At 36.3% G+C, this 72,089-nt stretch overlaps 2 protein-coding genes and 9 non-coding genes across 11 annotated transcripts; all 11 read left to right on the forward strand.

Moving 5' to 3' along the window:
- Window positions 1-34,150: 34,150 nt before the first annotated feature.
- Window positions 34,151-34,231, forward strand: LOC113341334. The gene has a single exon (XR_003355900.1). It is a non-coding gene; the product is annotated as a small nucleolar RNA SNORD36 (small nucleolar RNA).
- A 619-nt stretch (window positions 34,232-34,850) lies between these two features.
- Window positions 34,851-34,931, forward strand: LOC113341993. Its single transcript, XR_003356325.1, has one exon. It is a non-coding gene; the product is annotated as a small nucleolar RNA R160 (small nucleolar RNA).
- A 114-nt stretch (window positions 34,932-35,045) lies between these two features.
- On the forward strand, window positions 35,046-35,128 carry LOC113342386. The gene has a single exon (XR_003356638.1). It is a non-coding gene; the product is annotated as a small nucleolar RNA U31b (small nucleolar RNA).
- A 106-nt stretch (window positions 35,129-35,234) lies between these two features.
- On the forward strand, window positions 35,235-35,313 carry LOC113341867. The gene has a single exon (XR_003356193.1). It is a non-coding gene; the product is annotated as a small nucleolar RNA Z195/SNORD33/SNORD32 family (small nucleolar RNA).
- A 514-nt stretch (window positions 35,314-35,827) lies between these two features.
- LOC113342023 lies at window positions 35,828-35,912 on the forward strand. The gene has a single exon (XR_003356331.1). It is a non-coding gene; the product is annotated as a small nucleolar RNA R16 (small nucleolar RNA).
- A 118-nt stretch (window positions 35,913-36,030) lies between these two features.
- On the forward strand, window positions 36,031-36,119 carry LOC113342033. Its single transcript, XR_003356346.1, has one exon. It is a non-coding gene; the product is annotated as a small nucleolar RNA R16 (small nucleolar RNA).
- A 501-nt stretch (window positions 36,120-36,620) lies between these two features.
- On the forward strand, window positions 36,621-36,715 carry LOC113342100. The gene has a single exon (XR_003356404.1). It is a non-coding gene; the product is annotated as a small nucleolar RNA Z157/R69/R10 (small nucleolar RNA).
- Window positions 36,716-36,819: 104 nt separating this feature from the next.
- LOC113342104 lies at window positions 36,820-36,912 on the forward strand. The gene has a single exon (XR_003356408.1). It is a non-coding gene; the product is annotated as a small nucleolar RNA Z157/R69/R10 (small nucleolar RNA).
- Window positions 36,913-36,956: 44 nt separating this feature from the next.
- On the forward strand, window positions 36,957-37,082 carry LOC113342344. Its single transcript, XR_003356617.1, has one exon. It is a non-coding gene; the product is annotated as a small nucleolar RNA snoR80 (small nucleolar RNA).
- Window positions 37,083-39,593: 2,511 nt separating this feature from the next.
- LOC113337332 (calmodulin-like protein 3) lies at window positions 39,594-40,633 on the forward strand. Its single transcript, XM_026583033.1, has one exon. It carries the CDS (start codon window positions 39,646-39,648, stop codon window positions 40,366-40,368), a length of 723 nt encoding a protein of 240 aa, XP_026438818.1. The 5' UTR covers window positions 39,594-39,645; the 3' UTR covers window positions 40,369-40,633.
- Window positions 40,634-44,792: 4,159 nt separating this feature from the next.
- LOC113316826 (putative metallophosphoesterase At3g03305) lies at window positions 44,793-48,904 on the forward strand. The gene is made up of 4 exons (XM_026564975.1): window positions 44,793-45,145; window positions 45,238-45,479; window positions 46,433-47,998; window positions 48,187-48,904. The coding sequence occupies exons 1-4, from the start codon at window positions 44,881-44,883 to the stop codon at window positions 48,307-48,309; spliced, it is 2,196 nt and encodes a 731-aa protein (XP_026420760.1). The 5' UTR covers window positions 44,793-44,880; the 3' UTR covers window positions 48,310-48,904.
- Window positions 48,905-72,089: the final 23,185 nt, after the last annotated feature.

A 72,089-nucleotide genomic window follows, 5' to 3' on the forward strand; every position in this document is an offset into this window, starting at 1 on the left:
AAGAAGAATCGACACATACTTGGGATGATTTTTCCTAAATGTGGCGGATGTTGTAAAGAACCCATAGTCTATGTTTGGCTTGGAATTTCCAACATATTTCGGTATGGCAAGACTTTTCTCAAGTGACATCCTAACGAAAATTTTCTCACGCTGCTTTCACCTTCGAAATAACTACAATGGAACAATACGAAGAGAAATTACTACGGAAAGTGCGTGGAAATTATTTTATCAAACACAGGGGATCCATTCTGGACGCAAGCCAATTTGTTGCAAAGTCATAACGCGCATAGGCAAAGAAATGGGGACTGACAGACCCTGCGTCACCACCTCTTTCCAAGGCCGTACCCTGCAGCGGGAAGTTCGCGCCCGGCCGAGGAGGCGCGCCCCACCATGGTAACCATACACACGCCCACACCAGAAAAAGGGAGGAAACCCTGGAAGCTAGGTTTTCACGGGAAGGGAATGCGCGACAGTTACTAGCCCATACATGCCTACTTTGCACAATAATTGAGGCGGCCAACATTACTACGGTATTCACGCCTAAATGTTACTACAAGTTCATGGAAAGTATATCTACGGCTAGGATTCATACCAGCACATAAGAACAATATTTTTACAAGTTCATGAAAAGGTACGCCTACGGCTAGGGTTTGCACCAACGCAAGAAAACAATAAAAACAAGTTAAAGAGGAAGTGCTGGAAGACATACCTGGGATTCGCTCACCCACTTTGCTACTACCGCGCGACCAGAACACATAAAAAAAAGGTGTGAAATAAAGGGAGAGGCCGGCACGTTTTATAGGCGTAACACTTGGGAGTTAGAATAAGGAAAGGACTTCCTATTTGAGTCAAGTAAGGAAAAGAGGCAATCAGGCCCGCGAAGACAAGTCACCAGCGTGCCAAGCCGTCTGCGGATGCCTTGTCTTTCCAAAACCGCTCCATGCCTTTCCCTCGCCATGCCTTGCCTCACCGAGCCAAGTCGTCCGCACTATGACTTGTCCTCGCCAAACCGCGTCATTCCTTGCCCCACCGTGCCACACCATGTCTTTCCATGTCAATCCATCGACCAAGCCCCTTCCAAACCGCACCAACACCAACAACTCGCCAAGCCAGCGTATCAGTGTTCCCTAACCCAACCAAGATGATGCATGGCCAGACTAAGCCGACGATCTTTATCTCACCACTTCACGGTCTACACCACAAATAGAATCTATGCAAGGCCGCCAAACACGAAGATCATGAACTCTTCTTACCTCTAAAAAAAGGTTAGTCGGACCTTCCTGACCATCTTTTCACGATTTGTCGTTTCGATTTTTGTCCTTGCCTGTCACCACCTTGTGCTTACCTCGCAACAATGCTCATGTTCCAAGCTAAACAGGGGACTTAATGTCGATGGTGGTTTATAGCTTAGGGTTAAAATCATAAAACTGTACATCTGACATGACGTCACTATGACCATTAGCACATTTATTGAATCAATTAGCATGCCTACGTAAGAATTACAGGGGTACCTTTTTTTACATGGGTCATGTTCCACGAAAGAACCCTTATCATTGACAGACATCATCTATGCCAAACCCTAATTATCATGCTACCGTGACAAGGCATACCAACCATGCCAGCCGCACCACCGTGCCAATGGCAAACCATGCCAGCCACGTCTCCGCGCAAGGCATACCAACCATGCCAGCCGCACCACCGTGCCAATGGCAAACCATGCGAGCCACGTCTCCGTGCAAAGGCATGTCAACCATGCCAGACACACAACCGTGCCAATGAAAAACCATGCCAACCACATCTCCGCACCAAGGCATGCCGACCATGCCAGCCGCACCACTGTGCCAATGGCATGCCATGCCAGCCACGTCTCCGCGCCAAGGCATGCCAACCATGCCAGCCGCGCCACTGTGTCAATGGCCTGCCATGCCAGCCACATCTCCGCGCCATGGCATTCCAACCATGCCAGCCACGTTCTCATGCCAATGCCATGCCGGCCCTGCTACATGTCGATGGCTGCCAAAACGAAAGCTTGCGATAATCGACGACCATCCTTCTATCTGAGACGCCAATCTTAGACGTCCAAGATCGCCAACAAACGCATGGGAACCTTTGGCCCAACGCCAAAACCCTAATTATGGCCACACCTAAACCGCGCCAAGGCATGCAGGCCATGCTAATGTGCTAATGGCATGCCATCCACCTTGTCGCGACATTCCATGTCGGCCTTCCCTTTGCGGCTACCAAAACGAAGGCTTGCGACAATCAACGACCATCCTTCCATCTTAGATGAAAATCCTAGCCGTCCAAGGTCGCCAACCAACGCATGGTAACCTTTGGCCCAACGCCAAGACCTTAGTTTTGGCCACGCCTAAACCGCGCCAAGGCATGCCGACCATGCCACATGTGCCAATGGCATGCCGTGCCAGCCACCTTGCCGCACCTAAACCATGCCATGCTGGCCTTCCCTTTACGACTGCCAAAACGAAGGCCTGCAAAAATCGACGACCACCTTTCCATCTAAGATGCAGATCTTAGCCGTCCAAGGTTACCAGCTAACGCATGGCAAACTTTGGCCCGACGCCAGGCTCTAGTTTTGGTCGCGCCCAAACAATGCCAAAACCCTAGCTTTTGGACGCGCCTCAACTATGCCATATTAAAGCCATGACCGGCCATGATTTCATACCACCGGTTACCAAACGAAGGGTTGCAATAATCAACGGTTACCCTTCCTCTAAAGATGCAAAATCTCGACCGTCGAAGGTCACCACCGAGCCAGCAAGTCTCCCAAGCTCAACTTGCCAAACAACAGCAACATGCTACATGTTTTTCACGAAAACACTCGAGACATCAACATATGTCACAAACTGGGGGATGCTCATTGGGTGTCGGTTTGGTGGTTTACAGCGTGCGACGTACACTACGCCCGTTACAAGACAGTGTCATAGGGATGAGGCGGTTAGTAAATACAGGGAGTAATGGTGAAACGCTTTCTTTTATGGAACTTCAATTCCAGGCATTACCGGTTACCACCTTCCTATTTAGTCATCTGTTTTTCCATTTCTTACGAGACCAGGGTATGTTTCACTTCGACTTGTATAAATAGGTCTTACCTATTTCCACCGAACAACAAGTTCAGGTCAGGAGCATACAACACTCAGAAAATATTTGCCATCTTTCCATCTGTTAGCTTTCCACTTTCTGAAACAAGTCGTGAAACAACTACTCTTCCAGAATCAACTATTCTGGTGTCAACACTCTCTTCGCTTCCCTCCCCAAAACCAACCCTTCTCCTTCACTTTGTGACCGAAGCAAGTCTAGAACGGCCATTTCTTGGTTTAGGCCGGATTTGTACAGATTGATCTCTCGAATATAAAGTACTCCCTTGCAGTACATTGTTTAGGGTTTAAACTCATTTCTCACCCACACACCCGAAATTACCAAAATCAGCAGAAACCATTTTCACCCTCAAACACCTATACGAAGTTGTCTCTAGTATATAAGTAAGCTACTCTTTAATTGAGTTTTGATTGACTAAAATATGACAATGTAAACTTGACATATACCAACGCTTGGTGGGTTCAGCCGATCTATGCTCTAACAATTCCGATATCCCATAAAAACCTATAATATTGGCCTGTACAACAGATATTAACTACCTTGGTACCAATGCATGTAATACTAACTGGCATCTCGAGCTGTCGTTACTATCAGTAAGAGACCTTTTCATGACTCATACTGATGGCTAAATACCATAGATACTAGGAATTCATAAAAAAAAGGTTGAAGCAAGAAAATTTAAAACTGTTTTAGATGAACATTGGATTTTTAAAGTGTCAATTCAAGATTTATGAGTACTTAGCTCTTTTTACGAGTGTGCATGTGAATCCTGTCTCAACTGGTGTGTAGCTCTGCTTGTATTTAGTTGTAAGATAAATTCCGACGCACTCGATAATGGTTGTGGGCTAGACCTGCATGTAGCGAAAAGAATTGAAAATTAGGTTTGTGCACTTACTTCTTATGGAGATGGCTGCACACCGGTGCTACTTATCTTGCTACGAGCGTGGTAAACTTCGTTGCAACGGATTATAAGCCAGCTAGTATGGCATGTGTATTGTCGTGCTATCACGCAGCTTCGAATTATCTGTGTGTTGCGTCATACGTAATGTTTGGCGCTTGAGTTATACATAATTGTGTTGCAGTTAACAATGAAGAGTTGGTTGCATTTTTCTAAAACAACAAAACAACATTGCTCAGCGACTTAGACATGTATTTAATTAATTTTAACTTGACCTGTAGGTGGCTTGAGTTTTTATTTGATTGATGGAGTTGTTTTTTGGTTTTGAGTTGATCCTGCCTCGGCGGTAGATTCACGTTTTGTTGCTCTAGTTGCACTTCTTCCTTCTTGCATAGGTATTACGGTTGTTGATGTTGTGACTGGCGGACTACATTAGACACGACTTTTGTTTTGTCCTTCTGCTGCTGTTGATGGTGAAGGAATTGAGGTGAAGAATGCAACACCACGCCTAGAATATATTATACTTTCCCCCATTTTTTGCGAGATTCCAAGGCATTGATCCACTTCCTGCAACAAAGCAGTTTCGAATACAGATTATAATTTCATAACAAAGTGTGCTCGCCACATTGATTGGATGTCTGCCTATTTTTGCGTTTGTAAACTTAAGATCAAAATTTATTTAAGTGTACAAATGCATAGCCCAAGGATTGAATCTGCAAAGGTTTGTAATTCTGTCGGTTGTAGTACACTTGCGCGTAGTGATGGTGGTGCAGAAGTTCATATCCAATGTCATTGAGGGTAGACTGCATGTACCATTCTAGGCATATATACCTGCAAAACCAAAGAAAATTGAAAGTAATTTTTTCAGATTTACAAGGTACGTACACATATAAGTTGGATTAAGTTTACTATATGTTCTTCACGGTTGTACAAGTCGAGATTACTAGTTTTTTCTTAAAAGCGGTGATCGTAGTTGTATCATGAGATGAGTTTGTATGTACAATAGATTGTCCCGACTGCCAGTGGAATTTGCGTCTTTTATCGTTCCTTCATATGTCCTTATGGAAAAATAATTAATAGTAAGCATTGATTCATGAATAAGTACAAAGGATTCCAGCAAATATTTCCAGCTGATAGCACTTTATGTGGGTTGAAGTATATGAAGTATCATTGAGAAACATTAAATAAGTATGAAGAGTGATTAAAGAAGTACACAAAGTAAACAATGATCACTAATGAATAGAAGTACAATAAAATTTTCGGAGTAAGTATTCTTCGAGAAGAAACATGAAGTATAAGAAATAAGAAGTACCGATTCTTGAGTACGTATTTTCGTAAGAGGTATGAAGTACTGGAAGTAAGAGGTATATCGATTATTTAAGAACTATACTTCGCATAAGAAGTATGAAGTAAACCGATTAGAAGTATGAATTATACATCCAATTATATTTATGAAGCATGACCAATAAGAAGTATGAAGTATACCCAATAACAAGTATGAAATATGACCATACCCAATTAGAAGTATGAAGTATCCACAATAAGAGTACCACTTGTTAGAGCATTGCTCGGTTGAACCCACCAAGCGTTGGTATGTCAAGGTTGGTTGTCATATTTTAGTATCAAAACTCATAAGTCGCTTGATTAGATTACTAGAGTCGACTTCATTAGGTTAGACTAGGAAGTCTAAAAATGTTAAGACATACAACTATTACTTTGAAGATTCCAAAGACGTATTGACATCGACGATAAAATCATCCTGATTTTCAAGTCATTCCTGATTGAAAACATAACATGCGAAGTTATATATATGAAATTCTAGTATAATAGACTTGATCATTATATTGTGATCAAAGTGTCAAGGAACAATATATATCAATAGTGATAAGAGCTTTGTATTGGTATATTGAGCTACGAAGTATAATGCTTATCTTTTGAACTTCCTAATTGCGACATCAACATAATCTTTGTAACTCATTACTAGATTGTGTAGTGAACATAGGTTTGATGTCATATCTAGAAATCTATGTTTAATTACATGAGTTTAAGTAAGTATACGTACGAACTTATTTCTTATTCGAGAGGAAATCAAAGGATTGGTGGTCCGATTTTCATTGAAGATCTTAAGGTTGGACCAATCCTAACCTACATAGGGAATCAAGGTAGAACCGGTCCTAGCTTATGTTGGGAGTTAAGGTAAAACCAATATCTACCTATATTTGGGGTCAAGGTAGAACCAATCTTAACTTTCTTTAGGAGTGATGGTAAAACCTGTTCCCAATAGGCAAAACCAATTTCTCTAAGTCATGTACACTTTAGGGTTTGTGTGATTTGAAAATTCTGTTTGAAAAATAAGAAAGTTCAAGATATTGACATAGTGAGTAATTTGAACATGTCCTGAAACCTTATTTCTTATTGTTCAAAGATATTCCTTGATACTCAAGTTGAGATCCCAAACCGAAATAGTAGAGAATCTTTTTGAGATTTTATAAATTAATACGAATTGTTTTACCAGCAATCAAAATGTATCCCTAGAAAGATATATTAGTTAAGTGCTTGTTAATATTAAGTTGTCCATGAAAATTTCGGTTATAAAGTTGGATATTGGTTGGAATTTATAAAACCAAAATTAGGTGCTTTATTGCATGAATATCTTCGGTTATGGAAATTCCTTGGTGTCCAAACTACCTTGGTCTATAAATAGTGAAGTTTGTTCTTCTCACAAATTTATCTTGAGCTAGGAAAACTTCATCTTTGTGGTTTCTGGTGTAGCCTACTAAAAGTATTCTCGTATACTATCTTGGAGAGGAGAGTAACCTAATTAGGAGAAATATCTTATATCCGCTAGTTTAAAGACTTTTTTGGGATCAAGAAGCATATACTAGTACCGTTAGTGAGAAACTATAATTGCATTGTTATTTTAGTTTTCGATTATACATTTGATTGACTAACAGTTGTTAATACTCTTGATTGCACCTAATTTTATTATTCTCGAGAGCCTTATCTTCTGACATAAGGTCACTCAAACTAGATCAATAGATTAACGTTGACTTGTGATCATCCATTGTTAACAGACTCCCTTCTGTGCGTGATCGATCATAAGTCAGGAATCAAGTTTGTTATTGTGCAGGTACAAAAGATTATTGAAGATTGAAGACAAGAAGATTTTTTTATTGGTTTTGTATCTTCGTGATTTTCTTCGTGCACAAACTTGATCGGAAGGGATCCGACTAGATCCAGCTTATCTTTCGATAGACTTATTATCGACTGATCGTATTTATATCGACAAGCTATTATTTAGTTGTACTCTTCAGTATCCAAATTTGGTAGTTCTGTTTGACTCGATCTGGTTAACTTGTTTGATCCAGATCTTGGAAGATCTGATGAAGATTTCGTCGTCAAAGAAATCATCGGTGAAGATTCATGGTAAATAGATTTATTTTGAGGTGGATAAAGTTAGAAGAGAATGTAAGAAATTAAATATGGGGTAAAAAGGAAGGGAATTCCCGAAATAAATAGTTTTCTCTCAAGGAAGTTGAAGAGTCATGCGGTTACGAGAAAGAAAACTGATGAAAAGTTATTGGATTCTCAATAAAAGATACATCCCTAAAAGGAAAGTAGAAATTGACATTTAGTCCCAAAGTTGTTGGGCTTTGGACGCTCTAGTCCTCCCCTCTCAAGCCTAGTACTAGGAAGGCCTAATTCACACAATTCAAAACGAGTTAGTCCTTTCATCAACGATTTAGTCCAAAATAAATTTTTTTTGTGACAAAAATACCCATCAATATTTCTTCTTCACAATCGGTGTCTTTCCTGATTTCATATTTCGGAAGAGCTCTCCATCTACTCCGTCAAAGACGACATTATAAGATTTTGACAACATTTCAGCTCGATTCGATTCATGATCAAGTTTAGATCATTTTAGGCGTCTTTACCTTTCCCCTTTCTCTCAACCCCGAAGAATCTCTGGAAGAAGATCTCAAAACAACCAGATCTGGTAAATTTAATCTTAATCTTAACTTAAATTCATAAAATTTACGCCAGCAGTTTGTTTGATCTTATATCCAAAGGTTCATTTTCCTTAAACGGAGTTTTGATTGAGGAGAAAACAGAGGAGAAAACGAGAAGGAACTGTCCTTTAATTTCTGTAAATCTGATCTCATCTGTGATTATTTATTTATTTGGATGGATTTAGGTTTTTGCTTTTTTTTTGTTGATTTCTTATAGATTTCATATTAAATGATGCGTTTTAGCTTTTGTGAGTATTGCTAAAGTGTATCTCATTTTAAAAATTGAGAAGGAGCAACATTGTAGGGATTTGGAGAATTTTAGAAAAGGAACAGTGTTGTATAGATTCAAAGACCTAAATGAATAGGGTATCTATGAACATTAAACCTTAAGTCTAAAAAAGAAGCCAAAAAACACTTAGCTTCAACTCAGTTGTCTATGGCTAATAATCTCCTCGTATTGACATGGTGATAGTAGGTTAATTAATTATTAATGTTTGCCTGAGACCGGTCAAAGACTCTTTTTTGGGGTTCATTGGACTAGACTTATGTGTTTATGTCAACTACCATGAGTAATGTGGTAGATTTTGCAACTTAATGCACTGTTTGTCCACAAATTGTGAGTTTATTGGTATGTTTTTGGTGGCGTATGTCTTAGAATGTTTTATTGTTTTAAGGTGCACCAATGTGTTTTCTTGCAGTGCATGGTTTGCACAGTTGCAGATTTATCTTGACACGACTTCTTGGCAGTCAGGTTACCATCCTTCTATAAGTGTACATATTGGTGTACCTGTAATAAAAGTGTACATATTGGTGAACCTGTAATATAGTGATTTAGAGGAGGATTTGAAGTGGTTTCAGCTGAGAAAAGCAAAGAAAGTTGTAGCTTGAGCCTTTGGTATGATTGGGTTCGAATTTGTGCTGGATTTGCACTGAAGAATCGGCACTGGGCAGATGTTTGACGTTCTCCGCAAGATGAGGTTAATATCTTTCTTCTTCTTTAGACTTTTGTTTTGTCTCAAGTGTAATGTTCCATGGATGCATTTCTAACAATTTTAAAACTAAATTGTCACACTGTATACTAATATCTGCAAATTTAATGGGTCTCTGTCCCACCTTATCTGCATATAGCAGTTAGGACCTTGATCATTAAAAATTATAATATCATCCAGTTGTAATGCTCTACAGTTTTACTTTGTACTTTCTAAAATAGTGCTATCTCGTCTGGTTTTTTAATGTGTATTTAAATATTGGTAGTTCATAGCATAAGTTTGTTATCTGATCCTTTATATTAAATGTTGTACCAATTTTGGATTATGGCGAATGGTCAAATTAATTTTGGCTTCTTATTTCTGATTTTGCTTATATGTTGTTTGGAATTTCCTTCTTTGTGAACGACTCACCTCTTGCGTATGAAATACTATGGCAGCTTTGAAAAGACCTGAAACTAAATAATTTGTGGTATATATTCATTAATTTTGTCGATCGTAGGCCATGGTGTTGCCTTATGGAGACATAAAAGCAGTACATACTAGGCATTTGCATTGGGTGAAACAAATGTTTACATTGGACTTGTCAATCCTGATCTCGTCCTGTAGTAGTTGTTCATGCATTTCATAAGTATGGACACATAAATTAGGATTTGTATATGCAGTCTTTACCAATGATTATTGAGATGTATAGATATTTATGTACTAACTTGAAACAAGGATGTATGATTAGATTATTTTCCTATATATACCATAGTGTTTAATTTTGTTAAAGCCATCAAATATATTTCACTCTCTTTTCTTTCCATTCATTCACTTAATAGTAGTGATGCAACTGAGATATTCATATCCTTATCTTTCCCTTCCTATTATCACAAGTTTCTTGTCAACTATGTCTTGGTATCAAGATCCTCAGATTTTCATATATAATGCTTATAATACAGCATTGCATGGTTTTAACGTATACAAGTGTAAGAAAGAACCTAGTGGCACTGTTCATGTATTAGATTTACAATGTATCTCTTCGGGCGTTCCAAAAGGAAGCTGTATTATCTCAGTAATTTTTTTTACTCGTTCTGGTTCAAAGACACGGAGGATTGTGAACTGCCAAGGATTGACCATCATATGGGAAAAAATACTTGTAATGGAGTCGTTTATTCCTAATAATTGTATTGTGAACTTAATGTGTACATAATTGTACACATGTTGATTTTTGGTGTGCACCTAGTTTTACACCTTGGTATTGTTATTGTGCATATAGTTGTACACCTGTTAATGGCTAATGCGCGTAGTCTCTTACTATTGAGTTTAGAATTCTGTTTTTTAACCAGAAAATGCATGGTTAGGTAAATAAAAGAAAGGCCATTGAAGAATTGCTATTGTTAATACAGAGGGCTAAGGAGCTTGAATATTTACAATATGCAGATTATCAACTCTTTTTTTTAGATGAGTTTTTTGTCCATATTAGTTTTTTTTCTATCTGGTTAATTTGCTGATTCTACTCTTGATTTTTGATATAAATAGGAAACTTCTTTTCGATGCAAGATAATATTTATGAGATATGACCTTTTTGTCGACCTCTGTCCATCAAATTCTATACCATATACTCTTCCAAGCATCCTTGGAATCTATTCACGACTCTCTTGCCGAAGAGTTCGTCAAAATGACAGCAAAGGTTAGTACATGCACATTTCGAATTTAGACATGCTTCCCCTTGTGATATCATCTAAAAATATACTCTCTGATGATGTGCAGGTTGAAAAGTTGAAATCAGAGGGTGCTATTCTAACTGGTTTAAGAACGGAGCTTGGGTCCCTTAAACGAAGACACTTTGCAGCACTTGAGCTAATTGGTGAGCGCGATGAAGAGGCAATATACTCAATTTTTTCCTCAAAAATATCTACTCCCAACTAAATCATTGTTCATATTTCAAAACATAGTACATATGATCTGAGTATCCAGGGGACTAGTGGTATGATTTCTTACAATTTTTTTTATAGATAACAATATCGGCAGTAACAAAACGAGTTGCATCTCACAATAATAAAGTTTGCAAGGTAAATTCTTCACATGTAGCCTCTCTAACCACTTATTCATTTCCTTGTAAAATCTGTGAAGATTATCAGTTAGAACCTTTGTGCACTGTCCATTGGTTTTATTATACCACATGTCTATTTCTTTTATTATACCGGTGTACTTATTTGTGCACCAATTATACCCAGTGTACTTTTAAGTACACCAGTTCATGCATGAACCTGAAACTATCAAACTAGTATTTGCATTTAGACTTGTCTATACAGAACAAATGTAGATTTCTTTCTGTCTCGAGGAATCACCACACTGATCCAGGTAATACATTTTAAGATGACTAGTTCAAGAATTTGTTTACTAATTCTTAGAATTTAATAAAATTATTGGGTGCGGTGAAGTATTTTCGTACTTCCCTAGATGGATAATCATTATATTTTTCTTTCATTTCCCGTATATTTTCAGCAGGTGGTCACTCAGGTCGAGAGACGAAGCCGCGGTTTGTCAGTTAAATCTTCCGTAGAGCATTTTGATTCTACTTCGAACAAATATATTAGAAAAAGCTGCGGGGTTCTTAGAAACAGAAAAGAAGCTACTTCGGTAAAAATATTAGAGAAAGGTACAAATACCATGGCATGACATCCCATGATCATTGTTTCTTTCTTATCCCTTTTTAATCATCTGATTGTTTGTTGTTCTTTCACATCAATGTAATTTTTCTAACGATTATGCTTAATCCTAAAAATAAGAATTGACTGGTGTATTTTCTTGTACACCATTTACATGGGTGCAAATAAAAGTGAAATGTTTTTTTTTTTTTTTTTTTGTGTGTGCTTGTTATAGCAGGTGCATATGCTTGTACACCAGTTATATGCAGTGCATTTTTATGTGCATTGTTTATTCTTTTTGTATTACAGGGTAATGTATAGGGTTCCGGGATCTCTATCATGGTTGGTTTGTGCATAATTTTGGATCCAAAACTAATTTGAGAAATTGGACACATATTAAGTTCATTTCCAAGTAATGTTTTTCTCGCTTCGATGTTTTGTTTATGGTTTCTTAGGAGCATGGGATTCATTTTCTTGTACACCAGTTGATGTACATTTTTGCTATTGAATTGTTAATTTACACAAAGTTGTACATATGTTGATTTTTTAATGTGTACATAATTGTAAACATATGTGTACATAGTTGTACACCTGTTTTCTTAATGTGTACATAAGTACACATGTTAATTTTCAGTGCGCACATAGTTGTACATCTCATGATGCATTCTTTTGAAGCGTCATTTGTTAGTTATATAACTCAAGAATTTAACCGGTACGCGCCACTATACGGAAGTTGACTGCCATTAGATTCCTGAATATGCATTTGTACAATAGGCATATGAATCATTCAGTTTCTTATGTGTGTTTTTGTATTAATCGGAATGCAGACATCAAGGCCATAGTACAATCAAATCCTTGTGAAGATGCCTGGGGTTGTGACTTCTGGGAAAATAAGGTAAAAATATCCTTATTAAACAACTTTTCATTTATGTGCAGATATATGACATTTTACATGTTTATATTGATATGTTGTTGAATTTTAACCAACCAGACATCGGTCTCCTCCAATATTTGAATGAGGTCTTACCTTTTTGTTCATGCCATAACTTTTTCAGTATTGTATAAAGTTTCAACTAGTTATTAAATTTGACCAAGGAGTGGAAGTTGTAGTTTAAGTTGCATAACCAACCTCTAACTATGTCTAATGTATAATAGTACTCTTAGTCAAGGACTTTAAACTCAAAATTAGTTGTCTACTGGTAAAGATTTGAGACATTTTAATAAAATTACATTTGTACATATTGGTACACCTATAATATGAGTATACATGTGACAGAAATTACATGTGTACATAGTAGCCCACTCTAGGCCTTTTAATTAAATTTTAGTTAACAATCTTTTTTCATTTTTTGGATGTCGAATCAGTGATGCTATGAGTCACTGATTGTTGGTTTACAAAAATTATAGGGTTTACAATCTGGTGCACTTGTGAAAAAAATGACTCCGTAAACTTATTCTTGCATAAGTAACTAGGGTGTACAAATTGCTGCACATTGGAAACAAATTGGTTTGATAAGCATATGCTTGTGTTTCCAATTTGTGCACATTTGTTTTTGAATTATTACTGTGCACGTAATTGACATCTTATACGGATTTTAGCATTATGATCTGTGTTAATTTGAGGCTTTTTATTCTTATTGGGAGATTCTCTATATTTTGATTTAGGTAGTGGTCTAAATAAGATATTAGTGGTCATTTATTTAGGTTAAATCTCTTGTTGTTCATATTATAGGTTAATCCCTTCTTTTTGATTTTTTTTTTGCTTTGTTTCTTATATGGTTGTTGGTGAAAGGTTAATCCCTTCTTTTTCAACCTGCGATTTCTTATGTTTTATCGTTTTATCCTCGATACAGGTTGACTGCTAAACCAACCTCTGTAAATCCGACTATTATCTAACTAGAGCTTGGCGTGATTGATGTTTGTGTCGGTCTGTATAGACTAGAGTGGCAATCTGACTATCATTGATATTGGATTTTCTGGATTTTTGCAGATGTGTACATAAATCTACATCAGTGTAAATTAAAAAAAATAATAAATTATATAGTCATATGGGTACTCTTTTTGTAGCTATCGGAAAGAGCTTTCCGAATATATAAAGTTTGTGAATTTTGGACAAACGGTTCGAAAGATAAATTGGCTTTAATTTTTTTTAATATTATTTAAAACTGCTGACATCATCATGAGTCACTTTGGACTAAATTGCAAATATTTGGACTAAATTGTAAACCAAGAAGGTTATTTATGTATTTTCGGTAAAACAAATACTAATTTATACCTACTTGAATGGGTTAGGACTAACTAGTATATTTGGATGGGATTTTGGACTAACTAGTATATTTGGATGGGATTTTGGACTATACCGTATTTTTCTCAAAAGGAAAAAGCTAAGGTGAATGGTCACAAGGAAAAACTGAACAGTTGCAACTCTTTACATGCCACGTACATATCCACTTTTTTCACCTATGGACATGAATGTGCTCGAGGAATGGATGGCGCGTCCTCTTTTGATCCATCAACAAGGGATTTGAAGAATACACATGTCATTAATTAAGACGTTAGTTACTTTAACTGCTTAAACCAATTTAATGGTTCATGAACCACCAATAGGGAAAATGCCATTTCTCTCTCAGTCACCTTTTGACAGGGGACTTATGAAGGAACAAGTCCGGGAAGTGTTGTCATACCAAAGACGAAAGTCCAAAAGCTGCCGAATAAAGAAGTTCGCTTACCCTAGCCTCCGACTAGAGGACTTAATAACCGATAGATAATAAAAGGTGTCACCAAGAACGCATCCTACACTAGGTTTATTAGTTCAGAAGCCGCTAAAGAGCATACATTCATTAGTCTCCGACTATGGGACTTGGCACTAAAGGAAACAAGGTGCCTGAGATAAAAGACTCATATCGATAATGGTTGTTGACAAGGTTGAACGCCTTACCAAACATATAGGAGACTTAATTTAGATATCCAAAAATCACCAAGGACATAAACCCACCATACATGGTGTAGTCGGCGGCTTGCACATGCTAGTTGATGTGGTCATTAGGATTGGATGGTTGTACCGGCCTATAATGCCTAACCTAAGGATTACATAGAAGCATGCTTCAGGTTCACTTAGTAACAATTGGTTTGAATGGCCAGGCAGCTTGACAAAGACCGCTGGATTAACTACGTATGTGAACGAGAGTAGTTAAGGGGATACCAATGCGTGTAGTAAGTGCAACAAATTAGTGATCTTAATTTCGCCCAATTAAGAAGTAATTTAATGGAAGTAAAGTTCGTTCCCACAAAGAGCAAGGAATTTTATTTGTTTAAAGTGTCACAAAAAAAAGGATTTGTTTTAGTTTTCTAAACAAAGTGAATAAAAAAACAATTAAAGTTGAGTTGTAAGCAATAAAGATGGATATGATCGAGGAATCTTTCTTTGTTACCATACATTCATTATTCATCTGTTTGTTGTTAATCACAAATTATCACCAACTGTATAATAGCAAATACACTTAGATATCCCCGAAATTCCTTATATCACTGGATAACATGTATGCTTAGTTACCAGATCCTATCCGTCTGAACCACCATGAAGACACTCTCAAGATGTAATTTAGTCGAATGCTTTAGGGTTTGTGAATTTAAGTTTCATCATAATAGTTAAACTAGTACGCTCGGTTCACTTTGCAACATTGTTTTTTCACGCGATTGATCCATAAAATCCTTCTACAGGGTCTCACTTTTTCTACATGTGTAATACATTTTTAAAAAGTTATGGATATCCTAACTCTTATTATCATTAAATTAATTAGAAAATCAATTTAGTTAGTCACATAAACAATTTATCAATCAAGCGAGTAAAAATAAACAATAATCATGTGAAAAACTTTAAAATAGATTCATATAAAAAATCAAATCATGTATAAAATTTAGAATTCATATTCAATAACGTAGGTGCTTAGCTACTCATGGATGTAATAACACCCATGATATACATATAGAAGATTAGAAAAGAAATCGTTACTATAATGGAACCGCTCCGAAACCCTAGCTTTTTCTTCTTGTGATTCATTCCCCTCCCCAAAGCATACAAAATAATATTAAAGATGTCTTTTTAATGTCTTCGGGGTCTCATTATATAATACTCATTCAATCTATGGCATATATAATGCTTCTGGGACCGGGTTTTCCTTGACTTAGAGCGTCCACAGTGGGAGAGTAAACCCAAATATTTGGTCTTTTGAACAGACGTAGTGGAACGTACTATCGATCAAATTTTGATCAACGACTAAAACCCAGAGTATATTTGGTCTGGGACCAAGACTAAACCCAGATATAGTCGAGCGTTGATATACTTCACGCCCCACCACCAGGCGGACATATAGTGCACGTCCCACATCAGGCGTTGGTATAGTCTACGCCCCACACCAGGCGTTGGTATAGTTTACGCTCCACATGGGGCGTACGTAAAGTCTACGCCCCATTTTTTTTTTTTAATTATTTTGTATGGGGCGGGCATTATACCCCCGCCCCATTCTTTGTTTTCAAAATCATTTTAGTGGGGCGGGCTTTATACCTCCGCCCCACTTCTTTCATTTTTTTTTTTTTTAGTGCACGTCCCAATCAGGCGTTGGTATAGTCTACGCCCCCCACCAGGCGAACGTATAATGTACGTCTGACCAAATTTAGTCTTTCCACTGTAGCGTCACACACCATACTAAACCCAAAATTTAATCTTTTTTTCCCTTTTTGGTCTTTGCTTATACTCGCACCACTGCAGTTGCTCTTAGAAGTCCAAATTCGTGAAAAACTCTTTACTTACAGCCAAGAATTATTTTCAAGACCCATCTTTAATTAAATATGAGTTTTAATATGATTTTTCCAGGTCACTTACGTCTTGATAGAGTGGGAAACTTCGTGGCCATAAGTGCTTTTGGATTTCGTTTACTTCATCCACCATTTTGTCCATAACTCCGTCATCCGACACGTCCGATTGACCTTATTATTATTGAGTTGACTTCGTCTCTTCGTCGGCAACTAGATGACGACTTCCAATTCTTCGTATCACTTCACTTCATTATATGCTAGGTTTGATGGCCTAGTTCCAACCGTAAGCAAGTCTGGAATTCTTATTTCAATGCTTCATCTTGTCTATGTATGGGTTGAGAAATAGTTCCTAGCCGTAAATATAGCTCTGACACTTCTTCTGCATACTTGAATTTTTCTATGACTAGTTGAGATGATTTCCCAGCCATAAATCTGAAAGAATTCTCGTTAACTTCCGAGTTCCGCGACTAGCTTTCAATTAGGTCTTAGTCGTAGGTAGATATGAAACCTTTTTTACGACTTGTTCTACAAATAACTCTTGAAACTCTCTTAGTAGTAGGTACTTGTGTATTTTCACTCCAAAAATGTATTTTCCAGATCTAACTTCTCTTTCTCGTGTAGGTATGGATTCTTTTCTCTTTTTGCTTTTTTTCAATACCATTTTTATTGATTACATATGATTCACCTAACAACATAAATAATGTAGAGAACAAGAGTAATAACAAGTAATTTGCAAAAGTTATAGCTAAAACGAGTATGTAATTAACACTGAAAAAATATAAATTAAGCACCTAACAAATAGACAAGCTAATTCCTGACAAGCTGACGGATCATTTTGTGGGAAACCGTGTACTATTTTTTGGAGCAATCCTACATACCTACCTATTTTGAGACTATTACGCATAGAAAAAAGTATGCGAGATCGCACGAGGTTTTGCATCCAATCAAGTTGTCACGAATCATATTAGTTTTGATGTGGTCAATGGAATCCCTTAAGATACCAAGAATCATCCGACCAACAGCGGTGCATCCGCCAAGGCATCATGGATCGTCTGAGAAGTAACCATGCAATCCATCAAGTTGTCACGAATCACCTCAGCAATTAGGGGTGTGCAATGGACGGACGGATGCGGAGTAGGTGTCACCCGCGTCTTCATCAAAGTTGTCGATTTGGAAAATCCAACGTGTCCGGAACAATCACCCTCGGATTTAACATCCGCGGATCAACGGTTTATACGGACCGGATGCAGATTAACCGTGGATTTGGTCAAAAAAAAAAGTAAAACAAAACCTAATTCTACAGAATACCCTAATCTAATCAAGTAATCAACAATCGTCTCGCTCTACGTTCAAGATTGATTTGAGTGAGGAACAAAAATACAGGTTCTACGTAGGCTAGCGTGTATGGATTACAAGTAGAAGTCAAAATAACTAGAAGACGAAACTAAAAAATGTAGAGCAGAGCTAGACGGAGATGAATTTTCATTTAAATAAGAGGATCGAGATCCTCAAATAAAGAAGAGAGAAAAATCATGTTCGTGTGATATATAACCTGACTTGATTGGGGTACCCAAATTAATTGGGGTATATCTAATGAGACAAAATCCAAGACATTTTGAAGTAAAAGAAGCCACCCCTTAACCTTTTATTTTTTAAATGGCTAATATGCCCTTGTTTAATTAACACTAAAACAATCTGATTAGGTTAATTAATTCCGTTTAGTTAGATTAAAATTATGAATTCAAGTTATGAAATTTTGTTTTTGATTGAACTTTTGTGGGAATGATTTTTGATGAACATTTTTTTTGTTGAGAATATCTCTTGTAACGAAAATGAAGCACATAACCGAAACACTTCTAAAAAGGGGATTGCAAATCTGTTGTATGAAATCATACTCAAAATCAAAGAAGAAATCCACACTTTCAATTCCGAAAGTATGAAAGGTCGGCAAGGTCGACTTATGAAGATCATGCCGACCATTTTAGGCCGGCAAGGTCGGCGAATGAAGACAATGCCGACTTATTATGGCCGAAAAGGTATACGAATGAAGAAGGTGTCGGTTGTAATATTTTTTGACACACAGGAGACTGTTATAAATGCGTATGTAGTCGGCATGGTATTGATTTATTACCTTGTCGGCTTTTTTTAGTCGACATTTATTAACTTTCTTACCTCGCCGGCTAGAATTTAGCCGACACTGTAATAATTTTATAACCTTGCCAACTTTGGTTATCCCAAAAAAAAAAATGAATTCTAATAGATCCAATTCACTTTATTCATGCAATTTTGGTTACTACATTGATTGAAACATAAAATACAACTCCTTGTCGACGGAAAAACGAAGGCACTTAGCATGTGCATGAAGCCTTTGAACCCCTGGGCGACCCTAGTGGACGAGTTATAGTCTCGTGAGGGTTTACATAGAGATCTACCCACAAAACCTATACAAAAACTTCTAAAGCCATCAATCTTCCTCCTCCGAAGACGATACAACATCCAAGTAGTCCGGGTTATCCTCCAGGATTCTTTCTTCCAAGAAGTGATAGCTTGCATCGAACGCGAATGCTTCCACCTTTTCCTCCAAGTAGCGCGCTTTCACGACTTCATTATACAAAAACACAAAAACAAACTTACATTTGTTAGTGGTGTTTCATTGGAAGATAAAACAACATGGGTTGCGTAAAAAAAACCACAAAATTACTTACAAATTGTGCAATGGATAAGGTGAAGGGGCTAGTGTTAAAAATCCGAGATTGGAGAGCTAAAAAAGCAAGTATCGCCTTTTCGATGACTAGGTGCCTCTCATGGACTTGTTGAGCACTTCTTGCATTAGGATTCCCAAAATCTTGGCTAAATTTGTTGTGTACCCTTGCCCAAAAGGTTGTGGAATCCACCCTTTCGGAGGATTGACGTCTAAGTCGTTTTTTCGCATACCAAGCTTTGGTGATTGCCAAATCTTCATTAGAATCAAATGAAGCCATTATTATATGTAGAGAGCTATTGGGTGAGTTTGATGGAGTGTATGATGATATGAGATTTGGAGAGTATATGCAAATAGTTGTGTGTTGTTTTGTGGAGATAAATAGTGTATTTATAAGATGGTGTCCAAATTTGGACGCTATAGCATATAAGTACAAGTCAATCAATGCAATTTTACTTGCAAAAATTAGAAATTTGAATCCGCCGGCACGGTTTTTATTTCCCCAGTATGCCGATTAAGTTCGGCCGGCAGGGTCGAAATTTTGTTACCATGCCGACGAAATGATGATTTTAGGCATCAGGAGACAATTTTCTTCTTGTAACCACCGGAAATATATTTGGTCATTTGCATGCCGGCTATAATAAGGCCTACAGGGTAGGAAATTTATAACCATGCAGACTTTGATGATTTTAGGCATCAGGAGAAAATGCAATTTTCTGTTTAACCGCCAGAACGGTATTTGTTCACTACCGTGCCGACCATGATGTGATCAGCAAGGAAAAAAATTTATAACCATGCCGACCTTTGATGATTTTAGGCATCAGGAGAACATGCAATTTTCTTTTTAACCGTCGAAAAGGTATTTGGTTACTAGCGTGCTGGCCATGATGTGGTCGGCAAAGAACATAATTTATAACCATGCCGACCTTTGATGATTTTAGACATCAGGAGAAGGTATTTGCTGCAACACATATCCGTCATGGTCTATAATATAATACCCCGTCGTCTTTGGAACAGCTATCTAGGTTTTGATCTGATTACCCTGTCGACCCTAGTATGCAAATAATTTCTGGTGTCAGGGCCGGCAGTCTGACAGTTCAAAACCTTGTTGGCCCTGATGTGGTCGGCACTGTAACTTAAAAAAGCATGCTGGCATAAGTATTGAAACTTTACATAGCTAAACAAACCATTCATTTAACAACTAGAAATCCAACACTTTTTGTCCAAAATACGAAAACATGTCTCATAAACCTTAAAAAAACATTTGTCTAACCATTAACTTAAACGTTTGTCCACCACAACATAAAGAAGGAAAACATTCATTCACCACCACGACCCCGACCCCGTTTAGGAACACTACCACTACTACTACCTTCACCACCACGACCGCTACGAGTCCTCTTTTTGTCATCATTCATCTTAGCTTGTGCTTCCCTCCTGGATTTTTCTTCCCTTACTTCAGCATCAGCTTGCTTGAACATTTCATAGGCATCCTCATTGTCAACATTGCAAGCATAGTCAATGTGCTTGCTTTGCTCTTCAATCGACAAAGGCTCTCCTCTGTCTTTCGTGCAACACAACACCTTCACAAAGGTCTTCAACTGCTCCTTCTATTTTCAATTAAACAACAAACAATTAATATAATGATTCGATGATGTAATCTTAAAACAGTACGAGCAACTCTAAAATACTTACAAAGAACTTAAAACTTGTTTCTGGGTCTTTCGATGCCATCTTCTTCTTACGAGCCAAATCTTCAGCAGTCGGTTCCCTAATCACAGTAGGACGATCCCAACCCAAGTACCACGTCATGTATATCTCACTAGCTTCATGACGGGTGGTCACCTCGTCCAAAAGACTCACATCGATTTTACGCCCACGTCTATCGTCCCAATGTTCTTGAGTTGGTGTTGGATCGTAAGAGACATTAATAGTTTTTTGGGACGTGGTGCATTCAGCCCTGTTCACAGTAAAGAACGGCTTTTATTCACCGAAATGAGGTTCTTCTTGGACGTAACCCAATTGTCGCATTACTCGATGTGGATCGTACATTGAATATCCACCGAAGCACAACATCAAGGGGTCCATAGTATAATGCAACTTCATCTCTCCTTTGGATTAAACCTTGAGTTCTAGCATCTCGATACGGATCAAATATCACCTCCTCCGAAGTCAATTTGTCGATGGCGATTCGGAGTTTGATAAGATTTTGCGGCATGTCCTTATCCTGACCACCCTTAAAATTGTACCTTTGCCATCTTGGCTTATCAACCGCAACATTCACATCCACTTTGATGTAGGAGTTTCCTTTGAACAAGGAAGTGAAGTGCTCATATATACAAACCTATGCAAAAAAAAGATTTAGTAAGAATCTTATCTTACGAGAATTTTGCAAATATAAATGATTTAGACAATAAAATTACCTGGAAGAGACATGTGTTTCCGTTAACTTGCGCAGTGAGTTCCCTAGAACACTTTGACAACTCATTGTTCAAGAAGGCGACCATCGCAGTACCCCAAGAATACTCATGCATCTTATCTAAGGGATCCAATAGTTGCAAATAACTGGCGTCGACCGAGTTTCCGGAACTGTTGGGGAAGATACATTTGCCCAGGACGTATAGCAAATAACCTGACTCGGTAGCATTGATTCGCACCGGGTTCACCCTTCCTTCCTTATCAAAGATTTTCTTGGTATCAAATAATGTGTCCCTCAACTTCTTGCTTAGACGACCATCCTTCTTCTCAAGTATATACTCCATCTCAATCTGATTCCAACCGAACAATTTCTGGCTCAATTTGTAAATATCCTTGAAAGAAAAATCATCATCGAAGCCCTCACTGACTGCTTTTCCCTCAACTTCGAGGCCTAGAATTTGATGAGCATCATCGGGAGTTATCGCCATCTCAAGGAATGAGAATAACATTGTATCAGTCTCTCCGTAGAACCTCTCACAGAATGCAGATACTGTAAATATATCATGCTCAATATTCGAACTCTCCACCGCAGGCAACAACCCAGAGTTCTTGACAATCACTTTCACCTCCTCACATTCATCCTCAAGATTCCAAGTCTTAGTCACTGATCATGAAGCTTGGCGCCTCATGAGACACACAGCATGCTTGTGATCCTAAATGCCAAAAAAACAAAATGAAAGGAAATACAAACACTTGATGTAAATTTAAGATAGATACACACTTGAATAAAAAACAAAGACGGATTGAGATTACTTACGATAGTATTATGGATCGTACATGCCCATGAGTCTTTGTATCCAAAAAGAACACTTCTACCATCTCTTGGGGTCCCCCTTCACCTATTCTCAGTGTAAGCATCAAGTGAGGGGGAGGCATGTGAGAATTAGCTGGTTTAGTGATCACCCTCTTCTTCTTCCCGGTTTCAGTTGAAGTTGAAGCTTCGGTTTGTTGATCAATAACTAGAGTTTGTTCTCCATCTCATTATTCTTCTTCTTCCACCGCCTCTTCAACAATTTCATCTTCGATATCCTTATCTTTATCTCCATTACCATCATCATCATCATCACCTCCTCCAACATTAGGCATTTCTTAATCACCATCATCATCATCATTGTTACCTCCTCCAGCAGCCGGAGTGCTTTCATCAACATCATCATCATCACCTCTTCTACCAGATGGAATTGATTGGTCTTCATCTGGAGTCTTGTATGAATCACTGGGTTCCGATGGTGGTTCAGAATCATTCGGTACACGGATCTTGAGCGTTCCCGGAAAACGTATGCCCCTCGATGTCTTGAAGTCAAGAGCTTTTCACCAACACGAGGAGATCTTGAAGGAGGACTAAGAGCTTTCAGAGCTTTCTTCTTTGCCTTTTGCAACCTGAACAAGAAAAATTAAGGAAAAAAAATTATAAGTCGGCAGGGTCGACAAATATAACCAACCCGGCGGAACAATGGCCGGCAGGGTGGACTAAAACATATATGCCGACTGAACTATAGCCGACAGGGTAGCATTCAAATAACCTGCCGACTTATAACAAATATGAACACATGAGATACAAAAATTTTCCACATTACAGGTCGACAATGTCCATTACCCAAACATTGCCTTCTAACAAACAGACGGCATGGTTTTATCCAAGTACCATTCCGGTTTTAAAATTCAAGGCATCAGGAACAAATGTTTTCAAAACAAGTTATAACATGCCGGCAGGGTAAAAAATTATAACATGACGTCTTCATTAAACAAAAACTGCCGCCGACAAGGTTGCAGGTTGAAAAACTTGCCGACCCTGTTGAAGCAGTTACAAATATTCAACAGCCGGCAAGATATTCAACCTAAGAGCTTGCCGTCCAAACCCTAACTATGAAAAGCCGGCAAGGTCGTTGGTGTGGTTTTAAAAGAACCTACAACTTAGACCTGCAAGTATACAGGGTCAGTTGTAGTGAGTGTGCAAGCACAGGTCAGTCCACAGGGACTTGGGTGTGTAAAATTGAAGTTGAAACTAAGCTAACTCTCTAACAGTGACAGTGAGCTAAGTGTAACAAGAGCAAGACAGAACTAAACAGTGACATTAAGTGACAGTAGCAGTGAGCCAAAAATAAGCAAAGGCAGTGAAGTGAGAGCTTTGATTTGTTGTATTGAACCACAACTAAACTGGCAGTGAGCTGCTGAGTTTTACACAGCAGTGTAAGGCAAAAGAAAGGAATGCAGGACAATGTGAAACTCAGGCTTCAAATTCATCACCAACCTCCACTAAGCATGCTCTGTGTACACTCCTCTTGTCCTTATGATAGACAAGGGTTTAGAATCATGTCTTCCCTATGTCTAAGGTGTTTCCCCACTAGAAAGACCTAACACAACTAAGGCATATCTCCTAAGTACTAATTTTCTAGCTAAAGCACAATTAGTCTAAAGATCAATGATAATCTGGTTTGATATAAGTTGTAGTTCCACCATCATAGTGTGAACCTAACTACAAGGTGTGCATGACATACTATGTGAGAGAAATATGATGCAGCACTAAGTTTGATCTTTCATGAGCATTATTAACATTCAAAAGAAGTGTCATCAGAATGCAATGCACAACAACAAGTTAGGGTTTCATTGAAACCTAAGCAAAATAACTAAAGCATAATGAACACAGTATTAACTGAATTTGACATTAACAGAGCTGAATTGAAATTGAAACAACACTAACAGTTGAGGTCATGGCTATTCCAGGCCTCTTGGTGGTACACTGGCTAGTCCAGGCATACCCTCCCAACACCCACACACACATTCTATTTATACCCCAAAATTAGGGTTCATACAATTTCCCCCAAATTCCAAAATTCCCAAAATTAGGGTTTATGTAAAATAAACTCACCAATCTTCTGATTTTGTTTTCTCCTCTACTAATTGACGACAACCCATGCCTTGTCTTGCTTCTGCGACTCCATCTCCTGCTCCAATTGTCCTTAATCGACTGTGAGGGGAAACCCTAAGTCTGCCTCTCTCAATTGTATCATCTAGGTATGAAGAAGCTATGATGGAGAAAGAGAGACTAGGGGGTTCAACTGATGGTTTGGTCTGCTGTCGTGGTCGGGTGAAGGTGGTGGTGGTGAAGCTCGAGAAGAAGAAACTGCAGGTGATGGGTTTCTGTCGGGGGAAGAAAACTGCAGAGAAAGAGAGAAGAAGTTCTCGATGGGAGGAAGAAGGGAATGTTTGGTTGGGAAGAAGATATTTATTGCTAGGGTGTGAGGCGGGGACATCGAATGTTGATGCACAACGAAGAGAAAGCGTTGGATGATCACATCTGGATTAACTCGAACGGCACGAAGGGAACAGGCGTGGAGCGACCGTTGGATGTGTGATACATCAAAACTGACGGCTTAAGATGGAGTTAGGTACTATGATGTTAGACAGGAACTTCAGAGTTTGATGCACGATGATGAAGCGACCGTGGGATGAAGTGATGGATCCAATCTGACGGCTGAAAATGGAAGCGATTTTGGGTATTGGGAATGGATTTGGGACTTGGGTATTCCAAGCTGGTATGCATTTAAAGATGTAGAAAATAAGAGCAAAAGAAAGCCTACATTGTTATACCGCAAGTGCACGGTGTCGGTTGTAGTTTGTGCAAGAACGGGTCGAATCCACAGGGACTAGGGTGTGTGATTGAAGATTTCCTAAGCTAATTCTCTAAGCTAAGCAGTGACAGTAAGTGACAGTGGCAGTGAGCCAAAGAAGCAAAGGCAATGAATAACAGTGAGCAATGAGCAGTGAGTTCTCTAAGTAAAACAGTGACAAAGAAGTAAAACACTAAGGTCTTGAATCCATCTTATACCTAGCTAGATAGTAGCAATTCTAGTTCATATTCTTGTCCCTAATGGAAAAAGGGGGAGGTTCATGCCTTCCTTAGTCCAGGGTATGCATTTGGGGGTGTGTAATGAGTTATTTAGCTAAATCACCCCTAGCATTGAGTGTCTGGTTAAGGCACACTCAATCACAGGTAATGTTGCTTACTAAATTCATCACTTGGTGGAAGGTTAATCCCCTAAGTTCTCTAATTCACCCCTAGCATTGAGTGTCTTCTTACAGCACACTCAATCACAGGTGCCTTTGATCACTAAGTTAACTAACTTCCCTAATTAAGTTAAACCTACAAGAGTATTAACTAAGACTTCACCACCTAACAGTGTAATAAGGTTTCATCTAAGACTTAGCATGAGTGTGTAGAACATACTTAACATGAAGATACAGATAAACATGGAATTAAACTAAACATGAGAATAAATTGAAACTGAACATGAACTTAAAATCGGTTTTACACAAAACACTAACAGTTGAGGGCACTGGCTAGTCCAGGCCTCATTGGTGGTGCTCTGGCTAACCCCGGCCTGAACTCAATGTTGTTACAGTTCTTCAATTTATACCCAAAAGAAAAATTAGGGTTACACAAAAAGTAGAAGCAGACAATTTTTTTGGGTTACTCAACTTACCCATGCCCTGAATTTGTCTCCTCTGTCGAACCCATCTCTCTTCTGCTATTGTCTGCTCGATCAACTCCTCGATTTGGGTCTCCTCTTCAACTGTGATGAAAACCTAGTTTCATCTCTCTCTTGATTGTAGCACCTAGGGTGTGTGGGTGCTAAGAACGAGAAAGAGAGGCAACTAGGGAATGGGTTTATGGGGTTTTTGGTGATGGACAGGGTATGGAGATGGTGGCGCAGAGGGTGAAGGGATGGAGTTGCAGACTGTTGTCGGGGGAAGAAGAAAGAAATTTGGGGAAGATAAGATCGATGGGAAGAAGGGAAAGGAGTGTTTGGGTGAAGGGTATAGGTTCCGATGCTAGGGTGTTAGGCGGGTGTATCAAAGGTTGATGCTCAGCGAAGCGAAAGCGTAGGATGAAAAGGTGATGGAATGATCCAACGACGCGATAGAAGCGACCGTTGGATGATGAGATACAACAAAACTGACGGCTTCAGATGGATTTAGGTACTAAAGTGTTTGACGGGAGCTTCGGAGTTTGATGCACAATGATGAGGCGACCGTTGGATGATGAGATGGATCCAATCTGACGGCTCTCATGGAAATGGGTATGGATAATGGAAATGGATTTGGGTAAGGGTTTTGGGCCTTGGGTATGCCAATCCCATATCTTCTTTAAGAACAATTCTTCCTCTTCAATCCCACTTCTCGTTGATCCGGCTCTTGCAAACATCATTCTTCGCTTCCTCCTAGCGAGAGTCTTTGCCGTTTCTTTGCTCTTTTTGCTCCGTGAGTTAACCAGGCTTTATTTAGTACCTAAAAATGCAAAATTAATTAATAAAAATATTTATTCTTGAAAACAATGAAAATACAGAATATGGGATAAAATGTAGAATTAATGCACAAAAGATGAGTTAAATGCCAAGAAAAATATATAGAAATATGCACTTTTTAGCACTCATCAAATACCCCCAAACCTGAATTTTACTTGTCCTCAAGTAAAACAAAACTAAGGAAATCCTACCTATACCACTGTCACTGGTCTCTCGAATGCATTTAGCGTATGCACTAAGCCTTTTAAACCACTAAGTGTCCCTAGTGGACGAGTGAAGTCTCGTGAAGGTTTGCTTAGAACGTACCTACAAATTTCTAGGTCAAAATATAAGCTCAGATTCCGTCAAATGTGACATGTGCAAGTCAGTTTAAGCTCACAACAAAATGGAGATGTCAATCTAGCTATCAAAGGCACAATCCTAGCACTGATAACAAATAAAGACATGTGATAAGAGTGTAAAGTGTATCTACACATGTGTAAAGAAAGATCGGATGTTATGACTACTAATCACCAAAAGATAGTTTCTCAGGCTAAGAACCAAGGTCGAAATCTAGCTAGCTGTCCGGACTTTACGAGAATTGTGAATGAGTTGGAGGTATTTCACAATTACTCGCGTTGTACATCAATGGCATACACCCTTCCTTGCTTATTACAATAAAACACAAAAGATGACTCTTATTTACATTGACTACTCTCTTTTATTTTTGGAACAAGAGAGGATGGAATTGAAAAATACTTGATTTTTTTTTCTGAATATATACATTTTTTTTTCTTTTTTTTTTTTTTGATAAGGAAACACTTTTGATACAAATACAAAAGGAAACAAAAAATTACATGACACTTTGCAAGAGGTAGCCCTTTTTGATGCACCCAGTTGAATTCGATGGTTGTCTTTCTTAATGTAACCTCCACCTTCTATCCCAACCAACCAAAGAACAAGCTAGTCAAGTTTCGTTCAGTATTCTAAAGTGATTGGCAACTAAAACTTCCGATAGAACACCTCAAGGATGAGGCTATACATGTATTGGTAGATCGTGCGCGTGCAAGTTTCTAATCACTATGTGAATTGTGCTAGAATCAGGGTGCCTAAATATCTAGACTAAGACTCCTAAAAATTACATATTTGCACAAGAGTCAACATTTCAAGGTAAATAAGCTCCATTTTTATGTTTTTTTCAATTTTTTATTTTTTATTTTCATTTTTTCATTTTTTTCAAAAAGAAGGAGTTCTTGTTTTCAGTTATGGCATATTATCAAAGTATCTACTTTTCACCCCCAAACTTAAACTAAACATTGTCCTCAATGTTTCAAAATATGAACAAAATTATAATACAACATATGAAGAGGATCATGTTGAGTAGAGAAAAAGGAAAGAGAATACCCGATTTCGGCGAAAGCAATATTAGAACTCCGTTATTCAAGGCAAGAATCCAACATATTTCAGCCGAGATCATATTGGATTAACAAAATATATACAAAAGGAACAAAAGGGTTTTAAGAAATTTTATCTACTGGATTATATACAAAAATTCACCATACACTAACAATCTAAAGAGTTGAGGATCAACCCAAAAGACAAAGTGTAGAGGTTTCAACAGCTTCACACAAATATAACAGAAAAGAAACGCAAGTGAAACTGTGAAACAAAATGAGCTACCCCCAAACCTGGATTTTTCAACGGACAAAATTTTGGAAACAAAATCTCGCAGTTTTGGGGGTTCATCATGTACAAGGTCTAACTCAAAGTGAACTGTGCTAGGGACGGGCAAACATGCTAATTCCAACTGTGGTTCCTCAAATGTATTATACTTAGAAGCAAAATAGTCCAAGAGGACTTGGGAAGCACACAGTTCCAAACCTAGATTAGGGACTCTCAGAAAAGTCGGTTTGACAATATGGGTACAAACCAAATCTAGGTTGGGTGGAAGGCCAACAGATTGTGACTTATGTAGGACGATAGGCACATCATTACTAATCACATCAACATCTCCTAAGTCTTCTACACGTGTCACAACATGCTCACAATCATCAAACAAATTGTCAAGATCACAATCAGAGTCATCAACATCATCAACAAATTTATTCTCATGCATCGAAAAATCAGGAGAAATATCACAATGTGACCTAGGTAGAGAATCAGACACATCAAATATATTTTCATGCATATTAGCATTAGTGTCTACAGAAGATTCAACTATTCCTATGTCATGCTCATCTTCGCAGAATAATTGTACGAATCCCATGTCAATATCAAAATCATATGAATTACAATGAGTATTAGAAAAAACAACATTCATGAAGGTCGAGGGCGAGAAGCCATATGTTATTGAACCAACAGGTTCCACAATATTTTCATGTTCTTCTAACATATCATCATAATCATCATAATCATCATCATGGTAGCATGCGTATTGGTCCTCATTAACAGTGGTGGTGTCATTAGTCGATTCATGTTCCTCTAAATTAGGTTCATATTCAACATCATTTACATGAATGGGACTAGACACTTCATTAGGGACAACATACATTTCCTCATGAATTTCCTCCTTTTGTAGGTGAAGCAAAATCTGATCTAAATATGCATGAATTCGTGATGTAGATCTATCAAAGTTTTGCTTACTGAGTCTTAAAGCTTCTGTGGTGGAGTCTAATTCATGGGAGTACAAAATTCTTCATGTTCAAATTGTGGTGAATGGTACATGCGTGCATGGTCATTAGGGTTTACAAAATATTGATCGCAACCCTCAAAGGATTGATTATGGTCCCAATGACTACCATTCTCACAATTTATGGGCATTTCATACCTTGGATTTTCTCTAGATTGCCTAAAATTATGCCAAATATGACAATTCTCAACAGGGTGGTCTAAACTACCACATGCGGGACATGCATAGATTTCAGGTTGCCTAAGAAAATTAGATGTGACAGATTCCTCATGTGATTGCATTTCTAAAGCTGCGATTCGAGCTTCTAATTGATCGATCAGTGATGATTGTGTGAGTGAGGCACTAGCAAAATGTTCATTTTCACGTTGTGGTGAATGATGCATGTGTGAATAGTTATTAGGGTTCATGTATTGAGGCTCGAGACTTTGAAAATGTCCATAATAATTCCTATAACTATTGACATCATGGTCTATGGGAGGTTCATAACGTGGAGTATGTCCATACGCAAGTTCTCTAAGGGATTTGTTGTATTCCCCAACTGTAGACCAAGATCTAGACATGATTTGGCTCAAAAGCTAAGTAACTATGTTACAAAGCCCAAAATTTGGTTTTTAATGGGTTTGGATTTTTGGGAAAAATTTGGTTTTTATGGGTAACATTTGGTTTTGTCGGGTTTGAAAAAGAAATTTGGTTTTTAATGGGTTTTAGAAAAGAAAATTTGGTTTCAAATGGGAGCAAAAATTTTGGTTTTGATGGGAGCAAATATGGTTTTAGTATTGGGAGCAAGCCCACATTGGTGGGAGAAATTGCTTTGCTAAGGGAAGGTGAACTAAGCCCACAATGTGTATGCAAACTGAAGCCCAATGTAGCTTTTGAAATAGCCTAACTGTTGTTTGTTTGGTCTGAGGCCCAGTTGGGCTTTTAAAAGTTCAGTTTTTCTAATTTAAAACTACAGGCCCAAATCAATCTAACACCACAAGCCCACAAGCAATTAAACAAACAAGCCCACAAGAAATTAATTACAAACCCAACAGAAAAATGGAAAAAATTATTACAAGCCCACAAATAAAAAATGGAAGCCCACAGGTTGGGTTCTCTTAATGGGTTTAGGCTTACTTGCTTAAGCACAGCCCAGTTGCTCAGTTTGGTTGCAAAAGCCCAGTTGGGCTTTGGATCATCCTAAGCTTTTGTCTTTGTTCAGGCCCAGTTGGGCTTGGCTCAACTTGTTAAGCTTGGCAGCAACTTCAGCAGGCCCAGTTGGGCTTGTGATTTTCTCCTCAGCAGCACAGTAGCACCAGCAACAGCAGGGCTACACAACACTCAGCAGCAGCAACATGCAACAGCACAGCAGCAGCAGCAACACAGAAGACAACAGCAGCACCAGAGGCTGGCTGTAGCAGCACCTGTTGTCTAGCTAAAGCACAATTAGTCTAAAGATCAATGATAATCTGGTTTGATATAAGTTGTAGTTCCACCATCATAGTGTGAACCTAACTACAAGGTGTGCATGACATACCATGTGAGAGCGATATGATGCAGCACTAAGTTTGATCTTTCATGAGCATTATTAACATTCAAAAGAAGTGTCATCAGAATGCAATGCACAACAACAAGTTAGGGTTTCATTGAAACCTATGCAAAATAACTAAAGCATAATGAACACAGTATTAACTGAATTTGACATTAACAGAGCTGAATTGAAATTCAAACAACACTAACAGTTGAGGTCCTGGCTATTCCAGGCCTCTTGGTGGTACACTGGCTAGTCCAGGCATATCCTCCCAACACCCACACACACATTCTATTTATACCCTAAAATTAGGGTTCATACAATTTCCCCCAAATTCCCAAATTCCCAAAATTAGGGTTTATGTAAAATAAACTCACCAATCTTCTGATTTTGTTTTCTCCTATGAATTGACGACAACCCATTCCTTGTCTTGCTTCTGCCACTCCAATCCTGCTCCAATTGTCCTTAATCGACTGTGAGGGGAAACCCTAAGTCTGCCTCTCTCAATTGTAGCATCTAGGTATTAAGAAGCTATGATGGATAAAGAGAGACTAGGGGGTTCAACTGATGGTTTGGTCTGCTGTCGTGGTCGGGTGAAGGTGGTGGTGGTAAAGCTCGAGAAGAAGAAACTGCAGGTGATGGGTTTCTGTCGGGGGAAGAAAACTGCAGAGAAAGAGAGAAGAAGTTCTCGATGGGAGGAAGAAGGGAATGTTTGGTTGGGAAGAAGATATTTGTTGCTAGGGTGTGAGGCGGGCACATCGAATGTTGATGAACAGAGAAGAGAAAGCGTTGGATGATCACATCTAGATTAAATCGAACGGCACGAAGGGAACAGGCGTGGAGCGACCGTTGAATGTGTGATACATCAAAACTGACGGCTTAAGATGGAGTTAGGTACTATGATGTTAGACAGGAACTTCAGAGTTTGATGCACGATGATAAAGCGACCGTGGGATGAAGTGATGGATCCAGTCTGACGGCTGAAAATGGAAGCGGTTTTGGGTATTGGGAATGGATTTGGGACTTGGGTATGCCAAGCCCATATCTTCTTTAAGAACAATTCTTCCTATTCAAGCCTATTTCTAATTGATCCGGCTCTTGCAAACATCAATCTTCGCTGCCTTTCTGCGGGAGTCTTTGTCGTTTCTTTGCTCTTTTCGCTCCGTGAGTTAACCAGGCTTTATTTAGTACCTAAAAATGCAAAATTAATTGAGAAAAGTATTTATTCTTGAAAACAACGAAAACACAGAATATGGGATAAAATGGAGCGTTAATGCACGAATGATGAGTTAAATGCCAATAAAAAGGTGCAAATATATACAATATTTGGCACTCATCAGTTGTGGAACAAACACCTTGCCGGCCAAATAACTGCAAATTCAACCATTCGATTTTTCTGACCTAATTTGACATGAAAACATTAAATTGAAGTACTAGAGTGAGTTTAAGTAGGCCCTTACTTTCTTAATCGCACCATTTCTTCGTTTTGAGCGGGTTCAATTTCTTCTTCCGCAACCGTTTTTTTCTTCACTTTTTGTTGAACTAGTTTTGCAATTCTGGGGTTGTATTGATTGGACTTTGTATTAACGTCTTTCATACGACTTGTCCTAGGTCTTAGAGGATCCATTGATGAAGATTAATCGGAGTTTTCGAATCGACGACGTCGAATTAATCGACGAATTTTGATGGTGGTTGTGGAGGAGAAGAAGAAGAGAAAAAGAAGAAAAGAAGAAGATGAAAAGAAAAAACAAAAACTGATTTAGGATATACCCCAATTAATCTGGGTATACCCCAATCAAGCTAGGATATATAAAGTGAACAGAAGTATTTTGAGATAAAAAAACTGACATAAATTTTTATTAAAGCAAAGATGGGAAAGAACAAAGCACTAAACACAAGAAGAAGGGGCGATTAAGAAAATCCATTAGTCTAAGAAATAATGGCGGAAATAAATAGTCATGATTCAAGTTAAAAGCCTAAAAACGTTATTTGTGATATTACACGCATGGAGTGCTAGATAAAAAGAAGGACGGAAGAAACTTACAACAACTACGGTGCAGGTAAATCCGCGGTTTCAAAGTCCAACTGCAATCAAACTGTCAAAAATACGGATTTGAGAATCCCATTCATATCCGGTCCATACATCTTACGGATTGGGTTTCACTCGCAATTTTACGGACAGTTAGGGGTGAAATCCACGATTCCAGACTATTTGCTCACTCCTATCAGCAATGGTTGTGAAAGTTATCATGACACGAACCATCACGCAAAGTCCTCATCGGATTTGATTCGGGCCCAAATTGTGTGCATTACAAGGCCCATTTCAACTGCTAACATCCTCAGAGTCAGACCTAACCTAATCTGAGACCCTATAAAGCAAAAATCTACACCTCCTTATTCATCACTACCTTCTGCTCTCGGTGTTCTCAGCGGTATCTCTGTAAACCCTAGCTATCATTTTCTTTTGTATTTTGCATCAGATTCTATGATTTCAGTTGTTTCTGTAGGATTTATGCTTCTTTTCTCTGTTTGTTGTGTGTTTAATTATAATCGATTGTGTGTGCAAGTCAGCTTCTTGTTTGGATCTTGAAAAAAATCTACGATTCAATCGATTATACCTTTTACAGGAACTTGCAAAAATAAATCAGTATCACTCGCCTATTTTGATTCTCATATGATTCTTTAGGCCCTTTAAATACTGATACATCTCAGTTCAATCATCTCATAAACATAAAATATCTTGATTTGTCATTAAATTTTTAGGGTTTGGTTTTCTGTGGTTGGATTTTAATGTTGCAAACGCACTCTGTCCCAAAACCGGTATAAAATCTGATTTTATTCGAATGTTATGAGGCAATTTCTACGTTTGCTAAACGGAATTTCCTATTCGTGTTTGATTATTCTGTGAGATTTTGTAATCTCATCGATAACATGTTTGGTAAACATACATTCTTAGATTTGATTGCGATTCATAGTTGATAGTGATAGAATTTGGTTTTTTTCTAAGATTTAGGGTTTGATTGATGAGCAGATGATGAAAGAAATATTATTAGTTCTGATTATTATGAAGTTATAAAATATTCGAGCTTTTTAAAACTGATGCTCATTATTTGTTGCTTTACTCTTATGTATTCCTTAATTTAGTCTTTGCAATTTGTTTTTCTCTGATTTTTTTTTGGACACTGAATTTAGATATTCATTAACCAATTGACGGTGGATTAGAGTAGGCAAGAATGTTACGGTAATGCTAATGCTCACATCTGCTTCCTGTGGACTCTCACATTTTGTTTGGTTATTCTAGGCTTAGTCAAGTGTTTAAACTTAATATAGTGTTTGACACGGTTACAAGTCTAGTATATATAAGTGTACTCTCGTTGGAGGGTGAAGTTCATATCCACTGCTATCACCTGTACATATGTACCCTACACTTTTTTATTCTGTCTCTATGCTTTTAGTTATTGCCTGAGGTATCTGATGCTCTGACTAATTATAGCTGAGTGTCTCGTTTTGATCTCAAAAATTGAGAACGATTAAACAGGTCTTGCGACACAGGAGATTCAGAAAATTGTTGTCCACTTGTTACTTAATCCCTGCTTACATAACACTATTCAGTATTCACTAATGTATTTAGTTTTTGTTTGTTATCGCGTGAAGTTTGGTTATGAAGACTATAGTGCTCAAGTCTCCAGACCTTTTGCATCTTCCAATTTTGCCTTTTAAAGCCGAGCAAAATGATGTGATTATGTATCTGAAATTTATGTTGAATCATCTACAAACCTAATGGTCTTCAAAGTTATCTGATTGCTCTTAGTGAAAACATATGTATGCTACAGTGAATTAAATATGGTATTATGATCTTGTTTAGTTGATTTTGATTTGTTTGTATGATCTTGCGATGTTATCCTAATCAATTTTGACTTGAATATGATGATAGGTATTGTCGCCCCAGTCTTACATGCATCAATGATGCTAGATGGTGATTGACTACAATCTTGTCTGATTCAAATTAAACCACTTGTCCTTTTTCTATGAAAGATATTTTACAATTTTTTATATTTTGTCTCACATATTTTTGTTACGCACATAAATTGATGCTGTGTTATGGTTTTGAGAGAAATGAAGATTTGTTACCCATCTATGCTGTATAAGAATGATGACTATTTAACATGCACTACCATCTGATCTCTCTTACAGACAGCTATGTCGATACTTTTCATGTGGCTAATCTTTATTGTTCCTGGATGATTTCCTAATTTAAGATTTCTTACCCAACTGTTATCTCCTCTCCTAGCTGAGTGTGAGCATTGCATTTTTTCCTCTGGAGGAGTTTTCTAGCAGGTTAGAAGAGTTGAGCTTACACATGATATTGGTTTTTTGAGTTAGACAAATTGAATTAAATTTGAAATTTTGTTCTTTTTTCTTATTAGATATTGGTTTTTTGAGTTAGACAAATCAAATTAATTTTGAAATTTTGTTCTTTTTTCTTATTATTAGCTCGAAGGAAGTATTGCATCTGTTTACCTACTTCTAATGTTATATTCATGGCATTTAGAAGATATAACTGATGCATAAATATAGGTTGGCTTACCAGCTCGCTGCAGAAACTATTTCTATTTGCTTCCAGAGTCAAATGGTCCGACTTAAATTTCATTATATTTTCCCATCATATGTTGCCTTGTTTCCTTGTTTTTTGAGATTTGAGAATGGCAAATGATGTAAACACAGTTTTTTGCTTAACCCTGAAATATTATGTGGACTCAAATCTCCGCTTATTACCTGATGCCATTGTTTCATTTTCATGTGTTATGTTTAGCAGAAATCATGATTTTTTTGTTAATTGCATATTATTGATCCCGTTTTTTGATCCCGTTTTTCTAATAATTGTGCTCTTTTAAGATCTTTAGAAAAGGCAAGTGATGAATAATTCTTATCCTACACACTGAATTTCAATTGTGTTGAATACAAACATCTCAAACTTACTTTCTGATGCCTTGAAAGTGAATCAAAGTTTCGGAATTTCAATAGTTTTATGTACTCAACTTTTCATGATTTGTTTTGCTACAAGGGGTTGTCCTATTTCACAGGGGGTTTTAGTGTGTTGTTTGTAATCAACTCTAGTAGCCTTGATTTCTTTAATGATTGTTATTGGAATCTTTAATGGATTAATAAATCTCTATGATGAGAAAAAGCAGACGGGCGGTCTGAAATGATGCCATGTTGACATGTCTGTAATCTCCACTTGTGGAATTTTTCTGAGGGTTTTTAATCTACAACATGATTCTGAAAATCGATTGTTCTCAATTTAGTTTTTTCAAAGATTCTTTGATTTAAGTACCTTGCAATGATGAAGTAAGCTCCTTTATAACTATGTCTGGACATCTGAGACTTTGTCTTTGATTAAACCAATGCTACTCTCTGAGCAATTTTTTTTGTTGAATTCATTCAAATGATGTTTATGGTTTGTTTTTACTTTCATATTGTGTGAGATTTTGGTTTTCAAAGCGGTGATGACACTATTGTGGACTAGAGTTTCTGATTGGGGCTCTTCACCCTAGTTTGACGACAAACCCTTGGCTGTCTGAGCTTTTTTGCTCTATTGCAATTTCTAGGTTTCAAAGAGAGTAATATGTTTTACCTGTTTTCATTAATTATTAAAAATTGCATGGTTTAAATATTGTTCTTCTTGAGATATGATGGCTTGCGGTGATGACACTATTGTGGACTAGAGTCTCTGATTGGGGCTCTTCACCCTAATTTGACGACACACCCTTGGCTGTCTGAGCACTATTATTTTCATGAAGTTCTATTTAATTATGAAAACTGCACCCATTACCAATTCGGGAAGATTGACATTGGTTCTTCTTTAGATAATGGCTTGGGTTGCGATATCTAATCTGTGGCCATTCTGATTCATGGGTTTTCAGTACCATGTTATCCGGGAAACTCCACATACATCCTTAAATCTTAGTGCAATTGGAATTGTAGAATGTGGTTTTCTTTTGCAGCTCAACCGTTAACTGGAGATCCCCCAATTTTTCCTGAACATTACCAAAAATGTTCACTGATGCCGAGTGGGAGTCATAGGGTCTTAAATTTAACTTGGAGTTCAGCTTGTTGCGGGAAAGAGGTTGGGCAGTTGGGTTTCTCACTTAAGTTGGATTTTCTTCATTGCCCTGCTATCACTTGTACATATGCACGCTACATTTTTATTCTTTTATCTTGATAAATCTACTTGTACATCAGCTTGTAGTATAAGGTGCGAAGGTCTTAATACGTAGAACATCAGCTTGGATTTTCAGGAGCTACGTAAAACAGATGTTTTGTTCAACGGTTTCAGCATCTCATTTGTTTCAATCAATTTTATGTGATCTTGTAATACAACCTGATTTATTCTTTAAATTCTGATCAACTTGTTTATGAAATATGGATGAGAAATACGTAGTTCCTGCTTGTATAATTAAGGTAAAAAAAAAAGGAGATAAATATGTGGATGAAGGCCATTCCTCCCGGAAAGTTTGGAATCATTTTTGCTATCTCCTTGGTGATTTTGAAGATTTTAGGGCTTCTAAATCTTCATTTCATTAATGATTTAATGGCCATCACTTGTAAGGCCAAGCCCTACGGTTCTTGGTTTCTCTTGGCTTTAGCTACTTTATAGCCAACAAGGGTATGGCACACCTCTTGGCTATAGCCGAAAGCTATGGTTTGGCTAATGAGTGGAAACTCGTTTCGTAGTGTACGCAACTCAATCTCGGTCAATTAATAATTTTCTCCTCACGCTTCAGTCAGTTTTAGTTATACTGGGCTTTTAGATCATAATGATCATAATTGTTGGATGGTTAGTCTTTGATTCCACCTCTCAGGTGACACGTATTTTTGAGCATCGCTGTGGATCCTTTTAAACAGCAATGGTCATTTAAATTAGAGTTTGTACTATAGTCTAGCTCGTGAGCCTCGCCTCATGTAGGTAAAGACTGAGACAAATTAAGCACAAAATTTGGTACCAGCTTGACATTCCAGTGAATTCAGCAGTCCGTAACACACCAATGATTATTTTGGACTTGTAGATCAAAATTGTTGAATGATTATAGTCTCCAATTTGGCAATTTCTACTGCATACCTACTACTTAATAGTTGGACATTAGGTGACGAGGACTATGAGCGTAGTTGAGATATCTGTAAACTTCTTGCTAACTTACCGGCAATAGTCGACTAAATTTGGGAGTTTACACTAGCGTCATCATGAGCATTAGGATTGATTCCTGCGAGCTAGAAACTGTAAGCAATTTGATGACGACTTCTAAAAACGTAATAAGTGTGTCTGTCACGTAATATTGGTAAAGATTTTGACAAACGGATTAAGCTGAAAGAAGAAAATGTTAAGACAAACAGAAGTCCTATCAAATGGACCGAGAAAAACACTCCCCATGCCTTTAAGTCAGATGATTCCTTGTGTGCTGTAATACTTCCGGCATTCTTGAATATGTTGAACAATTATTTAAAAGCCGTCTAGCCGGCCGTCCCATGTCCCGGCGACAAATTTCAAACCGACAGAACTAGTAATAACTTTCCATTGAAAATATTTGCTAAAATAATTGGGAATAACTTGCAAACACTTGTTTCTAGATCTTACATCATCCCATCCGACAAAAATTAACGCGTGATAGCCATTGAGGGGATAAAATGTCACCTAATCCGACCGTCTTTGTCTTCTTCCCCGAATCTTGATTACGTTCCCAACGTCTCTTTCCATTAGATCCGTTACCAAATGTTTTTGCTCAATGTTTTTCTCCAACCTAATGACACTATCATCTTAAAATATTCCAAAAAATCAACACAAAATATCTTTGGCATGGTGACATGGTCAAGCACAAGAGGGTTTTCTCCGAGATCTCAAAAACCTCGAGGATACTTTACATACACTCATTTCAAATATGAGATTCAGAACAACAATACTTCTAACCAAGTGTTTTTATCAGCATATTTCGCTAGACTATGTTAGTCTAGCAGACCAGAAATCTGATTTTCATACTTGGTCACAAGTTCAAATTTGTGAAGAATTTTACCCGCCTTACCAGAAATATGTGATTTTCCAACAATACTACCAAAAGTAGAAATATTATCAAATTACATATGACTAAGATTTTCAAAATCAAGTAACAAGTTCCTTTCAAGGCGTGTTTATGCATGAGCACGATGACCAACATAAGAAGAGCTGGTAAGCACATAAGATTAGGTATACTAATATTAGTGATTCACACGTAAAAAGAAATTAATAAACTAAAACAACCCCGTTGGCCGTAATCATAAACGCGTTTATTCTTAGAAAAGCACAAAGAAAAAGATAAAAACAGCCCTTAAAAAAAGTATAAATAACGGCAGAATTTCATCATAATTGCCAACGGCACTCTTACATTTTTAGTAGGGTATACCCTAAAAAAAGAATGTCCTATATAATCATAAAAAAGTAACCCAAGAATTTCTCAACCAAACAACAACATCCTCAATATTCACCTTCCAATGCCAACGGTTTTCTTGAGATTTTCTATTTTCTTCAACCTTCTTAATTCATATCTTCTCTATTTTTTCCCCAACAAGCTCAAATCATTTCTCTCCTCCTCTTTGTTTTCTTGTCCTAATATTACGAATTCTGCACATCAAGAACAACAACCCATTAGTGCTGCATTTCCTACACCCATTGTTCATTCTTCATCGTGTTCTACGGATTCAGAATCCGCGCCGCCTTTGGCAGTGTCTTCCAACTCATTCACGATTGAGAAAGACGTAGCAATGGATCCCGTTGAACTAAAACGGGTATTCCAAATGTTCGACCGCAACGGAGACGGAAGAATCACTAAAAAGGAACTAAACGATTCGTTAGAGAATCTCGGTATATTCATACCAGACAAAGATTTAACTCAGATGATCGAAAAGATCGATATAAACGGCGACGGGTGTGTCGATATCGATGAGTTCGGCGCCTTATATCAAACGATAATGGACGAGAGAGATGAGGAAGAGGATATGAGAGAAGCGTTTAATGTCTTTGATCAGAACGGCGACGGTTTTATAACCGTGGAGGAGTTGCGTTCGGTGTTATCGTCGTTGGGACTTAAACAGGGGAGGACTGTTGAAGATTGTAGGAGGATGATAAGGAAAGTTGATGTGGATGGTGATGGTATGGTTAATTATAAAGAGTTTAAGCAGATGATGAGAGGTGGTGGATTTGCTGCTTTGAGTTGATTATCATCCAACCAAAACAACAAATTAATTAATGGGTTTGTAGGAAATGTAAATAATTTTGGAGGGAAAAAAAAATGAGTGAAATCATTTAATGAGGGGAGGGAGGAGGAGGAGAGAAAATTAAGGTTTGGAAGAGGGGTGGAAAATGCAATTTTATTATTCCCTTTTAATCTTAATTTTCTTAATTATGGATCTGTTTGATAATTAAATTCATTTGATTGTTTTAAATTTCTTGGTTTAATTTTAGTCAGTGCATTAATTTTAATTCATTGGAATATTTTTAGATGTTAAGTTTTTGTGTTCTTGATGATTTTTGTTTAGAGCACAATAAGAATAATGGAGGATTCAGCATCTAAAACATCCGTTTAGAGCGCATTGCTGCTTGCTCAGCTATATATATATGCTCTCATGGCCTTCCCTTTAGACTTTCGGTGGCCCTGCCATTGTGTGCGATTTGTACCGTTACTCGGCAGTCGGCAAGAACATTTTCTTTTTTGCTGTCTTTATGTCCCAATGTCCCATGCTCAAATTGTTTGTTCTTTTGCCAACCGCCGGCTTTTGGTCTCAGATTGGGAAAAATGTAAATTTCTCATTGTTTTTTCTAACTTTTGCCAGGTTAAATTTCCATGAAAATTATGTTGCACTGACGTCTTAGACCTATTTGCCTTGATTGACATTTTTATAAATTGTAAGAAAATGATTAATAGAGATGACATTCAATCTAAGGAGTAGCTATATTTGTTCCATAAAATCGACTGTAGGGATTTTACTGTCTAGACACTGCAGGAAAGCAATATCACTTGAGATCGAGCTGTCAAGCAAAGAATAATAAAGATGTAACTTGAGTAAGAAGGCACCTGTAGATACCCCAAAATCATGAGAAGGGTACAATAGTAATTATACCCATGAGTCTCGTAATAATGCACTAAAAGAGTATACAACGCTGAAATTACTCGTCATTGTGAAGTATTTGAACAAGTCAAAGAGGTTTGGTCAAAGGGTCAAACTGCCTTGATAAACAAGGGGTGGCGTTTTGGTAAAGGCACATCTCAATCATAGTAGAGAGAAAAGATGCTATAAATAGAGGTACAAAGAAGGGGATCCGAGACTTGGTGAGAGGTATACTATTTTTTGGAGGAGAACTAAACCCTTTCCATTTTCCAGGGGTTTTACAATACCCCTTGTAGTCTCTCTGGAGGGTTGTCATAAGTTGTTTATTACGTACTAAGCTCTTTTCACAGTTAAAGGCATATCTCAAATCTCAATCCTAAAAATGATCATCAGATCTTAATTTTAGAGCTTTCATAATGACATGAAACTATGTGCAACGACTAATGTTTTATTTGGGGATAAAGTATCTCCTTACCAACCGGCTCTCAAATCTCTTGTTCTTAATCGTCTCCATGATTTATGGAGGGTTTGATTCAATTCTTAGTAACAATATTTTTCTTTGTCCCAAATCATCTTCATCATCTGCAGATATTTTTCTTTGTCTCTTGTTCTTCATCATCTTCAGAAAATCACAGCATAATGATTTCCCTTCTCAAAGATATCATACTTCTTAGATTATTACTGTTCTCCAACAATATTGCTAGCATATTCAGGTCTCAATTTCTCCTATCCAAGTCTCCATTTCGTTCATTTGAAGCAAGAAACACTTGATTCCGGATTTCATTTCACTAATTAATCAGTATCAAGTTCTCATATCCAAGTATCCATTTCGCTTATAGTTTTTGACTTTTGCCTGTCGAAATCTCTATCCTATGTTAAGAAATGAAAGAAATGGATAACAAAGTTCCTATTTTTTGAATGTCGAATATTGATTGAATTGAAATTGTTGAATGTAGAATATTGATATATATAATCAAAATACTTTTATAATTACATTTATGATTTACTTTTATGTTGTTCTCTTTTAAGAAATAGAATGTAAAATCACTTTTATCGGAATATATGAGTTTATCAATCATACATGTCTATGTATTTCAAATAAAAAATAACAGCTAATCCAATTAACCATCACTGACAATTCATTCCTTGCAAACAAAAATAAATTCTTATCTTTCCTTACAGCTAATCCGACTAATCACTAATTAGTATAAGTTCTCCTATTTTCTCTTCATTTTTTTCTTCAAAATATTAAAGAATATTCATCAGGAAATAAATGTGTTAATATCCTTTTTGTTTATTCTTCATTCCTTTTAAAAGAACTATTTTCAAAATCATAAAGAATCTACGTTAATCAAGAAACGAAAGTGTTAATATAATTCTTGTTTATCCTTCAATCCTTTTGAAATAAGATAATTTTTTGATGCAAAGTTAAATTCCTTAATAAAGTTTATACTTCATACTCTATAGTCTGTAATATTTTTTTCCCTTTGTTTCCTGATTATATTTTTTCTTTATTTTTAAAAAGATTCGATCAGATCGAGTTCAACAGTCTATGTAATTGTTCCAAAAGGCAGAACCAACAGATCACGGGACATGTACCAGTTCTAGTCTTATTCCCGATTGAATCGTACCGACAAAACCGAGTGGCGAAGACCCTAGATTCAAGTCATATTTTATATAAACAGGAAAATACCGGGCGGTGGTTGAGTTCATCAATTGATGTCTAACTCATAATCATCATAGTTAGTTCATTTCCGATCAGCCCCTAGTATGATGAGCTCTGTCAATGTGATACCAGCAGTAGTGGTACCAGTGTCTCAAAATCATCATCCTCACCGTCTAGATTAGGATCATCGGCTGCAAGAATAAAATCCACAGCTCAAGTCAACAAAAGTTATGACTTTTAAGTAAAAATAATAAAAAAAGTTTTTTATTTTGTAGAATTATTATGTAGATTTCCTCTCTTGAAAAATTAGGTTACTATCTGATCACATTTCTTTCTCAGTACCAAGCTTTCGACGTTAACATTTCACTATTAAGTTTTAGTTACCTTCCTTCTCAAACTTCTATTACAATTTGATCATGCTTTATGACTTTTGCATGAATTATTTTTAAAAATGACGTGAAGTTTATCCGTATTTTTTACATGTCTCCTTTTGATTATCATGTATTAGTATCTTCATATCTTGTGCAAAATAATGGTATTAGTATTCTGTGGTTTGTGTTATGCATCTCATATATAATATCAAACGCTTCTTAACAGATACATAGATTGAGTTTGATCTGAGTTTTATGTTTTGAGTATCACAATCCTTATGTGGTTTGAGTTTGACAAATAAACACTTTTGCGGTTTGCGTTATCCCAGCTTCACATCTTCATGTGTTCTTCTTCTTATATAATTAAGTTTTGAGTATCATAACCCTCTCATTGCTTTGAAAGTGAACAACAAACAAAAATGCTTTGAATCATGTGGTTATAGTGTGAGTAGTATCGCCTTGTATTTGGGGTTTTGACTTCTTAGATGATTTCAAATTTTCAGGTCCTATGGTATTTGTATACCATGGATTTCATATGTTGTTTCTTCTAACACAGTCTTGTAATTTTAGTGAATGTCTTGTCAAATGGTCTTATGTATGTTGTGTAAGGCTTTATATATATGAATTTAGTAAATTATACTTGTGTAAGGCTCTATTGTTAAATCCTCTGATCAAGTCGGTTTGATATTTTAAGATGGATGCATCAAGTTCAAGTCATCAATTCAAAGTTGTTAAAATAAAATACAGAATTTAACGTAAAATTCATTTCTTGTTGGTTGTTGTAGAGTTAATGCCAGAGGTTTTGGATCCTTGAAGTTTATTTAGAGTCATTTCTCGTTGCAGCCTTAAGGAAGTCCAGGTAATATTATGTGTTTTCTACTTTTTTTAACCTTGAACTTTGAAGTTCGAAAAGACTTACGGATCGTGTATGATTCATTTGAATCGTTTCTTGGTAAGAATTTAAGTTAATTTTAAAACAATTTGAATAGGATTAGTTAGTTATGTTATCCGTATGAAATTATGAATATATGGAAGGAAAAATGCAAGAAAAAAAGGTTGCTTGAAAAAAATTCAACTGAAAAATTCAGTCTACATCAGGCTGAACCGGCCCATGAACCGAAATTTTAGTAACCGAACTTCCATAGGTATAAACCTGGACGTAGGACTGAAACGAACCTAATGAACATGAACAATGGCTGGGCAACCAAACAACATGTAAGATGGCGGAATTATCGTTTTGGCTCTCGCTTTGGCAAAAACGAGAGCCGTGCGCTATACAACCCTGAATTTTGGATACATGCCTCGTCCTACATGGTTCTGGTTATTACTCATTCAACTTTAGCACGGTGGCTAGTGGCTACGGAACCACCACCAGTCAATAGTCGGTGGTCTATGGTCAACCCTTGGTAAATCACCGCCCGATTAACTAACTAGATGTCGATGTGATCGACGGTCTGTAACGAATCCAAAAGACTAGTTAAGTACGCAAATTGAAAGAGACTCTTAAACCAACCCCTCTCTTCTATTTCTCTCCCTAAAACTCCCAAAAATGTCTCTGTGAGGAAGAAATCAAACAAACACAGAATGGGTCTTCTCTATCTCCTTCTCCACTGCTTCTTATTATTATCAATACCCATTGTTACAGTGTTCTCAGAACCCAATTCAAGAACAAATATTATCGTTGATTCAAAAGCAGGAACAACAGATTCAGTAATCTGGGTTGTTCAATTATCTGATCTTCACTTCAGTGTCCATAATCCTGAAAGAGCTATTGAATTCAAAGAATTAATTGGTCCAGCTCTTTCTATCATCCACCCATCTCTAGTTCTTATCACTGGTGATCTTACAGGTAATAATTACAATCAAATTCATGATTTTTCTAGGCAAATTTATGGTTTTTTTGGTGAAAATTTGACCCTTTTATTTGGTTTGTTTGAATAGATGGGAAGAGCAAAGATTTACTAGCAATGAATCAAAATGAAGAAGAGTGGAAAGAATATGAACAAGTGACTGAGGAAGTTATTAAAAGGAGTGGCATTGACAGGGAAAGGTTTTATGATTTAAGAGGTAACCATGATAATTTTGGTGTGCCAGAAGTTGGTGGGGAATTGGATTACTTTTCCAAGTATAGTATTAATGGGAGATTGGGAAGGAAAGGCCATGTTCATAGTGTTACACTACAGGTGAGTGTCATTCTGCTGCTTATTGCTTAATGTTGGTTGAATTTGCATGTTATGTTGTGCTTAGAGTATATTATGAATATTAGCATGATGCGTATGAAGAAAATGGTTGTAATGGTAGAGTACTGGTTATAGTTTCTGTGGAGCATTTGGAATTGCGGGGCTGGTGCACAATGTTGGTAGCCCTTTAGCATACTATGTAGAGAATGCTTAAGGTTGTAATGGTAGATTAGTGGTAATAGTTTCCGTGGAGCATTTGAAATTACAGGGGCTGGTGGACAATATTGACTTTCGCAAACTAGCAAGCGTTCAACTGTATTGCAAGTAAAATCGAATAATGGTTCTGCAATATTGAACCAGTTTGTTATTTGCATCTTGGTATACTTAAGGATGCTAAGTGCAACCTTCAATGGAATAGGTTTTCTAATATATTTCACATTTATCAAGTTATCTTGGTACGGTTCATGAATCCTTCATATAAGATAATTCATCTAGCTAAGTACTCCAAAAACCCACTTCAAGGTGAAAACTATATAACTTGTTTAGTTCCATTGTAAATGAATTGGTCTCACCTCTCTTTGGAGGTAAGATCGTCCTGTCATTTCAATAAGTTTTCGTAAAACTCCAACGGAGAAAATGGTAGACCAGTCTCTGCTAACTAATTGAGAAAATTCATTAAAGTGACTGAGAACTTAAGATACTTCAAATTTTGCAAGTGACCTTATATGTTAAACACCAAATTTAATTATGGTTGGAAATAATGAAAAGAAAGGGAAAAAGAACTCATTGAGATAATCCTTAGAATTATATTTCGGATCTCCCGTGGTTATAAAGATGTGTGTTTTCTTTGTAGAGTTTGTAACTTTAACTTATTAGATTGCTTCCTTGAATTGCTTGCTTCTTATAGAATTATTGTTATTTCACTTCAACTTGATAGCATGTCCTGCAATATGTAGAGTGGGGGACGGAGGCATATGTTTGTTGGAATTGATAGCACAATGAGAGTTGGTTTACGTGGTCCGACGAATCTATTTGGACATCCATCTGATAAACTACTAGCTGACTTGGATGACGAACTCGCGCAATGGGATTCTCAACCTACCACACCAGTTACTAAAGTTTCCTTTGGTCACTTTCCGCTCTCATTCTCAGCCGCCACAGATTCTGGGAAGACACTGAAAGATGTATTCCTGAAGCATTCTTTATCATCCTACCTGTGTGGGCATCTTCATACAATGTTTGGTAATTTGAAGCGACATCATCAATCTGGACATAACTTTTTATCACTGGAGAAGTATTTCCAACCAAACGTCCACCAGAATACTTATGAAAGTAACACAGACAATGTTAATTGTTCTAATGGAGAATCATCTGTTAAAGAATTCTGGGAGTGGGAAATGGGAGATTGGAGAAAAAGCAGAGTCATGCGAATCTTGGCTATTGATTCAGGTCTGGTCTCATTTGTAGACATCAAGTTGAATAAGTCAGAATCTGAGAAGACAATCATACTTCCTACTTTTCCTCTTGATTCACGCTACATGCTAACAACTTCGTCTCTCCACGATTACTACTGTCAGACCAAGGATCCGTTGTTTTACGAATCCATAAGAGCTTTAGTATTCTCAAGATTTGCGATTGTTTCAGTTACCGCAAAGATTTATGATTCAAGTCCTGGAAAGCTTGATATGGTGTTGGATGCAACAATGAGAAAGCTTGAGGAGAACTCCACTACAGGAAATCTCTATGCTGTTCCATGGAATTGGAGAGCCTTTGAGGATGGTTCTCCTGATCGATACTGGTTGCAGATAGAAGCAGTTGACACTATGGGTGGATCAGTTCTTAGTGAAATAAGACCATTTTCGATTAATGGAGTTACTTTGAAGATCAGGTGGACGTGGAAGGAGTTTCTTGTGATGGGTTGCCAATGGGCTTCTCTTTATCATCCAATTCTTTGGTCAATTCTTTTCTCTCTCTTTTCCATACTTCTTTTTTCAAGAGCTCTCCTGACATTCTCGAAGAAAAATTACTCGTTTAAGAGTTTCAGTGTGGAGAAAGGATTCTCAAGTGGCCTTCTATGGCTTCTAACAGAATTATCTAGGATTTCATCTGTTTGGTGTAGTATTGTGGTTTATTTGATATATTTGGTATTCTTCCCATGGTTTTTTGGACAAGTTTTAACTGTGGATGGGGATAAGGGATCCATGACCTACAAAGGTTGGACAGTTGATAAACAAGTACATATTGGTTTTCCGGATATCATGGTGATTGTTATTCCTCACCTTGTTTTCGTTGTTTTGCCCACTGTTTTGGTCATATGGGCATTGGCTACTGAAAGAACAGTATATCGGGAGCATTACTTGTCTCAATCAGCTAAGAAAGAAGATGATTATGTTAGAGTGCCAAAGCGACATGTAAAGAATGATTACCAGAACAGTAGAAGATTGAAGCTGCTCCGCGGTAGGACCTGGGTGAGAATACTTCTGGTCATATTTTGCTTGATTATTTGCTGGAAGCATTGGAAGGTAAAACTTCTCATCTTTACTATTGCTCTTTCTCTTTATCTTTTCTTCCCCTTGTGTACTCTCTTGATAAAATTAGCATTAACTAAATATTTGTGGCACCAAATTTATGCTGATGATTATGAAGAAACACATAAAATTGCTTTTACTTCAGGCTAACCATCACATTTTTAATCCGATGTTTCTTGCAGAGTTGTAGAGCTATGTCAAAGGCCTATGAAATGAACCCATTTCTTCACTTCCCTGTATATTGCTTTTCTGTTCCATTACTACTGGCTTACGCATTTTACAAGACCATGGGAGTGCAAATCTGAACACAGAAGTTCCCCCAAGGGGTAAAATTTCCAAGTTCAGTAAGGTTTGTCCTGTCAATCTCTCAGATCAACAGAGAACCACGAAATGAAGTAGAACTGCCGAAGAAAACAAGAAAGGTTCAAATTTGAGTATGCAAAAAAGACAGAGTTAAACATCAAGTTGCGCTTGTTGGGATGTTGGTGGAAACTGTTTGGATCTGTATGCCCGAAAAGCTTAACATGGTATGATATCATTGAGCACAGAAACAAACTCTCAGTTCTTACGTCCTAAACATTCACTTGATCTTGCTAGATTGGTTGATGATGATATCTTCAGATGAATACATAATACAGAAACATAATAGAAAGAAATGGAAAATAAGGCGGTTGAAAGAGGTATTGTTTTAAATCCTGATCAATGGAATTCTAATTCCAAAAATGCAGATTAATCTTTCTATTTGAATCTTCATTCAAGCTCCACTAAGCACTCTAGCTCGTGAGATTCATTTTTTTTTTTGGGTTACGAAAAATCTGCTGACATGTTTGAAGGATACTAAACCTGATAAAAAGTTGGTAGCGACTTTTAATACTCTGTGCATGCATTTGTCTAAGAAAATTCACGCCTTGAACAAGATTCAGAGGTTTCTCTCTCAGACTGTCTCATAGAGAGTCCAAGCCTTTATAGAATTGGAATGGAATTACAACACTGATAGAGTCTGAAAATGAAGAGTGTCTTTATCCATTTTGCTGGATACTGCTTTTCAGTATTGTTATTACTATCCCATACTTTTTGCAAGACCATGGAGGTTCATGAAATGAAAACAATCCAAAGTCTGAGTCAGACACCTAGTCAGATCCAACAAACAAGGTGTAGCTCTTTTAACCGGATAATGCACGTCACACGCAATTCCTAGTCTTTGTGTTTGTTTTCTATGCACACAATTGATATGTGGTGATAAAGTTTGCATGATCATTAGTTAGGTTCACACACACTACGATTTTTTTTCTTCCCCAAGTTCATAATAATCATAAGTTAGGTTTACACACGCAATTCCTGTATTATAATCTGTCTTCTGCTTCGGTTACAGATTTCTTTGAGAATTAAAAAAATGTGCCAAGTTAACCTAGGGAGTTTGCAGATGTGGTGGAAACTGTTTAAAATACTTGAGTTTAACAATCATTTTATCGTCGTAAATTTAATGAATGTGGTCGGAGTAAGAAATTCATTATGTAAACCATCTCTTTGCCGTTTTTAATGGTATGGATGACACTAAGTAGTAGTATACCGAGGGAACATATAACTCGACATACAACAAGCCCGTCTAGATCAGTTAGTTAAGACCAGGAACACGTAAACATTTATTGGTGAGTAAATCTTTCTTGTTTTTACTTAATTTTTTCTTTTTCCTATTCGGAGGTTAGGTGCTTGTCCTCCTTGATTTTTGGTGAGATTTTTAGTTAACCAATAAGTGACTCACTGAGTTGTATTAATCAACAAGCTAGGAAAACTTTCTTTTCACAATTTACTTGGCTTTGCAAAATTTATTGCTATTATGCCTTTCAGAGGTGTAAAACGTGCCGGTCCGACACAACCCAGCACACGAAGTCGCGTGCTTCGCGTGCCATGTACCGTGCTGTGTTGTGCCAACGATTTAAACGTGATGTGCCGTGTTGTGCTTTACTAGTCAAAAGCTAGGCACAGCACAACCCACGGGCACAACACATGAATAAACGTGTTGTGCCGTGCTGGCACACGTATTATAAACAATTTGAAATCACTTAATGGTATACATTAAGTCGGACATTATTACGAGAATCTAAATAGATAACATATCATTTGAAATTATTTCAAGTAAAATTAACAAGTTATTCAATAAAAAAAAAATATCCCATCAAATGTAAAATTGGATCATTGTCATATAAAGTGATGTTCTAGTCAAATATAAGTAACGACATCATAACAACGATATTGAAATATATTTTCCAAATATTTAGGTATTACATGTGTTGTTATAGAAATAAGCCAGCATAAAATGTAAAAAACAAGCTAGAACAGTGACTCTTTTGTGAAATATACACAAAATGTGATGTATTATGCCTTGTTAGATGGTGTACTTGTGCGTGCTATGACGTGCTTTCTTAACGTGTTGTGCTGGGCTGGACCACATGCTTATCCGTGCCGCGTGCTGTGCTGTGTTATTGTGCCGATTAGACTAACCCAGCACAACCCACGAAACTAACGTGCTGTGCCATACTGGGCTAAGCCACGTGTTGTGCTGGGCTGGGCTCAGATTTTAGCGTACTGGGCTGGGCTGTGCTCGTGCTGGCACAACCCAATTTACACCTCTAGGAGTTGCCATGATTGTCAGTTGGGTGCACACAAATTCGGTTATCTTGTTCATCCTTAACTTGGGAGGAAGCCCATTTGTCATGCCAGAAGAGAATATTAGTGCCTTTATTTAGGATTATAATCCTTAATAAGTTCCGGATTTAAGAATTTCATCCCACAAACTATGACCAATTACTTCAGATAAATTATTTGTGAAAAAGGAAATGAAATTGCCTCCGAATTTCTCATGTATGATTTGTCTTCATAGGACACCCTTCTCACTACCTTATCTCTGGACCATTTAGAGTCGTCTAGATTCAAAAACTCATATGTTAAAGATATGATATCCGATCAAGGAGTTTGGAATTTTAACTTTAAACGAAATCAAAGTGAACACGAGATAGGTGATGTGGTTATTTTGCTTCAGTTGCTGGAAGGTTTTGTTACTGGTTGGTGACGCGAGGAAGTGGAATCCCGCAACGAATTCCCATTTGGCTAACTGTTACGCTTCACTAGATGCAGATGACTTCTTGGCTTTTCCTTATAAACAGACCTGGAATCCCAAAATACATGTGAAAGTATCTCTTTTGGTTTGATGTTTGTGTCACAGAGGAGCTCCAACTTTAGATTTCCTCCTAAAAGCATGTAAGGTCAATTGTAGTACTTTGCTTATTTTGTAATGCTGAACATGACACAAATCATTTTTTTTTATGTTGCTTGGAGGCTAGAGAAATATTGCAATATGTCTTAGATAGTTTTTGAGTTAAATGGATGTTTACAGAAAGCATAAAATATGATATCTTGGAATGGTCTAACAAGAAGAATAACAATATGATAAACAAAATATGGGGAATTCTGCCGTTTGCAATTCGGTGGACTATCTAGAGGGAGCGCAATAACATGTTGTATAACAACAAGAAAAGAAATTTCAATCATCTAAGAATGGCGATTAAATGAACTCTTTTCAATTGGTCATTGACAACTATTTTTTTTTTTTTTGAAGGTTATACCTTGAGTACCCTTATTTATAATCTTTCAAACCAACAAAGACGACAGAAAACCATGAAATGAAATAGAACTGCAGAAGAAAACAACTAAGGATCAATGAGAGGCAGGGGCTGAGCCAACCCAGTGCAAGGTGTGCACTTACACCCCTGCCCAGCTGGCTCCAAAGCCTATTTTAGGTCCAATTAGAATTCTTTTTTTTTTATTACATGTGAGCCTTTTTTTGCATTTTTGTGCCTTTAAGAAATTTTTTGCACCTCGTAGCAAACTTTTCACCCCATCCCACAATTTTTGGCTCCGCCCCCTGATGAGAGGTATTCATATCTTCAGTACATGGACAAGTTATCTTAGCATGTTAGGATGCAATATAAATAGTTCAATGTGATTGCACAGTGCATCATAAAACATGCTTGCTGGTTTCTAATCTTTTTTTTTCTAATTATTTTATATTTTTTACGGAGTAGTTGTAAATAAGAAAACACAAGCTCTTTTAGTTAGCTTAGTTAATGCTTTGAAAAAGAAAAAAAAAGAAGCTTAGCTGGGTCTTGTACATGTATTATTTATACATTTATATATGATTATATATGAGTTGTATTTAAACGCTAAGTTTGTGTTCGTGAACCCCGTACCACATTTTGTTGGGTGTGAGGAAATTTTGGTTACTTCAGGTTTTACCAGTAAATGAATGATTGAACATCCTTACTTAGCACTTAGTAGGAAGTAGATGGTAAAAGAACAAAAAATTGGATCATACATTGCACATTTTTGTTTGATTGGATGTTTCATGATTTTTAGTTAGGTTCACAGAAATATGTTATCTTGCTCTTACCCGATATTGAGATTTATTTTAACTTCAGTTAAATTGAGTAAGAAACAAAGTCTTGAATTGAACATAGGCTGGTCTTGTTGGGAAGTTAGGATGTTGGTGGAAACTGTTTAAAGTCTATAATCCCAAAGAGATTAACATAGTATTATTTCATTAAACGAATAAACAAACAGACTTAATCCTTTAAGGGAATCATCAAGAGTTAATGGCATTGCAGCTTGGATCTCTAGTAATACCAATGTTGGAATATCGCATGGTTTCTGGGAACAAAATGGGCTAAGGAGAAGGCCTTAACATGTTTCTTTACGGAAGCCTTGGAGAACGCCTTAACAGGTTTCTTTATGGAAGCCTTAAAAAATTTCTCTATGGGGGAGGAAAGAAAATGAGAGGAGAGGATTTTGGACGAGCAAAGAAAATAAAACTTGGTAGAAAGGCCTCAACAAACTAGGTTTTAGAAAAACTCAAATACAAGCAGTTCAGTTACGTATTAGAAAACTCTGTTCAAACTATTGATTTTAAATATGTTACAGTATGTTTCATTTTCAAAACAAAATGCACGCGTTTATAGAATTGGAATGGAATCGCAAAACCAGATTGAGTATGGAAATAAAGGGTATTAATTGTACCTTTCTTCATCTCCGGGATACTACTTTTCAGTTTTGCTATTATCATCCTACTCTTTTTACAATACCATGGGAGTTCAAAGTTAAGCAGCAAAGTTCTCATGAGGCAAATTTTAAGATTCAGAGAGTTTGCCGATCATTTAGATTGATAAATATAAAATAAAGTAGAACTGTATAAGTAAACAACACAGGTATGATTTCCGCGACATGGGTTCTTTAAATTTTCAATTCATGCATGGCCAAGACATGCGCACCTAAGCAGTAAGCTAGAACAGGGAAGGAGTTCACTGAACCAACATGCACGCACTGAATACATCGCAATACATGCTTGACCGATTTGTTAAACAAGTGCACTGAGAAGGAATGCATGCAAGAAGAAAGTAGATGCAAGAAATATTATGAGATAATATATGAGAGTCTATATTTAGGAGATATGCACATTAAGTTGTGAGAGTTATATTAGGAAAGTGTCTATGTTTAGAGTTTGATCTTAGTTAGGAAAGTACCTTGAGTGGTCGTCAAGTTTGTGAACAATATAAATAGGCTGTTGATCCATGAAAGTTGACATACCGAATTATTATCAATGTAGTCTATTGCTTCCGCGCGTTTATGCTCTCCTCTCTCTTGCTCGATCCTTAACATGGTATCAGAGCAAGGTGAGAGGGAGAGAGGAGAGAAAGAGTTAGAAGATGTTCGGTGGTAAAGAATTTCCGTTTGATTTTGTTTGTGCTGCGTTGGTGACTCTTCACCGGGATTCGAGAGTTTTAAAAGAAGAAGTTAAATAATAATAAAAAAAAAGTCCAGTACGTGAGATTCCAACCCTAAGGTTTGAGAAGAGATGCTGAAAAGAAGAAGTTTAATACACTGAGCCTGTAACGAAGGTGATGCTGCAGGAAATCCGAAATCAAGCTGGGATTCGAGAGTTAAGCTGTTGTAGCAGTTTGTGATTCTCGTTGCTGTTGATTGCGATCTGGTGATGGCAGACGAGCTTTGTGCTAGGTTGAAGCACGAGCTGTTGACTGCTATTATAATTCTTTGAAGAGAACCAAGTTGTGCTGATGAAGAATGAAGTTGGTTACAACAAGTTGATGGTACTGGTTTAGGGTCTAACGAGAAGATTCCGTTCAAGAGTTTTCAGGCGAGAGGAACATGTTGCTTTCTTTACCGACTGGTGGTAACTGCTGAGGTTTAAGTGACGGTGATGGAACTATGGCAGTGATGTTGATCTGCTGGTGTTTTGTGGTACTCGGTGATGGAAGATGAAGCAACTAATGGTTCGAAAAAGGTTTCGCTGTCGTTGAGTACGTTGTTGAAGGAGAAGGCATTGGTGAGATCTGTGTTGTGCTAACAGAAAATTACTTGTTACTGCATACGGAGCTTAGTTGTTGAGCAGTGGAGATTCGATGGTACATGGCAGTAGTGACGACGACGGGAGATGGCAATGAAGACGTGTTAGCTGATGGAGTTGGTACTCCAGGTCCGTAAAAAATAAAAATAAAAAAGAAAAAAAGAATTATTGTTACAGAAGAGAAGAACAGTTACAGAAGCGTAACTAAAGGTTGTTATAGATGAATAGTCACAGTTTGTGATAGTAAGCGTGACGAAAAGTTTTATAACAGCGAAGTAGTGTGAAAGTTTGTGGCAGAAACTTGGAAGTCTCACAAAGTGTGGTAGACTTTGTATTAGTTATTGCTTGTGGCAGAAGCATAACAAGAGAAAGATTGTGAGAGAATTTAAAAAAAAAAAGAAAAAAAAAGTGTGAAGGTTTCGCAACAAAAGCGTGACTGGAACAAGAAAAGAAGAAACAACATTCATGTTGTGAAGAGAAAAAAAAAAGAAAAAAAAACAATCACCAAAAGATGATGAGAAAAAGAACAACAATAGTAGGTTAAAATCCTATGAGTTGTCGAGAGAGTACACAAAGTATTCTATCGAAGAAACCAAGAAACCAAGAGTAAAAGAAGTATTCTACCAAAGAAGGGGACCGTAATGTCCTTAAACTACAAAGATGGGACCGAAACGTCCTTACACTACAAAGAGGACCGAAACGTCCTTAAACTACGAAGATTGGACCGTAATGTCCCTAAACTACGAAGAGGACCGAAATGTCCTTAAACTACGAAGGGGACCGTAATGTCCTAAAACTTCCGAAGGGGACCGAGATGTCCTAAAACTATGAAGATGGGACCGAAATGTCTTTAAACTACAAAGAGGACCGAAATGTCCCTAAACTAAGAAGATGGGACCGAAATGTCCTTAAACTACGAAGGGGACCGAAACGTCCTTAAACTACGATCTGAAGATTTTTTTCACAAAAGTGTTGAAAAAAAAAGAAGAAAACTGAAGTTAAATTTCTTTTGTCCAAGATGGGCATTCGTGATCTACATGCTCCATCTTGAGGGAGAGTATTAGGAGATAATATATGAGAGTCTATATTTAGGAGATATGCACATTAAGTTGTGAGAGTTATATTAGGAAAGTGTCTATGTTTAGAGTTTGATCTTAGTTAGGAAAGTACCTTGAGTGGTCGTCAAGTTTGTGAACAATATAAATAAGCTGTTGAGCCATGAAAGTTGACATACCGAATTATTATCAATGTAGTCTATTGCTTCCGCGCGTTTATGCTCTCCTCTCTCTTGCTCGATCCTTAACAAGAAATGTTATGCAAAGTTGTACATAAGAAAACACTAGCTAGCTCTTTCATCTAGATTAGTTGGAAATGTATGTTACACACAAGATATGTGATGGTGAAGTTTTCATGATTATTAGTTAGCTTCAAGCATCAGGTAAAGTTTTTCTTCCCAAGTTTATATACAATCTAACTTCAGTTACAGATTTCTTTCTGAATTTAAAAACAATACATGAACTCAAGCTATAGGGAGTTTAGAGTAGTCAGATGTTGGTGGAAACTGTTTAATTAAAATTCTTAAGCAAAAAAATCATGATATTGTCCTAAATATCGTTTAGGTGGTTGGAGAAAGAAATTCATCATGTAAACTCATTCTTGCAAACTTTTCATTAAATGGATTATATAAAATAGTAGTACATCGATGGAGTACATTATTCAACCTACAACAAGCGCGTCAAGCTCAGTTGGTAAAGCAGAATGGAAAACGTTTATGGGTTTTGTCACAAGTTTTTTCGTGTCTTTTATAATTTTTCCCTCATGGGAGGTTAGGCGCTTGTTTTTCCCCTCTTTTTTTTTTAAATCAATATTTTTTTTTTGCTAGGTCAAATATTTTTAATCAATAAATAACTCATTCTAGGTCACATTATTACTCAACAAGACTTTTTTTTTCCTTTCAGAAAAGAAGTAAGACTCAAATATATTGATCACAACACTCTAATTCGTAATTTGGACTAATTACATGATTTATTCGGGAATTTCAACAATTTCAGAGATTTCAAGAATTCAAACAGACAACAAGAACCTTCAAACCACTTAATATCATAGTCCCATGCCCTATTCCGAGAGACAATTCCTACCATTCCTAACCAATTAGTAATTACAAGATAACAAGGAAAGCTTAGATGGTTTTAATTGGATCACAAGTAATACATTCAAAACATACAACAAATTTACATACAACAGAGATGTTTGGAATAATATCATTTCTCAAGTTTTTTTCTATTTAATAAATTATAGTGATGGTGACATATGTGTAACAGGAACCATAAATCCATCCATTTGTTAATGATTTTATCAAAGTAACAGTAGCTAGCACAGGTAACAAGTATAATCTAAATCAGTTATTATTTGGCTGAATCGATCTGGGTGTCGGAATGGAACATCTTCTAGATCGATCTTGTTAACATTGTTGTCATTGTAACTACTTGTATCCGTGTTTCTGAGTATCTTGTTGCTGCTGTATGTGAACCGGTGCCGGAGTCAACGGGCCTTTCAATGCTGCTACTGAGTGATTTTGTTGCTAACTGAAAATTTACTGAACTTGATGTAGACTCCTTTTATGTGAAGAGCTTCTGCTATGGGATTGAGAAAATACTGGAAAGAAATTGCATAAGAAATTGATGAAGAATCTCAACCTTTTGACCATAAACCACTTTAGTCAACGAACCCTTGCAATATTTAAAAATCACAACAGATAAGATATATATCTTAAGTACCGAATCCCAGAAAATAAGAGTATCTCCAATGCTAGGGGTCAAGGTCATCCTATGTGGAGGTTTTTTGTTTACATCTTTTGGTTGTGGGTCATTTACTAGATGATAAAAATAAAATGAATCCACAAGGTCTTATTTTGCATTTTTTATATAAATATAGAGACAAAAGGTGATGTCATCTTTTTTCTATGACCTTGACACTTGTATTTGGGATGAAAATTGGGCGGAAAAGGTCTTAGATCTTATGTGTCATGCTATTTTAAGATTTTGACTAAAGTGGTTTATGGTATATCGTTAGAAGAGAATTTTCCTATCTTTATGGTACAAATCAAGTAACTTAACTAAAGACTAGATCAGTAAGGGAGTAAGACACTAAATCGTTGTTCAGGAACAAGACCTTTTGGAAGTACTCAAATCCTTACTAATAGCATTACTCAACAACCTAAAGATAGGAAAATTCTCTTCTAACAATATACTAAAGGCACATTTGGATACAAATATGTTTATGACTTCTGCTTTCACGAAGTAGAAGTCAGAATCAGAACTATTTTGCTTCACAAAAAGTTGATTTTTCTGCTTTTAAAAATCGTTCTGAATAATTATTGTCAAACTGATTTCTGATTTTTAAACCTCCAAAAATCAAAAAGTAACTTTTAAATATACATCCAAACGTATTATAAGCACCGAGAAATTTATCATTCCCTCTCTTTTTAGTTTCTTTTCGAGACCATATATCTTGTCACATGTTGTGGGTTAATTAACAGTTTATCCCATTGACCGTTGGATCATTTGCAGAAAAATGACAATAATTCTATCTACACCACAAAAATCTTCCGAAAAAATCCGGGGAGATATAACCCTATGGGACCCATTGCTGATTCCGAGGACCCATTGCTGATTCCGAGACACCACTATGCACAGTATCAGAAAAATCTAGTAGTGGGTACTGGGTAGGTAAGTAACCTTGTTGGACACTGTTGCACCACGGGATCGTACTACACCTACACCAAAAAACAAGGCTTTTATTAAACATAGCCCACACTTTTATTATTGATAGCCCACAGGATAATCAACCAGATTGACTAGTAAATCAAATTTGACTTTTTTGGTTAGAGTAAAAACTCCATATATTGATACTCCATATATTAATAAATTCTACATATTAATAAAAATCATAGTCCCAACTTGGGCCAGTTATAAATAATAATAATCTTCACATTTTAATATTAATAGATTTTTCTAGTCCCGCCATAAAGAATTTACACCCACATATTAATATAATCTTAATTATTGGAAACATACAGATCTTGTTACATCAATTCTTTTTTTTGATCATCAAACCATAAGTATTTCATTCCACGAGAAACGTGTACATGATGGTTTTATAGAGAAACAAGTACATCATAACATGAAACAAATACAAAGAAAGATCCAAAAACGTAAATAAATCGCGAAGAGAAAGACCGGTCTACCACGATAGCATCCAAATCTTGTACTCTAAGATTGGAGAAGAAATGGTATTCTAAATTATAAATCGACCATTTTGATAGATTTTCTTATTGGAAAAGAGATGCTCCAATGATAGAGGAGTGATATGCCCAAAAAATCTTCATGTGTAGCGACTAACCCGAACCCTAAATTTATTTTCTGATGAAGAAAAAATTGATCTTCGCCCGTGCCAAATCGCCAATGTACTTTTATCAAGAAAACCAAACACGAACAAATCCGTAGAAAAAAATGCTATAAAAGTGTAGATAAAATCGCCCAAATAACGAAGATAAAAATCGCTCTAATAGCGAAGAGATTATTGGAAACAACAAAAATAACTAAAAACAAGAAATCTTTAGTTGATGGGCTTTTCTCTAATTTTTGAGAAGAGAGAGAGAGAGGAGAAATGAAAGAAAATGATCAAAATTTAAGATACTGATCAATAATTGTTTAAGAAAATGATGTAACTTTTAGGATTGTTATCACATCTTTTGATTTGCGGATGCGTAAGACCTCATTACTAAGGTCATCTTCTTGAAGCTTAAACATTTCCAACTTGTTGAGAATGTTTAAGGCTTCTTGGCATGAAACTTTTGGTGTCTTCGTACTATTATCATCAGGATTATTTCCCTCTATCGATAATTTCAGTTAAAACATGTATGACTTGTTGCTTATTTGGATGATTAAGTAAGACATCCACGCCCATATACTATACTGTCATTTACATACTTTGAATTAGCAAAAAAAAAAAAACATTTTGTTGGTATACTTCTCTATATTTATAAACTCCGTATATTAATAATTTTGTGAAGTCGAAAGACTATTAATATGTGGAGTTTTTACTGTATTATCTATAGCCCATGAAATTAAGTTTAAGGCCGATCCAACTCGTTCCTGTTTTGAGTGTTCTTCCATTATTGTTATCATTATGATTATAAATTTTGATCGATATCAAACTATCTTTTTGTAGAAATAAATTATGATCTGTAAAGCAAATTAAAGGAGTTTAATTGGTCTAACTGTATGAATGGTCTATCTTTATGAATTTTTGGTTATGTTATTAGAGATAATGAACCCTAATTCTTTGCATATATATAAAAAAACCCAATTCTTTCACAATTCACTTTGTGAGAAAATTACCGTGGTTTCATCATACCAGAGTATCAAAGTTTTACACAGTTTTACCCAATTTTGGCATTCACGGCTTCATAGTCCGATGACTCCGACCTTTTTCAATTCGTCGAGAACTTCAACAGGTTACCACCATTCTTATTGTACGTTAAGAGTTTCAGTCTAATCCTTATTCTCGATTATTTGAATGCATTTTTTTTTTCTGTTGTTGACAATTTTGATTATGTTACTAACGAGTAATCTTCCCATGACTCCTTTTATGAATCACCCATGTTGCGAGCATAAGTGACTTTTGTGAAAAGGAATTAAGAAGTGGTGGTGGTGGTGCGATGCAGTTGTTAAACAAAAAAAGATACATCAATGAAGTTAATATTATGAGTTTTACAAGAATCACTTGTAAATAGAAATAAACCAAGAACGTTTGTTGGATTTTCTTAAAAGGGAATTGAGTATCAATCATAGAAGTACGAGGGGATGAAAGAATCTGCTAAAAAAAATAAGAAAGAAAAATTTAAGAGATAGAAAAAAATGATGAAGAAGAAGGACTAGTTGTATCGGTTTTCCAATCTAGACAAGGTTGGTTTCAGGGGCTATGGATAATAAGTATCAAAGGTCAAACTCATTTATTGGTCAAATTGATTGACTAAGTCTCATGGGTTATCAATAATAAAAGTGTGGGCTTTATTTAGGAAAAGCCAAAAACAAAACAAAACCGATATTTCATCTAAAAAGCTTAACTAGTTGTAAACTACATGAATGTGACTAGTTACATAGGAATGGTCTCTCAAAGTAAATTGAGAACTGAAAAATGGTTTTAGCAATCAATATTGTTCTGTTAAGATCAGGAATCAGATTGATCAAGTCTGGTACTAGAGGGTTGTACTTGCGCTATCTTTGGTTGTCATTGCGTTTATTACCTTTGTCATGCAAGTCGTGATTTCTGCAAATGATTCATTCATGCCCTTATTCCAATCCCTCTTCACTTAGCGAGATATTTATGTAATGAAAATTAGATTATGCACACATTTTATTTTTGGGAATTACGACACACACATACTTAATACGCTGAAGTGGAGTTCTCATGACTAGTCATTAGGTTCATACAAATTCCGCTATTTTGTTCAGTTTTTCTTCTCGGAGACTAGAAAGTATATGTAATTTTCTGTTAGAATCTATTTGAAGTACTTTAGCTTCGGCTTAAAGATAAATTTGAGAATTAAAACAAAGGCATGTATCATACATCAAGCCGCTCTTGTTGGGATGTTGGTGGAAACTGATTGAAATCTGAAAGCCCGAAAAGCTTAACATTGTATCATTTCATCCCGCGAAGAAACAAACAAACTCTTAGCTCCCGCGTCATAAACATACATGTAATCTCACAGGATTGGTTGATCAATATGTTCAGATAAATACAAAAATAAAATAGAGATAAGGGGAAAATGAGGTTAAAGTCTAGGCTATTGTATTAAATCCTGATCAATGGAGTGCAAAGTACTCTTTGTGTGATTTTGTTTTTCCTTTTTATTAATAACAGAAAATTAGGTGATCGTACCTAAAGGATGCTAAACCGGATAAAACTAAAGTAATCAGTTGTGGTTAGTAATGACTTTTAATAGTCTATGCATGCATTTTTGGCTACGGAAATTCAAGCTTACAAATTTGGTTTTATCCCCGTGATTTCGTGTTTTATAAGTGTGTATCCATGCGTCACAAGCCTTAAATAAGATTCAGAGGTGTCTTTCTCTTGACACTATCCCGCACAGAATCCTAGCCTTCATAAAATTTGAACTGAATTGCAACGCATGATAGAGTCTGGAAATGAGGAGTGTCTTTATCATTTTCCCGTATACTGCTTTTCAGTTATGTTAGTATCATTGTCCTACTCTTTTTACAAGACCACGAGATCATTCATATTTAAGCAACGAAGTTCTCATGCGGTAAATTTCAAGATTAAGTAAGAATCTGACAATCATTTAGGCAGACAAATATAAATGAAGCAAAACAGTAAAAGAAAAAACAAAGGTTCAACATGAGTTGTTTAAATTTTCAGTTCATGGCCAAGAATTGCGCACCTAATGTAGCAAGCTAAGAGGATACATGAGGAGTTCAATGTACATGCACTAAACCGAAGGAAAAAAAGAAAGAAAAGTGCTTCACTAAATACATCATAATGCATGTCACACACGATTTCTATTCTTTTTGTTTCCATTTTACTATATTTAGTATACACTTGATATGTGGTGGTGAAGTTTTTCATGATTATATTAGTATAAGGTTCACACATATTATGTTATGCTTTTCTTTCTCAAGTTTTACATATAAAATCTCTATTATAATCTATCCTCTGCTTCGTTTACATGTGTTTGAGAATTAAAAAAAATGCCTGAAGTTAATATCAAGATACATAGGAAGGAATTGAAGATGTTGGTGGAAACTGTTTAAAGGAATACATAAATACTGATGATGATTTCGAAACGTTTGGTCCATGTCGTTGTTGGGGTTTAAAACTTTATCGTGTCCAATTAAAAGGTACTAGCAACTATGGTATGATACAACAAGTCGAAGAAGAGGATAATATTACAATAACACAGAGAGTAATTGGATTTTTGCAGAAAGGTAAGAAACTAAGAGAAGTATAGAGTTGTTAGTCAGACTAAAGTGGAAAACATTCGTGTGAAAGGTCGGAAGTTATTAACGACAACATAAAGAATAACCGTGAACTGATGAATACTAGTTATGATGCGCAAAGTTATGCTCTTAACTTTAATGATGGTGATGAAAAAGAAGTTTATAATGTTCATCGCTAGCGGGGAGAGTTGAACCCATTATGGTGGAATCGTTTATCATCGTTGTCAAATTCATAACATATTTGAACACTCAAAATTGATTTTAATATATAAAATTTGGTCTGGCGCTTATTTTGTCTAATGCTCTGATTTCTTGCTTTATCGCATGTGTACCCCTAGGCTTTGGACTCTAGGAGCGATGCCATCACTTTACTAAAGCCTTGCAGTTTACACTATGGACGCAATCATCAATAGTGTAAAGATGTTCATCTACCACTGGTGTTTGAGAATAAAATTTTTTACAGGGTGTTGCACTAAATTATGTCCTGCATAACTGGGAGGCTGTCATGCATTAGTGTTTTTTCTATAATGTTGCTTGTCATTTGGGATTTTTTTTCTTTTTTTTTCGGTGGCTCTACTATAATTGAGTCATTTCTTTTTTTGTAATTTCTTCTCAGCTTTTTACCATCTTGGTGATGAGCTGATTTTTATATTTCATTGCCCTCTCTGAGTCGGGAAAAAAAAAGAGCCTTGCAGTGGTACTTTCCTACCCCTTATAATGTTTTCACTGCTCTTTTCACTTGGCAATCTCTGGTTGAGAGTCTACAATATCACTGGACAAGGTTTTTTTAGTGGCGAATTGAAACGGAACGTCAAGCATCTACTTGGGCTTATTACATTGTACATAAACAATTATGATAAATTTTTCTTATACACACTAATATATAGATGAGAAAACTGGATGTATCATGAGAGACGAAAGAGAGAACCTATTTCGTAGAACGGTTTACCTACGTCCGTCTATAAATATTGTTTGTCTTTTAGTCATACATGTCAATGGGACTAATCTTCATTTCTTTCAGTTTTCCGGCAAAGCAAAGTAAATGGATCTCCAATTAGACCCTCCAAAATCTAACCAGCTGGTGTTGAGATTTTTCTCGGTAGAGTTTGTACCATACCTGGTAAATGGATTGCCGAGACGTTTTAGTGTGGATATCAAATATATGTAGTGGTTACAAGAACTGTTTTCACATGCATTATATATTTTTCAAGATCTGCAAATATAACCGTTGATCAATCAATTTTAACAGACTTTGTTATGTGTGTATTGATCAGTAATGGAATCAAGTTGTTTGTGTAACGGTTACATTTAAGATTGAAGAATGAAGTCTTGAAGACTTTTCTTTTTCTGGTTTCTGATTTTTGGAATTCTTCTTCCAAACTTTATTCTTTGAGATCCAACCAAGCAGTTTATCGATAGACATAATTCTTATCAAAAGATGGAACAAACTGTCTGTCTAGTTATTTCTTCTTGTTTAAAATACTTAATCCAAAAGATTACTAGTCTATTAAGAATGGAATATCATACCGTAAAAAGGCATTCTAGACAAACACTCAAAACGAAAATTGCACCAATTCCCGACACTCTATTATAACAAATTAATTAGTTCTAAATTACATGATTAATATTAATCACATGGAAATAGTCTCACGCGAAAGAAACGGCAAAACGATTTTGAAAATAAAAATTTATACTATAAGATCACGGACTAGATTGAGTGAGTCTTGTACCGGAGGATTCCACTTGCACTATTTTTGTCTATCATTACTTTGTTACGAAACTTTGACAAATGTATATTCTTTTTGTGTAGAAATTGATAATATAAGTATAATTTGACATTAAAAACAAATAAATAAAGCTGGTTAGAGTAGGAGTTATGCCACAGTTGCCGCACACTTAATATGTCGAAGTGGAGTTATCATGACTCTGTGTTAGGTTTACACGAATTTCGTTATTTAAAATCTTCCCAAGATTATACAGTATATCTATGTAATTTTCTATTAGAATTACGGTATATCTTGTAATTTATAGAGATGAATTTGATTAAGGAAAAAAGGCATCAAGCTGCACTTGTTAGGAAGTTGGGATGTTGGTGGACATTGTTTGAAATCCGTAAGCACATACAAAACCCTCGCATTGTATGTAATTTCATTAAGCAAACGAGCAGAAAAACTTAATACAGTAGACTTCCTAAAAGCCCGGGGTACAATTTTCTCGTGTTACCATCACAAATTCACCTTCGCAAAATAAAAGTAGCCAACGGGCATGTCCAGGCCCTGAACCAAAAATTTAAACAATTAATTCATGTCGAATTTGAAAGCAAAATGGATTTGAAGGTACGTCAGGGAGAAAAGAGCTTTATGGAGGAAAATAATAGTGAGTTTTTGCTACCAAGTGATGATGTGAAGCCAGTTGGTAGAAGTGTGTGGAAGAATATTATGAATTCATCTTCTTTTTTGCAGGAACATTTGTCTTTTAAATTAAATAATGGTAAATCTTTAAGATTTTGGTTAGACAATTGGACTTCAGGAGGAGTATTAAAAGAAAGATTTCCTGGAATTTATAAGGCTTGCAATACTAAGTTGGCTTCAGTGGAGGGGATGATACAAAATGGCATGTTACATTGTACTTCATGAAGGAATCTGTCAGCACACGAACAATTGGAGTAGGATTTACTATGTAATGAATTGGGTCCTGTCCATGGATTAACTTATGAGGAAGATACCGTGGAGTTCTTTGGAGGGTTCTCAGTTAAGAAGTGTTATGAGGTTCAGTTGCAGGATGATCCAGTTGGAGATTTCAACAAGTTTTTGTGGAAGAAAAATATGTCACCAAAGGTCAGTTTTATGCTATGGGCTTATTTTCGTAATTCTCTTCCTACACTTACAATGTTAAGGCATAAAGGAGTGGAGTTGCAGTCCGTTAATTGTGTGTTCTGCAATGTTGAAGTTGAAACAACAGATCACATGTTGTTACATTGTGGTTATGCTTATAAAGTATGGGCAAAATTCTTAGAAGGCTTTGGAATTGATTGGGTAGCTTCTGGTACTGTGCTGGAACATTTTGAGTCTTGGAAACTTAATAATGCTCAAGGAAGGAGTATGGAGATTTGGTGGAAGTTAATCTATGCTGTGTTATGGCACATTTGGAAGGAGAGGAGTGCCAGAGTATATGGAGGCAGAGCAAAGACTTTGGAGGAGCTGTGCTTGATCACAAGACAAACTCTTGTTCTCTGGTTGTCAGAGTCTAACGTTTTTGATAACATTCCTGTAAATTTAATTTTGTTCAATTGGAACTCAGTCTTACACATATGATGTATGTTTAAGACTTAGTTCTATGGTTATAAATTTGTCCAGTTTTTCTTTTAATACAACCTTTTTTTCAAGAAAAAAAATAAAAATTCCACTTCATCTCATACTTGATTATCTAAATGATTGACATAGTCTTGCGCAATCTTGAAATTTGCATCATCCGAAGGTTAATGCTTAAAATTAGACTCCTACTTTCTTGCAAAAAGTATAGGATAATAATAATGAGACTGAAAAGCAGTATCCAGAACCTTTCACGTGTTGCAATTTTATTTTAATTTTATCAGGTCTTGCTCTAAGCATCATAATCTTGCTTTAAGCCTCGTGAGTCATGTGGCGTAGCGAATCCACTTCCATGACTGATAGTTCTCATCTTGCTAGGCTGTCTCTTAAACTTAATAATTTTTTAAAAAAATTTAAATGTCAAAGTCTATTTACTTTTATAATTGCCCACCCTAAAAAAAAAAATTCCTCTCCATGATAGGATTTCTGGCTCCGTCACTGTGTGAGTCTCAACACATAGATATACTGATTCACACTTCTCAAAGAATTCTTAATCGAAAAAAAGCGGCAAGCTAACTTCTCAAAGAATTCTTGATCGGCAAAAAGCAGCAAGCTAAGAGGATATAACAGGAGTTCAATGTGCATATATCAAATCAAAAAAGGATAAAAAATACTTGGCTTGGTTTGTTTAAAACAAAGTACACGGATAAATGAGAAGAAAAAAGATGAAGAAATTGTTTTACTAGGAGTAATAACTAGTACATAACAAAACACTAGTTGTTTATGGATCAGATAGAGTAGACTATCAAAGCTTATATCATATTTACTTATTTAGTTTTCATGTCATCGCGTGTAGTTTTTATGATTATTAGTTAAGTTCACGTATTAAGTTATGTTTATTTTCTCAAGTTCATATACAGTAAAAAACTCCATATATTAATAGTTTTGGGACTTCAAAAATTATTAATATATGGAGTTTATTAATATAGGAAGGTATATAAAAAGAAATATTTTTTTTTGCTAATTCAAAGTATGTAAAATGACATGGATGTCTTCATTAATCATCCAAATGAACAAGAAGCCGTATATGCTTTGACAGAAGAAAAAATCATCGATGGAATTAGACAAAAAGTATAACGAAGTTGACTTTTGTAATCAAATCAAGCGACTCTGAGTTTTGGAATCAAACTTGACAACCAAACTTGACATACCAACACTTGGTGGCTTCAACTGAGCGACAATGTAGCAATATACCCCTTTATCAAATATAATGACAAAACTTTTTTACATATGGAGAATACAACAATTTAAGGACAAAGATATTACATTACATAATTTTTTGTTAACTCTACCTTCATACACTTGATTTCAAGTTTCAACAACACTTCCTGCAAATATTTAAAAATAAATGATGTTAATAAAACATTTGAATAACAAAAAATCTACTCCTCATAAAGGTGACCTAGGCATATATTCAATCCAAACATAATCGTTATTCGATTCTATAGTACATAACACTAACTAGCATGATATGTTTCTCCCTCTTGATCAATGTTTTATCTCTTTTATGTTTAGAGATATACTTTCCAGCGTATATGTCATCTCTCAAGTGCTTGGAAATCATCCTATACTCCATATATTTCTCCCCCTTTTGTCACAAAAATGGCAAAGATCCGAAAAATACAACAAGTATTTCGAAAGAACTTTCCCAGGTTCATAAGAACTTTATACAATCTATAAGAGTCTAAGCGAATAAAAAGTAGTAAGGATTACTTTGCTTCTAAGTATCCTCCACTAAATGTGTTTGATTCTTGAATTGTTCAGGGTCACGATAGGAACCTATTGAAGTTTCCACATTATCTGTACTCTATACATTTCCGAGTGTAGAGTAGACTAAGTACGAGGGAAACTTCCACCTAATAATAGTTTTACTAGTATTCTACTACACTAATATTTGTGTGAAGTTTCTATTGGAATTCCAAATTGTTGTCTGGATGGATCCACATATTTTCAGATTATTGTTGTATGGGCGATAACAAAAGGCGGGTCGAGGACGTTAAACCAAGCGAGGCCACCCACTGGTTCCATATTTCTATCCATTTTCATTTTTAGTTTTTAAAGTTTACATATCATTTCTTGCATTCATGTTACAAAATCCTATATCTGTAGTGAAAATTTTAATGAAAAAAGTTTTATATGTAAAACAACTCTATTATTTGAAGTCCGATTTGAGTATTTGATCCCAACTTTTAAAGCAAAATAATACATTTTTCTTTTTAAAAAAGAAAATCCGTATTCAGAGTCTGTTTGATTGGACCAATTGATCTAAACAACTGAGTTCAAGAATTTTTCAGACTGCGCGTCTGTCAGTGAGGAGGCCACACCTGTCAGACATTTATCGAAACATTGTGCCCTTTAGACTAGTCTTAACCCCGTTAACGATTTAACGATTTAGTATATATATATATATATATATATATATATATACATAATTGGATAAATAGCTTGGTTCGCGCTAAATAAATATTTTCTTTCTTTAATCAAAACCTATAAAGTTCATCGATATTATCATTTTCTTCGTTAGCTGAGATCTCGTCTAATATTGTAATGGAGAATGATTCCTTAATCATTCTCATCCTTGTTTTATGTATTAATATTTTAATCCTTGTTTACGTTGTGATCTAGTTTTTACAGTGGTAAGAAAAGTTCGTTAAGACTTGTGAAGAATTGAATTTCATATTTAATTTCTAATACTAAAACAAAAAAATTAATTAAAGACGATATCAGGATTAAGAGAACATTGAGTCTAGGATTCCACTATTTACCAATTTTTATGTGATTCAATATTAATAATTATCATGTAATCTATACACTCAATTGATTCTGAAGTACTGCCAATAAAAGATTTTCAAAATATTAGTTGTTAATCTCAAGTATGGAACATCAAGAGCCCTAAGCTAAGCATGCACCATCAAGTGAAAACACAACTAGTTAATAAAAATCATTCTTTCAATTTTAAATCACTACAAATAATCAAAAAAAAAAAAACGAAAATTAATTGAATATATATTACCACATAATTGTTGGAAAAATAGCTTCCTATGTCGCCTCAACATTGGGGTTTAGCTCCTCATGTTAATCACTTGCTCAATATATTGTTTCATAGCTCAAAAGTGTATACAAAGGGGTAAAAGTGCTAACACAAAGATTATGCAACGGATATAAGTGTTGCAAAACCGTTGTTATAGAAAACGATAAAAGAGAAGTACCGTAGAATTAGCGATTGTTTTTATGCGTCCAATGTTCATCGTGTTCTTCAGCGACAGAGGCAATTCCTGCAACTCGATTTTCTTATTTCCCACGCCTCTGTTAAGTCCCCAAACTCTCGATATCCCTTCTACGAGTCGAACCACCTATATTTATGCACCACAGGCTCTAAAAATCCGAGAATATCTTCTCTCTTTCACCAGAAGTCACGGGACTTTTTTCTTCTCATTTTTTCACTCTAGTGGCTTCCTTGGTTTATTCATAACTTATCTAAACTCGATAGAAACCAAATCTAACAGAATATATCTTCTTTTACTCCACATATCTTCCATATATAACGCTAACAGAAATCCCGAGTATAATTTTCTTCTTGTTTAATCCAAAACCCGATTATCTGGCCAAGCTTGATCGATTCTAACAACCATGTAAATCAACTCTGCTTGACATAAGAAGTCCATCCCATCAAAATCTCCGATTGAATCTCCCTAAAACAACCCCAAATCTCGAACCTTAAATCTGCACCTATTTTTCCGCCAAAATCAATTTCAAATGAGGAAGAAGATGGGTGCCCTTTATCCAACAACGGAGTCACTTTAGGAATGGGGGGGGGGGGTACAAATAGAAATTCTTAGGGAGCAAATAGAAATTTATAGGATACGAGTAGTAATTTTGGGGTGTAAATAGTAAAACTCCTGGGGTGCCTTTATCAACTATTCCGGTTGCCTTTAACGCTTTTCTGGGGTGCCTTTGACACTTTTCTAGGATGCCTTTAGTAATTTTCTATGGAGATCCACTTTTCGAGCAATATTTTTCCGCAATAGTTTATTTCTCCAGAAACACCTACATACACATAAAACACTATAATAAGTACAAAAGTGAGTACTATCAATATATAGAATTGAGATAAATCAGACAAAAAAATGTGGCTATCGTAGCTTTGTTATCAGTTTTATCTAGAAACATATAAGGGAAGAATTTTCCAAATTAATGATAATCATCAAAATGTAGCTATTCGAAAAATCATGAAATGCAGCTTCCACCACTAACCATAAGATTAAAATAAATTTTATGTTACAGGGCCTATGGCCCATGGATGTGCGGTCCATCTTGTTTCCCCTTTGTTATTACATAAAGAAACATACGTATCAAAATAGCTATTCTCTCTAATAAGATATTCTTCTTCGTGTCTCTGCATCTTCTCTAATTCTCCTAAATCACGTTATCAGTCACGAGCTCAACCGTGATTTTTTTTTTCTAGATTATTATCAAATCGTATAGCAAGAAGAGTGTATTAGTGAAATCGGCATTCTGTTTCCTTCTCAAGTGCAGTCTGTACCCTAAAAGGTATACCTAAACCAACACTATTAGATTTTGTTTCTTTTTGCAACATCATGATCTGTTGATGTCTGATTGGGTATGACTTTCTCTATTTGATTTGATCATCTATTGATAATTGATTAATGAAATCATCACCTTTTGTCTTATATAAACAAAAATTCGAATCTATTTACTTTGAACATTTCGATTGCCGTGATATATTAAGATATCTATTTTGTTCACCATGTAACTTTATGTGTAGATAACTATTAAGATGTCTATTAGATTAATTTATTTCTTCCTTTTTCAATTAAACATGGAGACATGAAAGGGTATACCTAATTTACCTATTTTATATTGATTTTGATACTTTTCTTCTCTTTTGGATTGATATGTTTATTTGTCTTCTTTTGAGAATTGATCTAATCTGCTATCCAATGTTGATGAATGTTGCTGTGTAACATGCCTGCATCGGTCAATGTGTCGTATAATTCAAATACCCTACATATGTTTGCTATTCTGATTGTTGTTTTCATTTTTTTTATCAAAAATAAAATAAAATCCGTGAGCGCAAGCTGTCTGCGGAAGAAGAAGCGTTTCTTCTGTGGAAGAAAACCCAGTCCGGTTCTGACGTTCCATCTCCAGTCCGGTTCTGGCGATCCCGTCCAGTCCTATTCCGGCGTTCCTGTCCGGTCCGTTCCAACCAGGCCCAACTCGGTCCGTTCCTGTCCTGTCTAGCTGCGGCTCGGTTCTGGGATATGCACGACCAAGGCCGTTCCAATTCTGTATATATATAGCGGGAACCAAAGCCTGAGGGATGTAACTAAAATGTGTTTTTTTTACATGACTTGCTAGGCCTATTTATCTGTTTTTAGGACATGCCTAGTTTTGTTTGTTTTTGTCTTCAGATAAGTCCATATGATATAAACGGTCAATTTAAATTATTTTTATTGATCTCAATCATTAAGAATTTTGGTCTTAATGCTATTTGTTCTCTTGAATATGATATTGGCTATAGTTGAATGGTGTATTTTGTTTAATTGGTTGTACCAACTCAATTCCAATGTATTTATTTGGGGTTTAGAAGTACTTAGCACCATTATTGTGTACTTGATATTTTCTTCCCAAATTTGAAATGACCGTGGGATGCAATCCACTCACTCGACTACTAAGAGTCGGTATTTTCAAAAGATACGTTGCAAATAAAATCACATGTATTCCAAATTTTGTGGAAGAACTCACAAAAGATGATACGAGTTAGAAAATTTCCATTTCTCTACTTCATCCATGATACTAACGAACCAGTATATGTTGAAATATGACAACAAGAGAACTATCTTTAGTAATCTACTCAACCTAAAGTAATTGGTTGCCATGTGTGTAGTGAGATTCTCTTGGCCTATTGAGATAAAGAAATTTCTCAAATTAAGCTAAATATAGCAAAATTGAAAATGGAAAGAACCCCAAAATAATAAGGGTTAGACCTAATGAATCATATAAAGCATGTGAAAAGGGACATATATATCATGAGACAAAGATGTATTTTTTTCCAATAGTAATGACACCAAAGTACAGGTATCAACTGAATATGAGATGAAGCTAAGATGTAATTCTAGCTCCCATCATAAATGAAAGAGTTGAAATGCACCTGGTCACAGTTGTTGATATATACAATGTAATGTGTGTATCATAGTAGCAACCAATTTTCACTTCAACTTTAATGGCAACAAGAACTTTGTTGGGCCAATTGACTA

Source organism: Papaver somniferum, chromosome 1 (assembly GCF_003573695.1).
Source record: "Papaver somniferum cultivar HN1 chromosome 1, ASM357369v1, whole genome shotgun sequence".
NCBI lineage: Eukaryota > Viridiplantae > Streptophyta > Magnoliopsida > Ranunculales > Papaveraceae > Papaver > Papaver somniferum.

What these genes read in the sequence shown, in the direction of transcription:
- LOC113337332 (XM_026583033.1), top strand. Translation starts at nt 39,646, where the DNA reads ATGCCAACGGTTTTCTTGAGATTTTCTATTTTCTTCAACCTTCTTAAT.
- LOC113316826 (XM_026564975.1), top strand. Translation starts at nt 44,881, where the DNA reads ATGGGTCTTCTCTATCTCCTTCTCCACTGCTTCTTATTATTATCAATA. An exon ending in TTCATAGTGTTACACTACAG is followed by an intron (nt 45,480 to 46,432) that starts GTGAGTGTCATT and finishes TGCAATATGTAG; the next exon opens with AGTGGGGGACGGAGGCATAT. An exon ending in TTTGCTGGAAGCATTGGAAG is followed by an intron (nt 47,999 to 48,186) that starts GTAAAACTTCTC and finishes TGTTTCTTGCAG; the next exon opens with AGTTGTAGAGCTATGTCAAA.